Genomic DNA, 62509 nt, shown 5'->3' with positions numbered 1-62509 from the left:
TAAATTATTTGGTTTGTTTGTGAAGATAATTTTATTGTGATAATAAAATTTAATGTTAGTAATACTTTTATAGTAAAGGTTTAATTTTTTCAAAAGAAATAATATGCATGCAAAGTAGTTTTTTGGATATTATGTAGCGTAAGTTTATGTATGCTATTAATCAATGTAGTTATTGTTAGTTTTTTCTTTGCAATTGCTACCTCAATTAATCATAATTTCTCTATCACATTTAATAATAAAGTTGATTTAAGTATCTTGGTTATAGTTAGATAGGTTCAAGACTAATTTGTAATCGTAACATATGCTTTTTTTGGTTGGTAAGGTTAAGGGTTCTACCGGGCCTTCTCCTCTCTCTTTCTCTTCTGGCCCTTCTTTCTCTCTCTCTCGAACCTTCTCATTTTCTCTCACTATATCATACACTCTTTCTCCTTTTCTCTCAATCCCTCTCTCTTTATCGCTCATTTATTTCTTTTCCAACCCCCTATATTTCTCCCGGACCTATTTCTCTTTCTTCATATCTCTATCTCATCCTCTCTCCTTCTTAACCCCTCTTTCTATCTCTCTCTTTTCTCCCGACTCCTCCCCCCCCCCTAATTTTTCTCGCTCTTTTCCTCCCAAACTCTTTCTCTTCTTCTGGCACACCCCTTCTCTCTTTTGAATTGCCCTTTCTATCTTTCGGCTGCACTCTCTTTTTCTCGGCCTCTCTATCTCTATCTCTATCTCTCTCTCTCTCTCTCTATCTATCTCTCTCTCTTCCAACCCTTCTCTTTTTAGGTTCTTTTCTCTCTTTCTCCAATTCCTCTTTATCTTAATATATTTCCCTATGGTTGTACAAACATAAAAATAAATAGATAAATAAATAAATAAAGTACTTATGAATTCAACATGATTATACCATAATGTTGTACTTTTATGTTAAATGTGTTACTAATTAGATGACTTGTCCTTGTTCCACTAAAAGGGTTTGAAAATTATTAAAAGCTTTGAAAATTCTTAATCCTTTTTATCCTTGTTCCATCCTCTAAAAGGTTCTGAAAATTATAGGTTGCACTTTATCCCTGTATCTCTTTTCTCCTAAATCCTCTCCCCCAATTTTTCTCGCGCTTTTTCTCCCGGCCTCTCTCTCTTTTCCTGACCTACCCGTTCTCTTTTGAATTGCCCTCTTTGTCTTTCGGTTGCCCTCTCTTTTTCTCGGCCTCTCTCTCTTTTCCAACCCTTCTATTTCCCGGTTCCTTTTTCTCCTTCTCTCTCTCCCCCTTATCTTTATATCTCTCTTTCTTTCTCTATGGTTGTACAAACATTTAAAAAAGTACTTACTCATGAATCTAACATGTTCCTACCATAATGTTGAACTTTTATGTTAAATAAATGTGCTACTAATTAGATTACTTGTCCTTGTTTTATCTTCCAAAAGACTTTGAAAGTTATAAAAAGCTTTGAAAATTCTCAATCCCTATTATCCTTGTTCCATCCTTTAAAAGGATTTGAAAATTATAGATTGCACTTTATTCCTCTCCCCTTAGTCCCTTCCCCCCGCCCACATCCCCCCCTCCCCTTTTTCCCCTTTATATCTCTCGGTTTATCTCTATCTCCCTCTTTCTTCTGACCTCCCTTTCTTTCTTTTTCCAACGACCCATCTCTCTCTTTATCACTCCATATATCTTTCTCGCCTGCACTTTTTCTTTATTGCTCTCGCTCTCTCTCTCTCACACACCCACACACATTCACTTCTCCTCCCCCCCCCCCCCGGCGCCCTCTCTCTTTCTCTCTAGCTCATTCACTTTTTCTCTAGCCCCTCTTACTCTCTCTCTTCTCCCGACTCCTTTCCTCCAATCCCTTTTTCTCTCACTCTCTACAAGATTTTATCATAATGTTGAAATTTTATGTTAAACGTGCTACTAATTAGATGGCTTGTCCTTGTTCCATCTTCTAAAAGGCTTTGAAATTATAAAAAGCTTTGAAAATGCTCATTACTTCTTATCCTTGTTCCATCCTCTAAAAGGCTTTGAAAATTATAGTTTGCACTTTATCCCTCTCTCTCTTTTCTTCCAGCTCCTCTCCCCCAATTTTTCTCACTCTTTTCTTCCCGGCCTCTGTCTCTTTTCCTAGCCTGCCCCTCTCTCTTTTGAAATGTCCTCTCTGTCTTCTGGATGCCCTCTCTTTCCCTCTCTTCCAACCCTACTATTTCCCGGTTTCTTTATCTCCTTCTCTCTCTCCCCCTTTATCTTTATATCTTTCTTTCTCTCTCTATGGTTGTACAAACATTTAAAAAAGTACTTACTCTTGAATCTAACACGTTTCTACCATAATACTGCACTTTTATGTTAAATGTGCTACTAATTAGACGACTTGTCTTGGTTCTATCTTCTAAAAGACTTTGAAAATTATAAAAAGCTTTGAAAATTCTCAATCCCTATTATCCTTGTTCCATCCTCTAAAAGGATTTGAAAATTATAAGATGCACTTTATCCCTCTCCCTTTAGTCCCTTCCCCCCGCCCACACGTCCCCCCTCCCCCCCCCCCCCCTTTGCCCCTATATATCGCTCGGTTTATCTCTATCTCCCTCTTTCTTTTGACCTCCCTTTCTTTCTTTTTTCAACGACTCATCTCTCTTTATCACTCTATATATTTTTCTCTCTTTTCCGGCTGCACTTTTTCTTTATTGCTCTCTCTCTCTCTCTTTCTCTCATTCACTTTTTCTCCCAACCCCTCTTACTTGCTCTCTCTTCTCCGGACTCCTTTCCTCCAATCCCTTTTTCTCTCACTCTCTTTCTCTTGGCCTCTCTTTCTTTCTCTGTCTAGAACTCTCTCCTATTCTGGCATGCCCTCTCCTCTCTTTCTTCCAACCTGTTCTTTATCACTCTCCCGATCTCACTCTTTCCCTTGGCGCCTTTTTCTTTCTCTCAACCCCTTTCTATATTCAGTTAAGTGGGGGGAGGAAAGTTTAGAAGGATAACTAAATTATTCTTGTATTTTTTATATTAAAAGAACTATTTTATCGACCAACTATATGTTTAACCTAGAATTTTCTCAGCAAAATTGAATAAAGACTCTTAAAATAGTTTATTGTGATATGGGTGATAGCATTATTCAATCTTGAGTATATTCTTGTTTATATCATCTAGTATTTATATTCTCAATTGATTAAAATATAACAAAACATATTATTCGTAGTATATTGATAAAATTCAAAGTCTCTTAAATTTTCAAATTTTATGAATTTATATAGATTAAGAAGGAACAAGCTCATTAATCCTTACAAGATCAAACATGAGTCATTGTAGTCATAATGCATGTGTACATGAGACATAAATCTAATAATGTGGCTAAAACTCACTCATAATTATTTTGGTCATTTTCCATCGTCTTTTATGGTTTTGCATAGTTTATCAAATATTACCTTACTATTAAATTCAAGAAACACTATTATTTAAAAAAGACACGGTGAAACAAATCAGTTCACTCTCGTGTTGTCATTGAGCATGGATTATTATATGTCACAAGATAAATCGAAAGTTTCTGAACATAATTTACTCTAACTTCACCTCATATACAAGGAGTAACCTTTTAATAATGATGCTGTAATGATGTTCAATTCTAAAGTGTCTCGCATTTTTCTTTCAAATACAACTATGCAAAAGCTAATAAATTGCTCAACCTTTGACCAATCGCTAATTTATTCACTCAAAAAAATCTTTTTTAATGGTAAAACATCAAATTATTAATCATGATCTTGAAAGAAACTAAGAGGGAAATCTTCAACAACTTGGCCATGTTATAATCACAGGGGTTGATACTTGACATTTTACCATCCATCAAGATTTGGATTCGAGACACTTGGGGCTCACCATGCAGCCCAAAAATGTGATCATAGGTTCAAATTAATAGATGATTAACCAATTTAAGCTAATTTCACCAAAAAGTAAGAGTATATCTTTCATTAATATCTATTAACATTTCAACAAACTGTTTTTGACAACAAAAATAAATAAATAAATAAATTGTAAAACAACAGATAATTTTATGAATAAAAAAGCAAAAAATGAATACCAAAAACAGTAAGATGAAACATATGAAATTTCAACAATTCCCTCTAAATCAATTCAATATTTTTGCAGGAGGCAGTTGACCGGTGATATGAACAGTATGAAGCAGGCATTTGACATTATTCAAGCGATCATCATTTCGTCGTTCGTTGCATCGACCACCCTCAGCTCCTCCTCCTTCATTTCCTCCTGCCATTTCTCAATCTGCTCCTCGTGGATCCTATAACAACCAATCTAATAGGGAGAACATGTCAACACTAAAGTTGCACTCCCTCTGTTTTTAAATACTTACTTCATTTCTCCATGCACAGAGTTTTAGGAGAAATTGGAGAAAGTAATAAAATATGGAGGTAGTGGGGTATGTGAAAGAATAAAAAATTGTAAAAAGCAAAAGTAGTTGAGAGAATTGGAAAGAATATGAAATTAATAAAATATGATATATGTTGAGCCCACTAGGTGAGAAAAATAAATTATATATTGTAAAAGTTTTCTAAATAAAGAAATAAAGCAAGTATTTAAAAACGGCCAAAAATAAAAAGTGAAGCATTTAATTAAAAACAGAGGAAGTATTTATTAAGACAAAATAATATAATAGATTTAAAGCAGTTCACTATGATGATTTTACCCCAATGACAATTGATGCATTATAGTATAAAAATCTTGAGGATCAGGATACAAACTAACAATTCAAACAAAAACAAAAAAAAACTTTACAGAAACATACCAAGGTGCAAAGAACTCTATAACCCAAAGATCTTTACTTTTCAGCACTAACTCCTCAAAGTTACGCGAGTTTAGTTCAACTAATGCACTCAATAGAACCTCCTGCTTTTCCATTTAAACGATCCTTCAAAAGTTCCTTCACCTGCACACAACTCATACATCTCAACATTTGTGTATTCTCATTCCAAAAATAATTCCGACTATGCTGGCCAACTGTCAAAGATAATCAAAGAAAAAAGAAACATCACTTTGCTAAAAGTTACAGACTGCTTCATGATAACAGCTTGCTAACCAAGACACTAAGTATTAACATCGGCTGTACATCCTCCGCTGCCATTGCTTCTCTGATTTTTAATTGTGTTCAATTTTCAAAGACAGTTAGGAAATGATTCCCGGTCCTTTTCGGGCTAAATCATAATCACAAGGAGATTGAGAACACATTCTATAGCAAAATTAATAATTAATTAATCACAAGGAAATGTTAATGAGTCAAGTCAAGTAGCTCATTACTCGACTCGAAAGCTCGTAAAAAACTCGAATTCCTTTATATAATATTATATTTACTAATAATTAAAACATTTTGAAAAAAAAAACTTTATGTTACATTAATAATTAATAAATAAACATAATTTTATAAACTCGTATCATCATGTGTGTTTCTCAAATGACTAAATTAAAGAAAATGAAGAAATGTTACACTAAATAGAGAGTTCTACTACCACGAATCAAGCTGCAAGCTACTCGAGATCGACTCGGTCATACTCGAACTCGACTCGCATCAAAAGCACCCCTAAAACTGACCCTTAGCCTAGGTCCATCGACTTTTCTTCAGAGGGGACACTGCTTGACCAGAGCTTGATTGTTCGATCATGTCCAACCGTAGCAATGCACTGTCCATCTGTATCACCACATTAAGAAACGAAGATATAAGGAGCCTGAAAAGATGTATCCTTTGGATGGGATGGGGGTGGGGGTGAAGGTGGGGAAGAATATGTACACGTACTTCAAAATACTTAATAAGTTACTTTTAAATTATACTTTTTGTACATACATAAGCAAAATTAACTGCGCTATGGATTGCACTTCTTAATTAGTTAAATGTGATATAGCCCGTGTACTTTGTACAATTCAGTTGGTCGTTGAAATTGATGCAAAGCTAAGACAACATACATGTAAAACTGAACAAAATAGCATAGCTTACATATACTAATTTTTTAGCAACATTAGAAGAGCAACTGAATATATGAATATCCTAAAGAAAGTCTTCCATTTTGTTCAGAATTCAGCTGATCATCCTTAAGCATTCAACTTACCAATCCTAATTTTGAGGCCTAAAGATCTCTACTAGTATAACCACACTCAGACCCTTGTATATACTAGCTATGATTTAGTTGACATGCATACACGAAAAACTGCTAATTAATCCTAAAATCATCCATCATAACCCAGTAAGATTTCAGGGACAAATAAATTCAGATTTTGAATGGTAACTTCCATAGATAATTCCACTCAGAACAGAGTGACAGCCCATGAAGAGACTATCAAGGGATGCTGATACTGCCTACAACTTCCCAAATTTTATGCACCACTTTTTTTTACTAATAGTTTGTCAAAAGAAAAGATCTTACCTCCTGTAATATCTAAGGATGTGACTCTTGATTCATGTCCTGCCAATGTCTTGATAAGCTTGAAGTCTCGAGATGACCATACCTGATGAAATAGAACCAAATGAGAAAATATTACTAACAACTCTGGAACAAAACACACTAATTGTTTTAATCAGTCAAAAGTAATTTAGTGCCAAGACTCATACCTTGACAGTTGTATCGTATGAAGCAGTGACCAAATAATATCCCTCTTGGGGCTCAAATTTGACCTCTGAAATAAGCTTAGAATGGGCGGGAATTATGTACAAGGACTTTTTCTTTCTCAAATCCCAAATCCGGCATGTATTATCCTCGGAACCGGTGGCCAAATGATAGCCATTAGGAGAAAAATCAGCCCCATAGACCTAAGAGAAGAGATACCAAGTGAGTAAACAATCAGTGTGTAAACCATAAATTGTACATGAGCATAACAAGAGAAGAAATTTACAGGTTTGATGTGCCCTTCCAAAGCAAGAACACTTCTTCCTGTTCGAAGATCCCAGACACGTGTGAGAGAATCCAGTCCACATGATGCTACCAAGGATCCATCTAGATGAAAAGCTATGCCATAAACACTCCTGCTATGGCCTTCTTGAAGAAGCAACTCTGCACCACTTTCAATATCCCATAGACGCCAAGTTTTGTCAAAACTTGAGGTGCCCAAGTACTTCCCAGATGGATGGAAGGCAATACGAGCTAAGCGATCTAAATGACCTTCAAATGTTCTCACTAACGTACCATCTGTATTCCACAACTTTGCAGTACGATCAGCAGAGGCAGTTGCTACAATGTCACTTACAGGAGAAAATGCGACATCAGTAGCATGCACAGTGTGTCCCTTCAAGGCAGAGACCCTCTTCACTTCAGGCATACTCCATATCTTAGCAACTCCACTAGAAGAACTGAAGGAACAAAACGAGCAATAAAATGACAATCAGTATTCTCCTTCATCATGAGGCTCATTACTCTCATAATTTAGGGAAAATATTATAGGCTATTTGAATGCAAATCTAAGCATCATGTTCTTCATATCTTGAAAGAGATAATAGATTAGCCAGCTCATATCCATCAATCTACAAAGCCAACTTTCCTCATAAATTATATATGAAGTTGGACAAAGTGACTTGTCTAATTTTACGTGATTTCCATACCATCAACAATCACAGCATTATTAAAAAAAAAAATAACAATAAATAAATAAAATCCTCACACTAGTTAAAAACACATGACAGGAAAAACTCTCCTTTTCTGTTTCTTCCTCCAAAACTCTATTACACAACTAATATCGCAGTACATCATCTAGGGAGCACATGGATAGCAGTCATTTCTCTGGCATTCTATAATTTTAATTCTTACACTGGTTAATTCATTAATGACAAGCAGATAATAGCAATTACTTAGGATACTTCTCTTCAAAAAGATGTTGAGCTTCCAGTTCACAAAAATTCAGTTTCCCCATGGATTTTCTTTCACCAGCTTTTGCATATTCAAACATAACAAATCCCAATTCTTTGTATAAAAAAGTCAATTTTTCAGTACCTTTCCTTTCTAGAACATAACAGCAAATTAAGAAGTTATTTTAAAGCATACAGATCAAAATCTGACCATACTGTCCTGAATTTAATTCTAACAGAGAGCGAAGGAATGAATACATCATAGAGCTTGTTATAGTTCATAACTATTTCTTTCATCATTTTCAGCAAATGGAAAGAAAAGCCTCCTACTCCCGAAACATATTGAAAAATTAAAAGCAAATACAAAGAAAGAAGCATACTGAAGGTTCAGACTTCTGAATGACATAAGAATATAAAAAATTCAATACAATTTAAGGGCGAGAGGAAGAATTTTAAAAATAAATTTTCCTGGATAGATGTAAATATTCAACATCTTGATTTCTTGGGTAAATTATCTTAATCACATACCACACAACAGAACCACACCCTTAATATGAAGTCCAATTGGCTAGTTTGACAAACAAAAGAGGATGATAATCAACCACCACATCTTCAAGTATCAATCACTTTTATTATGATAAAGGAAAAATAATCTCCAACCAGGCAAAGATAGATTAGAGAACTAGAGAACATACCAGGTAGCAAGCAAATTCCCATCTTTTGAAAACGAACAACCACCAAGTGGGCGGTCATCACCAATCTCACTAGAATCAAGAACAAAAGTCTCTGCCTGTCTAAGAGCCCAATCAACTTCAGCATCTTCATCTTCATCTGGATCATTTCTTTTCCTTCTTGCACGCTGCAGACGCTGAGATGCTCGGACAATAGAGAACTTAGCTATAAACTTCCGAGCCTCCAACAATTCTTGGGTCCCTTCTGTATAAAATGGATACTGAAACATTTCTTCATCGACCTCATCCTTAGCTGAAGCTGCTTCTTCCTCTTCTTCATGGGCTTTCATAAGCTTTTCCAATTGCCCCTCAGCATCAAGCTTAGCCATAAGCATCCGGAGCCGGTCCCTTCTTTCCATCTCTCTCTCCCCAAAGAGAGTAATGGGTTCACCAAGTCGCCGAAGCCTAGTCCGCACAGCCACGTCATTTGTGGGGACAGCTAAAGCAGCAGCGCGTCTTTTCATCATGAATTCCTTCATCGCTTTCTCTTGACGTTCCCTAACAACCCGACTCTCCTCTGTAATTTCATACCCAACTGAGGAACCTTGCGCATCCATTTCCGAACCCTGGTCATCATCCTCAGATTCCGATTCACTTGCCATTGCCTCACCATTTTGAGTAAGGAAAGGGCGGACAGGGAGAGGAGCTAATGGTCTAGATGTCGCAGGAGGAACAATAGGAAGAGGAGCGATTGATGGGACCAGCACCGGAGGTGGAGCTGACAAAGGGGCAACTGCGGGAGGAGCTGATGGAGGGACAGCAGCCGGTGTAATCATAGGGGATGTAAGAGTAGCAGGACCCATGATATCAGTAGCTGGTTCAGAAGTAGCCAGCATCTCAGCATCAGTTCCTGGAGGAGTTGGTTCAGCAACTGAAGCAGAAGAAGGATTCTCTTCATCTACCTCCATTATGCCTATATAGGTAATAAAGTACCATTTAGCCCAGCAGAAGAAGATAGTGAAGCAACAAAAGCTGAAATATAAAGGGCCAAATAAACAATTTTACTGAAGTATAAAAACAGAATATAGGAAACATGTCATTAGTTTTAAATATCCAGAATACAGCGAACTTAAACTAATCCAGTGGGCATGAAGGCCAGCAAGCTAACAAATATGTCAACTATATTAGTGCCATACAATTTCATGTTAAGGTCTTGCCTGGATTCCCTTAAATAATTAAGGGGGAAAGTATAATGGGGTATATTTTGCTAGAGGATCAATTAATGGGGTAATTATTCATTTTCTTCAAGTTTGGAATTATTTCAAGGGTAATAAACAAAATTAGCTTCTATATTAGCAAATCTGCCATCATTGAAGAAGAGAATTGTTCAGGGGGAAAAGTTACACTAGGGGGGTCTGGGAAACAATTTCCCCTAATTTGAGGGAATATATTACCCCATTATAATTGTGTCCTCAATCCAGGCAACTCAAAACATCGGAAATTTTTCCTCCCCTATTACATGCAATCCAGGCAAGGCCTAATTATTAATCCATATTCAACATTCTGTTTCACAATAAAACCATAAAATCCAGAAAGGGAAAAGGAAAACCCGAACCTCGAATGCGTGAAAGCGGATCATTATTACATTCGTACACATTCAATAATCAATGCATAACAACAGTTAACACCAATACAAATAATAATTTATTGTAGCATTACACATAAATAAATAACAACATTTAACACCAATAACATTCAAATATATACAGAACAAACTTACGAAAAACAGAGTTCGAAATATCAAGAATTAAGCATAAATAAATCAAAATAGCAGAAAAACGGCATTAACAATCGAATATCACTAGAAATCTGAAGAACAAAGATAATTATTGAAGTTCAAAGTTCTGCAGAAAGTATACCGGAAGAAGAAGAAAGCCGTAAATTCAATTAAGAACGAACAACTGAAATTCTACCAAAGAATGGTTGAATCAAGCGAAGTATTATGAAATTGAAGTAGTAGTAGATATGGAGTTGCAAGAAAGCAGTGAAGTGAATGACGAAGAATAGCGCAAAAGCTTGAGTAACAATGGCGGTTAAGGTTGAAGTTGTCGAGAATAATTTTTTAGGGTTTATAATTTGGGAGAAATTTAGGAATTTTTTTTTTCAACGTTTATAATTTCAACGAGATAATAAATAAGAGTTGGCTCAATTAGTAAGCAACTTGATGTTCCTTGAAGGAGATTTCGGGTTCGAACCTCACTGTGTACAGAAACTCTTCTTGACACACTCACCTACCACAAGTCAGACGTACAACCCGGGTCGAATCTAGATGTAGTCGGAGCTAATCTCCAGTAAACCAGGTGAGCATCCTAAAAAATAAAATAATAAGTGAATCAGAGGTAGAGGAATTAGTAAAAAAAAGAAAGAAAAAAAAAAAAAAAACTCATAAGAGTTACCCTATTTCAGCCCTTTTTAACTTAGGTTTAACCCTTTAAAAGCCCATTATTTGATAACCCCTTAAAGTCCGCTCCATTTAAATGTTGGATGGGCAAAACCCTTTTATAAACGAGCTGGGTCGGGACTCATTTAACAGGTCTAGTTTCAGTAGAAATTCAAAGCGTTTGATGGAGAAATTCAAGCTCAATGACAACTTCAATGAAGGAGCACTTTACCCTTACCCTTTTAAGCTGACCATGTCTTTAATTTCTTTTGTTTTTTCTTAGGATTTTTCGTTTAATTCGACGGTGGTGGACAGTATTAGTGTTGTTGCCGCTGAAGGTGGGTAAGAATGGAGAAAGAAGGTGGAGGAAAGCTCGAGCTCCTTCAAAGGAGTTAACGCGAGATAAAGAAGATAGAGTTCACGTCAACCATTTGTTGAATCTGATTCAGTAAATTATTATGATGATAAATGATGAGCTAACACGATCCTATTGTTGCTCAATATTTCAATAACACCACTATATCAATGAACTACGATAATCTAATAGATCAAGTAGGGCGTCCTCAAGTAATAGGAGGAAGATCTATGATACCATAATTAAATGTCATAAACTCAAAATTCATTCGCAATTTAGTTTTGATTTTCAATTAGGTGTAGTCGCTTTATTTGATAATTTACTGAACTTATATTAATTTTTGTCTAGCATCCTTTTAAGACTTTATAAATCAATAAAAAAAAATTGGAAAACCTCCACTAATTGTGCGGATTATGTAAAACTAAACTTATATAATATAAATATACGATGTTATTTTTTTCTAGCTAGGGTCCACGAGGGAACACGTTTTCCATTTTCTTATAAACTTAGTCCAGGCACAACTTACACCTTCATACCTCACGTCGGTCATGCGAAGCTATGCCAAATTGCCAACCTCGTGTTGGATCATGTCGTGACTTGTGCTTACCAAATTGATGCCATATATAGACATGTCTATGCAATATTATACATAAATATTTAGTTAACCATTAAATCAGGCAACACTTAATTATTATGGATATGAGTTACACTTAATTATTTTATCACCCTTCAAATAAAAATTCCTACACAAACTCTACCAAAAATCAAGTAATTCTTACTGATATATAGAGTATTACGTCGTATATAGAGTTGTACTCCGTAATATATAGAATTCATACATACTTCCTCCATTAAATGTTAATTGCAATAAAGGAATATTTTATATCTCACTAGTAATACCCCTTTATTACAATTAACATTTTACAGAGAAAGTATATAACATGCTTTTTATATACTCGTATCAGAGCATATAATAAATACGAGTACATATATAACATGCTTTTCGTATATATCCGAGTATATCATAGATACTTAGCGTGACCAAACATCTTTTGACTTATTCTAAGAACTACCTCATATTTCTATCTTTTGGTATTCCAATAACCCACCACTGAATTGCCAAATATGGATTAAGGCCAATAGGCTCTATAGGGCTACTTGCTCTTTTCTTTCATTCCAAATACGTGGTATTTAGTAAACACGTAACGCTAAATGGACCCCACTCTTGTAATACTAAACAGTAAACACATGGAAACCCCAATAAGCTATTACAGCTAATAAGCACGCCTTTCTTTCTCCTCTTTGGATTAGCAGCCCCATAAACACAATACTGTATCTTTCAACTTTTTCCTTATTCCTCGTTTCCTAAAGTTCTAAAGAGTCTTCATCATCAAATCAATTAATAAGCTTATTTTGTTTTATTTTTTAAAAGTTGACATATTTTGACTTAAACATATCTTATTTATTTGTATTTTGTGATCTATACATGATATTCAGATAAAATATATTCATTTCGGGTTTTGTTAGATTTATTTCGATACATAATCTTTGCATCTACAAGATTTTAACGTTCTGGAATATGTGTTCAAAAATAGAAATGTTTACTACGAATTTGATCTTATTTCTATGTATTTTAATTTATAGTTATAATATGAAATAAAAGATATTAATAGTTTAAAATCACATTTGAGTTTGTGCAAATAGTAACAGTAAAGAGCTTTCAGGAACGAAAGAAGTATAATTCTTTCAAAATATCGATTCTTTATAATTTTTTTATCAATAATTAAAGATACTAATGATTGAGTTTATACATTGACGCCAATGAAATTATTCCTTATTATATGCGTAATTGTTATACTAATTCCTCACAATCCGTCCACAAAAATTCAGTTGGGAAGAGATTTTTTCCAGAGCTTAAAACTGCTAATGACGTTAGCAGTTTAATATAATGAATTGCTATTATTGTTACCGCTAGTGGTATTAGCGGTTTTACTAATACTAATCCCTCCGTGTGTTTAATAAGTGTAACACTATGACCGCCATATAATTTTGGGCAATTTAAGTGACTTAAATAAAATACTCGTAAGAGGTAAGTGGGGTGGTTGAAGTATTAAAATTGTATAAGAAATATATTGGGGTTAATGGTTTATTGAAAAGTAATTAATGGGAGAGAAAAGAAATAATAATAAAAATAAATAAATAAAATAAAAAGTAGTAGTGGATTTGGGTGGGGTCCATAAAAGAAGAAAAGTAAAAATATTAAAATGCAGTTTTTTGGCGGCCAAAAAAAAAAAAAGTGTAACACTTATTAAAACACGGCCACATTTGGTAAGTGTAACACTTAGAGGTCGTTTGGTTGACATGGGAAATAAATTCCCATAAAAAGTTGTATTTCATAGAAAATTACTCCCCTAATGAAATTCTCATAATTTGTATGGTTGACAATGTGAGAATTACAAATCCCCATGAATTTTAATTAACCAGGAAGGCTACGAATTTACTTCCCATGTTATGTAGGAAGTTGAAATTCCCATGAATTTCTATTTTTTCAATTTTTACTTTTATGTGTCAACCAAACAACGACTCACACATCAATTCCTATAAATTTTCATTCCCCATTTTATACTGTCAACCAAACAAGGCCTTATTAAAATACGGAGGAAGTACTAATGTTATTAACAGTTTTCAATTAACATATAAAATCAAGTGTTCCATTGCTAAATTACTACAAGTGTTAGATGTTTTAATTAAAATGAAACTGCTAAACCCCTAATGGTTTAGAGGTTTTATTAATCAAACCAACATCAAAAGAGTTACAATAACTAAAACCTTGGTTGGTGTTGTGTTTAGAGGTGAAACAAATATGGTATAAAACTGAATCGAACAGCAAACCAAATCGAATTAGTAATGCAGTTCGGCTTTTTTTTTTTATATAAATATGTTTTGGTTCGATTTTTTAAAAATATGGTTCTGTTCGATTTGGAAAATAAAAATAATCGACTTGCAGTTTGGTTTTGATTTTGGGATTTTGAAAAATTAAAAAACCAAACTGAAATTTTGGCCCAACCAAATTATAGCCCAATTCTAATTTTCTGCCCTACATATATAAGGCCTAAAAAAACCCTTATTCTATTCTTCCTTAATCTCCAGTCACTCCACTCACTCGTGCCTCTCTCACTCTCATTGCCTCCCTCTTGCGAGAGTCGCCACCGACCAGGCGACCACTCTCACAACATTACGATCTCTTCTCTCAACTCACGATCTACTCCGATCCTCTCTCAAATCTCAAGGACTCAAGGTATGCAATCTTCAGTCTTAATCTCTCAGATCTTAATTATTTTGGTAATAAACTAATTAAAAATCAAATTTTGTTGTAAATTTTGTTAATTGACCGAAAATAAACCAAATCAAGCCCAAAAAATTTACAAATCAAATCCCACAAATTGCGATTTGGTTTGGTTTTTTTTTTTTTTTTTTTTTTTAAAAAAAAAAAAAACGAATTAAAAACGATGTGATTTGGTTTGAGCCGAATAGTAATATGGTGCGGTGCGGTTTGAAAAATCCCAAATCGAATAAATATGATTTGGTTTCGGTTTGGGCAACAAACCACATCATAAACCAAACTGTTACCCCTAGTTGTGTTAATGGTTTTATTTTAACTAAAAGGAAAATTTGATAATTTACACCTAGTATTAATTGTTGTCGTTTTAATTATAACCTTACCAACATTTTTTTTTTTAATTAACACTATTTTTCAAATTATCAAATTTTACCCCCTCTTTACTCATCCCTTCTATTGTGACATCATGGTGGGCCCCACTGACAATTGTTACTCCTCTATTCTTCTCTCTTCTTTAATATCTATCTAATTTTGGGGAATTTTCAGTTAGTTTGCTAGGCGTTAGCCAAATTAGGGTTTTCATCCGTCATTGTTCTTCCATCCAAACAATAGAAATGTAACCAAGGAGAGGTATGTGTAAATAGGGTTATAGAATCAATTTGGGGGGGTTTTTGTATTTAAATTAGGGTTTATGAAATCAATTTAAGGATTTGATTGTGATAACAGTTTGTTGCAAAATTGATTCTTATTTTGTGAATTACTGTTAATTAGGAACAAAATTAAGGGTTAAAATTTGGTTAGACAACATTAATGAGGGCTCAAATTTGAGAAGGAAAAAGGAGAGTAAGAGAGAGCAATGAAGAATCTACCAGTTTAGGAAGTAAATTTGATGGTTGAACTTAGTAATGAGGGTAATATAAGAGAGATAGTTGAACAAAAGAGTGAGAATCGAGAGAAATGAGGGAATTTGAAAAGGGTGACGTCACAATTGAGGGGTTGAGCAAAGAGGTGGTAAAATTTGATGTTTTGAAGAATTGTTGGTGGTAAAATAACATAAAAAAATTGTTGATGGTTATTACTAAAACAACAACTATAATAGGTGGTAATTATTAAATTTTCCTTACTAAAACCTTTATCACCAGTAGGCGTAGCGATTTAGATCAAAAATAAAAAAAAATTTAATTATGTTTTTAATCAATCATACGTGAACGATATATATATATATGAGGAGTTAGTTTTGAGACGGTTGCATATAAAGAATTAGTTTTCATTATAGCATTATATATGGAAATTGATTTCTTCACAAATCTATAATATTATTAAAATTCATAGGGACAACATGCTAACGTCATGTGTCACCATCCTTCATATGATTTGGTGTCACATGTGCACCATATGTCATCCTATGTGTCATATTTTTCTCTCACCACATTGAATTGTAGTAACGTTTAGTCTCTTTGAAAAACTCTTCAAATGTATAACCTCCCTACTTAAATTTGATAATATCTTATATATATGTGGAAAATTAAAAAAAAAAACCTTTAAAATACTCTATTTTGCGAAAAAAAAACCTTTAAAAGCTTTTTGGCTAAAGAAAATCCGATTTTTAACATTCTAGCAAAAGAAGATTTGATTGTAAAAAAAATTTGCTAAAGACAACCTATTGCCTTTAATTCACTTAATTAAGTTCTAATGTCTTCTAGTTATCCTCTAAATCTCACTTAACCATTTACTAATTAACATAATTTATAAATAAAAAAACAAATACCACCAGCCAGTCAGTCCCCCCTTCCCCCCCTATGGCTGGCCCCCCTCCCCCAACCGAGCTGCCGCCTTGAACCCCCGACGACCCACCTCCACCGCCAGTCGACCCTCATACCTTTCCCCTTACCCCCGATTTAACCTTCCCCCTCCCTAAATCTTAACATCGAGCATGTAATAGGTCTTTTCGGTCAGGTGCCTCACTCTTCTTCTCGCTCTTCCTCTTCTCTTCTCGACTCGCTCTCTCTCCCTCTTTCTTGTCGTCATCACCGACCTCTCTAAGGATCATCCGCCACTCAATGTTGATGCTCTCATCGCTGTCTTAATTAAGTTTCCGGTTGATTCTCTAACCGAAGAAGAAATCGTCGGCGTTAGGTGAATGGTCAAGGTTAAGGTTTTGGGAAGGGGAGGGTTGTAGCGGGGGTAAGGGAGGAAAGGAGGGAGGTCGACCGGCAGTAGATACCCCTCGCCGGTGGTAGGGGGGTTCAAAGCGGCGGCTTGGTTAAGGGGAGTGGGGTGTTGCTATAGGAGAGGGTGGTTGGCTGGTGGTGGGGGTGGTGGTCTTTGTTTCTATTTTTGTTTATAAATTAATTTAGTTATTAAATGGCTAAGGGAGAGTGAGAGGGTAACTAGAAGAAAATAAAGCTTAATTGATTGAATTAGAGGCACGAGGTTGTATTCACAAAAAAAATTTAACTTTGAGTTTTCTTTTGATAAAGCTGTTAAAGTGGTTTTTTTGCAAAATGATGCATTTAAACGATTTTTTTTTTTTTTTTTGGCAAATTTTCCTATATATTAATGAAAGATGACACTCCCTTCGTCTCCAAATGTTCTTCCATTTAAACTATGTACGTTTGCCACTTTAATAATATATTCATGGAGGCGAATTAAATAAGACCTTACATGACCATGTTATGCCTTATATATTAAAAGTAATTTAAAAGATTCTATCACCTTATGAATAGTGTCAAAATTACAAATGGGAAGAACAAAAAGGGACAGAGGGAGTATATATTATTATTATTTATTCATTTACTTATTAATAATATTGGCCAATATTAACCCTTCTTAATTAATTTTGATCAAACTTATAAATTTATGATGAGACGCTACATCACCCAGGCAAATAAATAGTATATTATTATTACACCATACTTTGGATTTGAATTAGAAAATATTAATTTAATTTTTTGATGATTTATTATTTATTTAATCACTAAATAAAAAAAAATTACCTTAATGGGCAATGCCTTACCGTTCGGTGTATGTAAGAACCTTCAAATTGTAACAATTACAATTACTAGTCTTGTTCTAATTCTAATTGCCAACCAACTAAAATCATAATTATAGAGTATCAAATCGGATGTTCGGATCGACTTAGGATTACTCTTTCCTTAACCCCACTAATATACGAAGTATAAATATAACCCTCTCCCTCCTCAAAAATAACCTTATATTCCCCGAAACCTTTGGGTTGAATTTATTTTCTCTCACCTCCCAAAAAATTATAAAAATAAAATCAACCCTTGGGCTAATACTGTGGGTGATCACTGTCTCTCCTTCAAACCCTTTTTTTTCTTGCAATAATTCTATTAAGTCGGTGTAATTTTTGCTGAATTTTTCTGGGTAGGTCTGATTCTTGCATAATTTTTCTGGGTTTTTGATTTTCAGAAGAATTATTTTGGTTGGTTTCTGGTGGGATGATGGAAAATAGTAACTATAATTATAATAATAATCGTACTTACTGGAAGAAGAAAACAAAGGCAGAGAATTGCAATGGCGGTTCAAGGTCGAGATCACAGAACAACAACAGGAAGCCTTCTTTTGGCAACGGTAATTTGTCAGACTTTCTATTTTTGATATTTTCTATTTTTATTGTCAGATAATCTGAAGTTTCTTATAATTAAATTACAATTTTTTGGGTGTTTGTGATTTAATTTTGAACTTTGCCCATATAAATTGAATGTAGGTTTCCTGATTTTCCATTTTTTTTTTTTTTTTGAGATTATCAATTAAGGTTTAGCTTATTTTGTAATTATCGTGATAAAATCCCGTCTACATTATTGCTCTTGCAACGCTACGCTCTATACTTAATAGACCAAAACAAACAATTCAAATAAATATCTACTGAATTTAGGAACTTTACAATTAGAGTAACATCAAATTAATTGACTTACTTTTATCTTAATTTTGTCTATATTTATATATATTTGTGTTAAATTAGGAAATGTTGTGTTGAGTGTCTGACATTGATATATGAGGAAGATTTTACCTGATTTATTTTCTACTTGTTTTTATTTATTTATATGAAAAAGCAAGGAATAAAGTGTTTGGAATCTTTTTGTACACTATTTTTGGTGTATATGTTGTATATTTCCTTACACACAACCTTTGTATGTTCTATAAAGGGGTGAAAGACTAAAAATACCTATGAAACCAATAAACTTTTGTGTTTGATGGAGAGAGCAACTTATGATATGGAATAAATGGCTTTGTAATCATATATCATCATTTTGGAAACCCTAGCCTAGTTGAGCAACGCTACATGAGAATGCTATGAAATTTGTCACATTGTAGGACGATTAAGACTGTTATCATGTAGGTATCTTTAGGAGGATGACCTTAAACGCAATAGAAACGCGCTAGTCCATTCCCTTTGAGTGATGATCATGATCATGGACCGTGTTTTTACATGACTTACTCAATGAGGTCCTAAATTTTAAGTCTTTGACGTTAAGCAAGTTATATAGATTAGATTGCAGTATGCTAACAAAGAGGGTAGTTAAAGCATGTCCTGTGCATTATAGATGCTCCAAATGAATTCGCATTATAGGTAATTGGTGTCCTATTTTAGATGTATGATGGGGCAGGACTTTCTCGTCTTGAGCTGCTTCTATTAATATTTATTTGCTTCATTAGTTGAAATTTGGAACTAGTTGATCAAATGTATTGTATTACTCTACGGTTTCTTTTTTCTTTGTATCTACTCCATAGAATAGTGCTCAACCTCCACTTTATTCTGTAGGTGGGCGGCAGCAGTCTACGCTTTCACTGGAGAAGAAATTCTGTGCAGTGGTAGGAAGAGTATCATGGAAAAAGATATTGCATACACAAAAATACATGTTCCAAGATGAAAAGATAATAAATTGGAAGGACTCTGCTGTAGAGGAGGCTTTCTGGAATGCTAAGAAGCGGTTTTGGGCAGAGGCGCTCGGCCATCCTTGTGACATAGAACTACCTGATCCTGACGTCTTCATTGACAACATTGACTGGGATTCCAATGTCGATCCCAGTCTTTTATTAGACTTGGAGAAGAGAGATTCAGATATCTCTTGTGAGGCGGATCAAAAGAACAGTGGTGTAGTTGTGGGGATTCCTGTGGTACCGGAGCAGTATGTTTTAAGCCCCATGGGATGGGGAGATGCTGAAGAGGAGGGTCCACAATTAAATAATCCTGAAAAGCATGACAGTGTGAATAATGCAGAGAAAGGTTGCTCAAATAAAGGTTGGGAAGATGATAATTATGGCCATTGGGGTGACAACATTGCGAACAACGCAGAGAAAGGTTGCTCAAATAATGGCTGGGAGGCTGATTTTGATAATTGGGGTGACAGAAATATGAACAATGCAGAGAAAGGTTGCGCAAATAATGGTTGGGAAGATAATTACTTTGACCATTGGGGTGACAAGGTTGTGAATAACGCAGAGAAAGGTTGCTCGAATTATGGCTGGGAGGCTGATTATGATCGTTGGGGTGACAGCAATGTGAACAATGCAGAGAAAGGTTGCTCGAATATTGGCTGGGATAATAATTTTGTTTACGTTGCTAATGATATGGTTCACTACAAAGAATATAATTGGGAAGGCTACGGGACCAATAAATGGTGGGATCATCGTAGCTACAAGAAGTCAGATTATGGGGGTCAGCATGGGTTCAACATCTCCCAGTATCAACATAATGGTAATGACCAGTCATTCTTCGGTGATTTCGGAAGCAACAGAAGAGGCAATTTTTCTAATATTGAACGCCCTCTGATAAAGTGGAAACCTGTTTCAAGGCAATGGTAGATTAATAGTATGATTGTGAGCAAATTTTGCAGGAGCTTAAAGCATATTAGCAGTAGTATTTTGTTGATACATAATCAAATTCTTTTGTTAATCTAGTATCATAAATTCATAATGCGGTTATGCGGTAGATCGATATGGTAATACTAAGGTTAGTATATACTTGTGCTATTTTGTACTGTAGGAGGTTATTTTGTAGCTGGATGGCATGTTTATGTGTATAACATGGGGGATATATGGAAGAGTTATAGAATGAGCTTGTTGTGTTAAGCGTTCTCAATCTTAATAATAATCTCTTGTTCTTGGAGATTGATCGCGATTTTCTTTTTCTAATGAACCGTACCGTTTGCTTAAGATATGTAGATCAACATTTGTTCTTGAAATTTCTCCTTTTGAAAATCACAAGTTTTATGTTGGTTCATGCTGCTTTTTATCAATGCAAATCAAATACAGTAGTTGTATTAAGCAACCAAGCACCAGCTTTATTTGTTAGGCTCTCTTTGTCAATCAAACTTCACAAAACATATGCCAAAGAATATCCCATTAGTCCCTCCCATACCCTGATATGCATTTACTATTTTATCCTTCTTGAACATGTAAAAGTGAATGAGAGCAAGTGTTAGTTTATCACACCTTCATAGATAAGTATTGTAAATTCCAATCAGAATGACATTTTTGTAATAAAATCAACATATGTGAGTCCCACACTTACTTAAAACTTGTTAATCTATTTACAAGATTGTTAATTGATTTAAATTCCAAGTTTATCAAGGTGATAACTTGGATTTTCTCGATGAATGAAGGATCATGCATACAAGATCATGTGCACGAGTATTGTTTATGGTTTTGGCATACAACATACGGGAAACTTAGCTATTTTGCTACCAAATAAGAGATTTTTTTAAGATAAATTTAAAGTAATACAGATAGGGTAAGATTGAATTTTAAAAGTCATGCAATGTGTTGGACTAAATCTTTTATCATGAGCCAAAACCACAGTTTTTGCAAGGTTGTTATGGCCAATTGTCTTGGGGTTGTTCATCCTAAGTTCCACATGGAAGAATTAAGGAAGAAAAGATTTCTTTATAAGTGAGTGACACTCCAAGTAGTATAAGAATTTTTGAAAAGATGCCAAAAATAGATCCGTGTAGATTAAGCCTAAAACAAATAATATCATATTAATGTACTGTGCATGCTGACTTGACAAGGTAGTACATAGATGACCCGGCCCCGGGCCCAACAAATTGGGTTACATTTAAGTCTTATAAACACTTGGAAGCAAAAATAGCAAACTTCCAAAGTTAACCAACAACCAAGCTACCCATTAACAAGTTATAATAACATAACAATGCAAGTTAACAACCATGAATTGTTATGGTAGTAAGATAACTACTCAAAAGCCTAAGAATGGAGGGGCAAAATGGGAAACAAAACAAAAAATTCTCTCTCCTCAAAATCGTCCTCCTTTTGCCATTAATTAGATTTGGTTCAGTGGTAGTGGCTAAGCCAAGGACGGCAAAAAATCTTCAGGTGCAGAAAGGCCTACCCTTCAAGATTGCACTCTTTGCTGACTTGCATTTTGGTGAAGACGCGTGGACTAAGTGGGGCCCTCTTCAAGATGTTCACTCTACCAAAGTTATGTCTTCTATCCTAGATCAAGATAAACCAGGTGATGATATGATCATTCCTTAAATTTTGTGGTATGATCATTCCTTAAATTTTGTGGTATATTAAGCTACAATAATCTTCCTATCTTCGTGTGTAATTTTACTATCATCTCACATTTCTTCCTATTTAACCCGTGGTGTACACGAGGATCATAGAGTGGATGGACGGTTTGTCCCTCCATCTCTTCCAGGTGGCCAGGTCCCAGGAGTGACCTGGGTTCGATCCTCATCCCCACCCTTCTTGTGATAGGAGGGGCATCCCGTATCTTACCGCGTAAAAACAAAAAAATTGTGGTGTACATGTTACATATAGTGAGAAATTTTATGTATGGTACTAAGATGGACAACCTAGTCGTATACAATGTTGTCCCGTGTAACCCGATCACTTTGTCTAGTGAATAATTGTCATATGTACTGTGTTTTTAACGTCAATATATTTTGATTTGATCATGTAATAATAAATTTTGATGATATAGAAGGGTACAAAGTATCATACATAAATTAGTGATGACCTTTTTTTAATAAACGGAGGTTTATGTGATTGTAATTTTTAAGTAAAGGCAGTTGTTCAATACTTTTTATACACCCTATTGTTGCCCCTCATGTGGCGCGATAAAGCAATAGAGGCTGTAGAGTCGGTGATTCTGTACAACTCTTAAGAGTCTATTTTTTACTATGGAAATATTATTGTCCAAACTAAATTGTTACATTATTAGTTCAAATTGCACTATCAACATAACTATAATGTGTGAACCCAGGGGTAGTTAAGAGCCGGGGGACAATATGTTGGTGGGCTTAGCTTGTAGGCCGGGCTAGCTATATGCGCCTAGTAAATAAAGGCCCTATATTTTGAATGTTTGATTTAAAAAAGGGGGTATACTTCCTAAACTTGTTAGACTAGGAATGTGCGGCAAATGGTTCATTTGGACCAACTTAGGTAAAAATTTTATTGATTGGGGTAGTAATCACTAATGAGCCTTTCATTTCGGTTTCACTTCAATTCGAGTTATTGTGCTGTGGATCACACCTTCACAGGATGACTTTGGAGACAATCCGGTTGAATTCAGGGTATAAGTAAACTTGCTTTAGGTTCTTTTTCTTTCACCAAAAAACAAGTAAACCTTTATTCAATCTCAAAGTTGAAAAACTGACTATGTTATGATATTTTGCTCTTCATCAGTTAGCCTCAGGAATCGTACCTGAGTTTGTTTGTGTCTTGTGTCCTTTCTGCTATTCTCAATCAATACCATTTAACTGTGTTAGTATAAGCATGATTGCAACAAGATCCTGAACTCATCATGAGCCAGTGCATATATATGTTACTCGAATTCCAGCACTTGTCGCGATCTTTTTATGGTCTTACATTAATAATCTACAGCTGTGGGTGCAGACTTTGTAATATATCTAGGAGATGTCATCACTGCTAATAATATTCCAATAGCAAATGCAAGTCTATATTGGGATCAGGCGCTCTCATCAGCTAAAAATAGGTGCATTCCTTGGGCTATTGTCTTCGGCAACCATGATGATGCTCAATTTACATGGCCACTGGAATGGTTTTCAGATAGCGGAATCCCCCCTCTGAAGTGCTCATCAGATATTTCATTATCTTCAGGTGACCGAATTTCCTATAAATTGAACTTACTTGAATTTCTGATTAAATGACTTCATTCTTTCACACAAGAAACCTATCTACTTATTTTTGTTACACCTTATCTTAATATGTTTTAGTTATAAATTGAACTTGAACTTGGGTAGCCCTGATCAGCTGAATATTTTTTTGGAAATTGATATTTTGCAAGGTTAAGAGCACAAAGCCTTAGTCCAGCCTTTCGATCTTTTTTCCTTTATGTATGTATGCCTATGCAAGAAGCATTGATTACGATTCATCCTGCAGGGGAGGATAATTGCGGCTTCATGGGCACAACGCGTTTGCAGTTGATAAATCATGACATTGGAAGCAAGACATTATCATTCTCTCAAAAGGGTCCTAAAAACCTATGGCCTAGTGTGTCCAACTACGTCCTCAAGATTTCATCGTCAGATGATTCAGAATCACCGGTAGCCTACCTGTACTTCCTAGATTCTGGTGGAGGGTCTTATCCGGAAGTCATATCATCTGCACAAGCAAAATGGTTTAACAGCACGTCTATGGAAATCAACCCTGACTCAAGGTACATAAAATTGTGCATGATATTGATTTGTTTCTTCAAGTTTTCCCGGACAGTAACTAATATGACAGATTAACTCTTTCAGAGTGCCTGAGATAATCTTTTGGCATATTCCTAGCAGAGCTTACAAAACTGTGGCACCTTCTGGTGAAATAGATAAACCTTGTGTAGGATCGATAAACAAAGAGACTGTTGCTCCTCAAGAAGCTGAATATGGGATCATGAATGCCTTAGAAGCTCGGTCTTCAGTTCAGGTATGCACATTCACAACTGCAACGTTAGTTATTCAAATTATAAACATTCTTTACAGCAAAAGTTCAGTCAGTCGTCAATCTTACTTGGTGTAAACATTCTGGTTGATTATAAAAAAAGTTTGTTGTTTAAATCTTTTGTTCTTCCATGATCATATCAGCACGTATATTAGGATTTATACAATAGTTACATAGTCTGCTTCATATTTATACTAGGCTGTGTTTGTGGGGCACAATCATGGACTAGACTGGTGCTGCCCTTGCAAAAAATTCTGGCTTTGCTTTGCGCGCCACACTGGTTATGGTGGTTATGGAAATTGGGCTAGAGGAGCTAGAATACTCGAGATCACTGAGCAGCCATTCTCTCTCAAGTCATGGATTACAATGGAGGACGGTTCTGTACATAGTCATGTTTCGTTGAAGTCTTGATGTCATCTACTTCCTCTGCTTCTTTCCACTAAAAAGAACTTCGAATAAGGCATTGGCAGCTTGTTCTGTACATAAACATTTTCCAAGGTATAATTTTCCATGTAAATTTACACAAATCTTCATTATTGTTCATGTAATTTATAATCACCTACCAAACGAGTCATATTACCTTGGTACAATACGCAACAGATAAATGACCTTGGAGAAGTATACTAGATCATTGTGATGGGAGAATTTGGTTGCAATAGGTTAGATTCCAATAGATTAATATAACTATCCAACTGTTAGAAATGTTCCAAGTAAATTTGTCCACTTTCCTAATGTGACAAACATTCTTCCCTTCACCCTTATGCTATTCGGATATAAGATTGCTAATTCTTGACATGACACAGAAGCACTTTCTCAGGATATTGTTGATCAAAATGCACTCTGTAATAAGTATTTAACTTACTACGGAGTAATTTGCAAGGTTGGTAACATACACCAAATTTCATGGCCTTGGTATTAGTTTCAAATCCTCATAACACGATACAACAAGCTAAGGGCCAAGGTGAGGAATCGAGAAAGGGAAATTAATGATAGAGTTGGGCCTATTGGTTGGGCTGATTCACAGAAGAGGATAATGTAAAAAGTCAGAATGATGCATCTATTGAGAAATAGAGACTTACTTTTTAACAAATACTAGTATATAAACTTGTAAGTTTAACATGTCATATTGATTAGGCATTTTTGTTAATTTAATTACAATTTTATCACTTGATAAACAAAGAGATAAATTGGAGCTTCCTCAACAAAAAGCAGGGAAAAATGAATCATTTTCAACTCGAAAATGAAATTACTAGTATAAAATACCTTTTTTTTTTTTGGAAAGTATTAAATATCTTAATAATGGTAAGATGCATCATTGGATTCACTTACACAAATTCACAAAAGTATCAATGAGAGTATGAGACTTTAAAAAGAAATAAGGGAACTCTTAAATCAAATATGTTGTCTTTCTAGTTTCTACCACAAGATCATACTTACATACATATAGAACATGAAGAAAATGTCTATAACTAGGGTGAACTGAAAAAGAGAAAGCATAATTTATAAGTATATAATTAAAAAAAAAAAAAAATTAACTAGAAACATGAATATAATCTAATTTAGAGGTGTGGAAATCTTCTTTCGGCTCTAAGTCATTAGATCCACCCTGGCCCTGTAAGATGAAGTTGAACAGAAAATCCAATTATTTTTTTGAGGGTGTACATTCTTCCACATACTTTCATCTGGGACCAAGATTTAATGCAATAACTATATCATATGTTAGGATATATTATATAATTACTACAAATTAAAGAGTTACTTTTTACACTTTGATTTATTTTTTGCATGAATAACAAACAATGCTTAATGATGAGGATATGTGTGTAATTATGAAGATTAATGAGTTTAAATGTTTAATTAATTTCTGATTGCATGCATCTCTTGATAAATCTTTTTGCTTTAGATGATGAGCTCCAAATGATGACACTGGTATTCATCTAGCTATGCTATAGCTACTTCATTTCTTGAAACTAAAGGTACCTACCTGACCTTTATGTGAACTGTTTATTTGATTCAATTTGGAATGATTATATTCTTCTTTCCAAAATTTAAAATAACAAATAAATATATAATGGTACTTCCTCGGTTCTTGTTCTTTTTATGTTGCTGTTTTAATTGTGTGCGTTTATCAATTTCAGCTTGAACTTGAAAATCATGAACAGAACAACCAAATATAATTTCTAAACCCCATGCTACTTGGTTGGTATTCATCAAACTCGGAAATCAGTATGGTTAAAGTCAAAATACCTTAGATTATAATTAAACTCAAATTCAAATAATAAACACAACCCAACAAAACTAGATATAATTTCTAAACAATTTAAGTTCATCTCGTCTTTTGACCCGATTTGATTCAAATATAATCAAAACGGTCCATTTTAATTTCTCCCTTTACCTAGGATAGACAAAATACTTTTCAATGATAAGAATCTTCAATTCATAACCAGAATTCATCAATTTAATATTATTCATCAATCAACTAGAGTAACTTTTTATGGAAAGAAAACCAATTGGGACTTCCTATATATAGTAACTCCAACCTAGCTATAACCATCCTTTCAAATGAATTCAATAATGTTCCAAAAATTTTCTTTTGTCATTATACTTTTATATAAATTTGATCCATTTACATCAACTTGTACCACATGATAGAAACTAAGGAGTAAGGACTAGTCATACTTTGAAGAAAAAGAAAAAAAACATTACTTTATTGCAAAGGACTTTTGGGGATAAGAAAAAATTGGTACAGCTCAAAAGATATCCATAGACCATAATCTATAGATGGATATCACATCATTTAAGCAAATATTAAATTGACTATAATTAATTAAATTTAATAAATTAAAATCAATGAAATTCAACTAAAATTAAATTATTAATTCACCTACAAAATTCAAAATCTTCTGACTTTTTAGTTAAATTATAGCAACAATTTATGATGTTACAACTCAAGTAGTCAAGTGCCAATTTTATAATTGTCATAATCACTAATTTTAAATTATGATGTGTGAGATTAGAGCATGTTCTTGCAATAACAAGATGTGGGGTCTAAATATAAGGGTGGATAGTCTTTCACGTGTCTTGATTTTCTTAAAACAGTAATTATAAGTCTCTTTCAAGTACTATACCCCACTTTTTTGGAAGGCCTTAGCTTGATCATTATTGGAAGTTATTAAGCTACTTAATTAGTTCTCATAATTAACTTTCAAAGTTCATCATTATATCATCAAGTTTCTATTGAGTTGGAAGCTTGAAGTTGGCCATGAATTTTATGTAACTAAAGATATAATAATAGTGTAACCCTAAGGTTATTTATGTAATTGTGTAACAATACTGTTTATTTTTATATATGAGTGTTAGGGCTCCCTAATGGGATGAGCCATCGTTTATTCTTCACATATAATAATAAAGAAAGTGATATTTTCCTCCTTCTAAAATAAAGTAAAATTATGTATACTGGATCAATGGTTATATGTATTTCTGAGAGAGTAAGAGCACTAATCAAAACATCATTATTTGAAGTGCAAATATGTATGTACGCTCTATAAGTCGAATATATAACTCATATTGCATCGAAATGCATACTAATAAATATGTAAATCCAAATTCATGATATCACGAAACTAACCTACTGAGTTTAATAAGGTGTCAAGTTCGAGGCTTATAACTTACTGTACTTGTTTTTTAGAGTGGAGATTTTCTTACCTTCTTTGATCCCCGAATCTCAACCAATAACATGTGTAGCTACTTCGGAGTACTACGTAATGGATGCCATACTCGTAAGAGATGGGAGGACATGGGGTTAAGCCATTTATTTTGGATGTACAAAGAATGAGGGCCTATTCCGATTTACCGAACTGAACTGATTGAGACTAAACTGAATTGAATAGAGCTGAAATGAATTGTTTATGAGAGATAGAAATTAAGAACTAAACTAAACTGAATGGAGCTAAACTGAACTAAACTAAACTTAGTTGAACAGAACAGACCCTAAATATATAAATAGCATTCATCCTGCAAATGGATTTTGGCAGCAATCAAATTCTTCACTGAATCAAATGTTAGTCAAATTAAGGTAGGAAGTTACATCACTATAATAATGGATTTTTGGCTGAATGTTTGTTTTTCAGGCTTAAAGACATTACATCACTTTGCCCTAAGCTTCCCTACACCCACATGCATTTTTTTTTAGCTTCATCTTTACATCTGACACCACTACTTTCTTAATTATTGGAAAATAAAATTAAAGGTTTTTTTTTTTTTTTTTTTTTTTTTAATTATAAAATTTATTATTTTTTCCCTTTAAGTCAATTATTAAAGTGATTGGTGTGTCCTGATTTTGAGAAAGCCATATTAATTTCTGTAACAAACATTCTATTTGTCAATATTATATTCTCAATCTGATCCTATAATAATTTTCATCTATTTTTTGAGGAATAATAATCATCATATTTTAACTTATAGTATATAGGTTTAATTTGTTGATTTTAATAATTAATATGTTTAAAATATAAGAATTTATGGAGATCCAAAAGATTTTTATAGAGTAGGATGTCCGACAATAACTTTTGGTGTAAATTTTAGTATATGTAGAATAAGTTAAACATTATATGAATTCTGAATATTATTAGAGTCCGGGGAAAATAGCGTGAGCAATATGAGCATACCTAGTATCTTTTAGAGCAAAGTCTTGCATACTCGCATAGTACATGTACTTCATATCCAGCATAAACTACCGTAACAACGTTTAGGATAATAATTTGTATCAAAAACTTCAAAACTTACCTTAAACAACTAATTTGACAGCTAACTTCTAACATTAACAAACAAAACAACGATTAAATGTGTCCCCCTATTTTGCAACTTATTGATACAAATATATCCCCTAGGTAAACTATTCCTTTCATCATTGGGTGTAAAATGAAAGGGTAATGTCAATACATGTAATACTAGATCAAATGATCATAAAGCATCTTATTTCCTAATATAAGAAGTATAAATTTTATGGATTATATATATTTAACTTAACTTTTAATCAGTTTCACCTTTATAATAACTAGATACAAACTCCAACCAACTTAACACCAAGAAAGTAGAGTAATAATATTCAAAGAACTATTTCTGCTCTCTTTCCAAAATCAACAAGTTTTGCATTTTTAGTTGTGTAAACAATTTTTCATAAGAAAAATACTTTTTTTATTTAATTTCTCAAAAAGTGATCATCAAAAGGACACATTGGCAGCAATGAATAACTCCTATGATAGACTTGGGAAAGTACAGTGTGGTCCGCCGTAGGTAATAGACTATTTTACAAAACAAAAAAAAAAAAAGTTGGAACTAGTCTTCTCTTAAGCAGTTATAAGTAGGAAAGAGAGAGAATGAAATATGACATCTCTTCTTTTCTTTTGTCACACCAAACATCAAAGGGTAGATACATGTTCTTCCACTTCAATTCTTTTATTTATTCACTCTAATTTTTGTGCCTCTTTTTTTGGCATAATTTTCAACCCAACAACAGAATTTTGAGGGTCGGTCCAATATCATAGCTTATAATAATACAAGTATGCTATATTTTCATTACTTTAACTAGTAGATTTTCAAGTCGTTTTGTTTTGAGAGTTTAAGTGACGCTATTCATACTGGTGTTGACGGGTTTCATCTATCACTAGTCTTATGTGTTGCTATTCGACCCCGACTTACTCCTATTACTTTATCAACTAAGGTATGTTACACTAAAATTATTACTCTTTGATGGAGTTTTGCAATCTTAAAGTCTTCATGTGAAGTTTCTTAGTGTCTTCATCTTTTTCCTTTTTTAGTGGAATTTGGATAAAATTGCTAAAGTGCCTTTTTAAGCATTTTAGTACCCTTCTACAGAAATACAATTATTAAGTCTATATTAATTTTATATACTTTTTTTTTTTTAATGTAAATGCTTTAATTAATTACAAATGGGTATTGATATTTCTCCTTAATTTTTCAGGAAATTAATTGTTGTGATTAATTGGTCCATAATCTTTATGGCTAAGAAGAATTGGTGGTTTAATCTTCTCAAGAATCTAATAAGTTGTGAATCCAAACCAAAAGCAAAAAAGGTCACAATTTTTTTTTTCTTTTGAATTTTCCTCTATTTCAATTACCCATTATTTGATCACTAAATTTAATTAGTTTATGTAATGATTAAATTAAATTGCTGAACTTTTGCAGGGTAAACAAAAGCGTTGGGGTTGGATTTTTGATAGGTTAAGGTTCAAACAACTCCCTGCAACATCAACAACATTACAAGAAAAGTCACTAAGTGAAGCCAGAGATGAGCAGAGGAAGATTGCAATGAATGTTGCTCGGGCCACTGCCGCGGCTGCTGAGGCTGCAGTAGCTGCAGCTCAAGCAGCTGCGGAGGTAGTCAGGCTCACGAGTGTGTCCCGACATTCGTCGTTACGACAACATGAAAGAGAGGTTCAGTACTTGGCTGCTATCAAGATTCAGAGTTCTTTCAGGGGATACCTTGTAAGACCTCTATAGACCACGTTAACATTCCTGGCATCTTTATTACCCTCCTAAGGTCTCATTTTATTCGAGTTATAAAATAAGTTTTAATCAGTAAAAAAAAAAAAAAAAAAACATAGATTCATAGTTAGTTTTGTTTAGTATAAAATCTGTTGTAAGTGAACATAGTCGAACTGCCAATCTACAGTGCAATATTTAATATAGAATCATGATTTATGATTGAATATTTGACTTTTTTTTTAATGCTAAAGTATATATATTTTTCCCTCCCTTATTTTATTTGAAATGGCTAATTTGAGCTTGATTTGGGTAAACTTTCAGGCAAGGAAGGCACTGAGAGCACTAAAAGGAGTGGTAAGAATACAAGCAATAGCACGAGGACGAGCTGTGAGACGTCGAGTGAGCACAAAACTTCAGCATTTGAAGTGTGTGAGTCCCACAAAGGTAGTCCATACAATAAGAGTTCCTAGTGTAATTGATCAATCTCCTAGCACAAAGAACATAGTAGGAGAAAAATCCAAGGTAGGGAAACTTTTGCTGTTAAAATCTGTTTTAGCCTAACATTTTCTTTGCTAAAAATTCTTTTTCATGTTGAGCAGCTTCAATGCGAGAACCAGAGGCAATGGACTGACAGCTTGTTTTCGAAGGAGGAGATCGAATCCATATACTTGCACAAGCAAGAAGCCGTCTTTAGAAGAGAGCGAATGAAGCAATATTCATTCTCTCATCGGGTAACTACATTCTTACTTTTCCTATAACTCTTAACAACCCGTTTGGTAGGCAATAATAAATAATGAATTTTCATTTGTTCACATACAAATTCGCATAGTACGCCAACCAAATGGACCATAGATGTTTATGAAGGAATGGAATGTGAAAAGTGTATAAAATTCCAAGGACATTTTACAGGAGAGGAAATGTTCTCAAATACTTGAAGAAACACTGCCACTCCGAAACAATGAAGGAAAAACATGTCTAAGAAAACAATGGACCGAGGAAGAAATCCGTGACAAGGGATATTCAAAAGGCGCAATCTTAGAGTTACATCCGAATACAAGGAGCTGGGACTTAGGAACAAACTTGAGGATCAAATCAAGGGCTACAAATTTACCAAAACAGGATTTTACAGAGGAAGTGAGCTCCCCATATTCGCATCCTAGAAGATCATTTTCTCACACGAGGCTAAAACAAGGCATCGACGACTTCCAGCTATCCAACTCTACTATGTTTCCTACTTACATGGCTGTGACAGAATCAGCCAAGGCAAAGATGAGATCATTGAGTACACCGCGACAAAGGATAGGGTACCTCGATACATGTTTCGAGCAATATGGATCGCCGTGTAAGAGTAGGCTACATTCTTCTTGGTCTTATTACAATGGTGAGTCCAGTGCAATTGGAAGGACAAATTGTTCCTAGTCAATTATCTCAAAACATGGGAGTTCTTCACCAATAAGTTTGGAAATTGATGAATTTCTCCTTTTTATTTATTTATTGGGCTCATTTTGTCATAAAAATTTTGGTTTGTGATTGTTTTTTCCTGGGATTTGATGAAACAAAAGAGTGAAAATTTTATATTGACCAACACATAGATAGTTAATACTGTAAAATTGAGTGTCAAAGAGTTGTGGACTAGGTTGATTTGAGGGTGGTATAGAATATCTTGGTGTTAATACATTATTTTATTTTTTGTAACTTTTTTTTTTCGATTTTGATTTATTGATTGGGGGTGGCTTCTGCAATGGTGTACATCTTCTTCTTCTTTGATGAAATAATCCAATAATACCAATGTACATTTTGTTTGGCAGAAGGTTAATTGTGTTGTTTTTACAAGTTCCTGTGCTACTGAAGGGCTGAAGACATTGGCTTCTCCTACGAACTGAATCAATTATGACTAGTAAATAGACTTGACAAAATTGACTCGTTTGATTGCTCAATCTAAATTACTAATTGTGTCCAAAATTACATGGTTTGAAAGTTGACCTGAACCTGTCCGGCCCAAAAGTTAATGTGAGTTATGTGACCCAATATTAGGCTTTGTTCTCTTCACCTTATTACTTTTAGCTTGACCTGAAATTGATTTAAACAACGTGATTCACACCTAATGGTATAAATTTGTACTTCATATCTATTCCAATGGGGATACAAAATAAACAGATCAGTACATACTCTGTAAATAAAATCAATTAAACAGCAAACTATGTAAGCACATAATTTATTAACATGTACAACCATGGAATGGAAACCTTAACTAAGCTATTTCAATGGTCCAGAAAACTCGAACTTAAATTCTTTGTTAGGAGTAAATAAGCCCCAATGTTTCTCAACTTCAGGAACTCCCTGAATATCCTCATCAAATACAGAATACAAGTAAGTCTCAATATGCTTTTTAGGCTTCATCAGTGTACCTTTCTTTATTTGCTTACACAGCTTACTGATGTACGTCTTCTGATTCTCAACACTCGCAGCAACACCACCAGCTGAGGGCCAGCCAGTCTCTCCCACAACGACGTTAATTGAGTCATAACCCATCTTCTTTAAGGCTGAGTACATGGAATCCACCAAGTCCACGAACAAGTTTCCACCAGGGGCATTGAAAAGGGCATAGTCAAGTGTTGACCCCGTTGGATTAAGAATATGGGCATAGTAAGGGTATATATTGACCATAACAGGAGCATGATTTTCCAACAGAAATTTCAGGATGGGATCCAGGAACAAGAGAGCCTCGGCCACGAAGGAGACGTTTGATGGACGATCAGTAAATGGATTTTTAAGGACTAAAGTATCAAAGGCGGTCGTTACCTTGATATACCTTAATCCCTGCTTAGCCAGTGCATTTTGGATGTTTTGCATGGCGTTTAGGAGGACGAAAGACAAAGGGTTATTCATATTGTTAGTGCTTATCTCATTACCAACAACGAGGTACTTGAATTTAACAGCAGGAGAGTAGGCCTTGACATTAGTTTGCACCCACGATTCAGCTACAGCAGGATCATTGGCAAGGGGTAAGAGTACTGAGTTTGGCACACCAAGCAAAACTTTAATATCTGTACTCTTCAGGGCTGTTAAGGTCTCCTTATTTGGTTCATACAGTCGAATTCGTTTTATGTTATGTCTTTCCAGAAGAGCTATAGCTTCTTCTGGGGGTGTTTCATTCTTTCCTGGTGTTTTGTAACAAACTCCAACTTGAGCCTCTGCATGAAGGAAAAAAAAAATATACAGAAATAATTAACAAAATCATACAGAACTAGAAGTTGCTTTCATTTTGCTTCCAAATTTCAGGTTGGATCATTCCAATTTAAGTCTTATGACATAAATATATGCTTCATGTCATAAAATTGTGTTCAATTCCAAAATTATCTAGGCATTCACCATTGTTGCTATAATGTTTGAAAGACTAACTTTTGATCATGATGATCATCAACGACGATGATGAAACTGACCTGATTGCTGCAAGTTAAAAGCTAAGAGAAGTCCAATGACGAGCAATATCATGGTTGATGGACTAGCCGAGGAATCCTCAGCTCCTCCCTGTGTTCGAGTTCCAAGGAGCACCCCTATCTTTCAACAGGATTCGAGGGTACAGCTCGAATTCCTGAGGAGGGGAAATATTTTTTGCATGACCCATATAAAACAGGACTTAAAACTCCCCTCATATACCAACACAAAGGGGTAGCTACATTATTACCGTGTCATCCATAATTACACAGCTAAAATCCACCTATTACAGAGTAATACTATTTTTAGCTTCCAAAAGATTTAGTTATAGTATCACAGAATGCAACAGCAAGACAGTTAAGATCTCCCAGAAATAACAGCAAAACATAGAAGATGCCAATATTAGAAGGGGCAGGGAGGAGAAAATTGTAGGAACATATTAGATGAGATAGCGGAATTTCAGGAACACTTTCTAAACATCTAAAACAGGATCTCATGCGTATAAATAATACGAATCACATAAAGTAGTATGATATACCTTTGATGCGTGTACTCCTCGTTAGCCTTAGATTGTCCTCCTTCGGAGATCCAGAATCTCAATTGTAATTCCTCTACTTGGTCCACAAAACCCGAGATGAATCCCACGTATGCTAGTACGGAAGAAGGAGGAAGAAAACTTTTCTCTCTTCTCACTTTTTAGGGATGTAGTTATTATGAGAAGTGACATATAATTTCTATTCTCTGTAATAGTATATATAATGACTCCTCAAAATAACCGCCCACTTAACCTTTATTGGCTTTGTGTGCATTTTCCATCTCGTGCTTTTTATGTGTGACTTTATAGGATCCGATTACATTTAGCAGCAAACCCATTAAATAATAGGTCTGCAAATCGTAGTTGGTTTATAGCAAAACATTACGATTCCTAAAATAACCGAATTAATAATCTCCTTAATTAATCCTATATTATATTAAGTAATTGTTGTACTTGGTCGAGTAATTGTTGTACTTGATCGAGGACACTCCTTAAAAAATATAGGGAAGTACCATTTATGCAAATCCCAATCACCATAATCATTTTAACATACCACCACAATCATGCAAATTCTGAATACAATATCCAAAAATCTTTATATGGTGCTCCAAATGAATATAATTATACGAAGCATAAGGTTGTCGGAACACATATCTTCACCGTGTTTATTTTCTCCTTAATTCATTTTGAAAAGTAGCGTATAATTCTTAGTAAGAAACATATTCATTTAGGGCACTATGGGTATGATACACAATCTACACATGGATTTAAGACACAATTTGGGCGTGGAAACTCACACCCAAAGAAAATTTGATAACGTACATAATAAATGACAAACTTATGATAAATTTCTCATGAAAGCACATATTTATATACCTCAATAAACTAATTAATGTAGATACTATGGCACAACCAAAAAAATGAAAGGACATAACTCATAAGACAGAATGAAGTACGATCCTGCAAATTTTCGCTACAGGAAATAGGATCTAGTATTTTCAAAGAGCTACAAAGGCTTGTAAGGAACAGAGTTGGTTATATTACACAAGCAATAAAGTTAGCAATCCTAATCTAGTACTAGTATTTAAATAAAAATGCACAGCGCTGAAGAGTGATGCCACTGTATCGTTTCAAATAAAGGGGAATACCAGGGAGGAAGGTTCACTAAAATAAAAAAAAACAGAACAAGAACTCGACATGGCAGAAGGTTCTGCAGGAACACTTAAATTTAATGGACCCCTTTGTTCCATGAAAGAATCAGCTTCATTACACAGAGAGCAGGATCAGACTTAAATTCTCCTGAAACCACAGGTCTGATTTTCTAACCCCTAGATAGAGAGCATCCGAATCCGTTTAAAACCTGCCCCAAGGAGACAAATAGTAATACATAAAGCTTCACACGGATCCTCTAGCAATGTTACCACAGTATAGCAGTGACTTCACAGTAATAATCAAGTGCAGCAAAGATTATCAAACCAATGATACAAGGCAATCAGGAATTCCTGTCAAATAACTGACGTCTCAAGTCCATGACCACTTTCTCCAAAACTATCTCATTTTCTGCCAAATATCTTTCAGCAGCATGCTCACTGCTAACAGATTCCCCCTCAATCAAATAACTATCACCTTGCTTTATAATCAGACCATGCTCAATAGCCAATTCTAAGACCTCAGGTTCAAAGCGTAATCCTCTTCCAAAGTCAATTCCCAATTTAGTGCTCTTCATTCCTGGTGCTAATTTATTTTTCATCACTTGAACACATATCTTGATGCCAGTCACCTTAAGCACATATACAATAAACAATTCAGCGACAGGAGAGTTTTCAAACAAAATGGACTAAAACACAAATATTATATCAAGATGTTCCATATTGACATGAGAGAATAAATACCCATGTCTCGCATCAAGACATGAGATGAGAATTATAGATATTCCATAATTAGTAAAAAAGACAAGTTTTCGTGTACAATTTACTTGTAATGCCATCTCAAAGTCAACTTTTAACACTGGAAACAAAAATGACATATCTGGCTTCTAGAGTCGCTTGCTTTCTTTACTCTATAAGCATGACTGAGTAATTTCATTGTTGACTAATGTCAAGATCAAAGGAAAAAACAACCAACCACAAGTTACACTAAAAGACAGTGGACGAATTTTAATGCAGGGAGAGGAACCCCTAAGAGCCTCTTAAACTCAGTCAGATAATAATAGGAAGATCAGTTGTTAATGTGATCAGTTGCAGCCCTGTTAAGAAGAGAAAATATCAACTGCATAATACCTAAATTGAAAATAACTGAAGCAACTGCTGCAACACTGTCGGATATAAGCTATAACCATTCACCAATCAATATTTGCACAACTCACTGGATTTGAACACATAAGATTGATTCAAGAAATTCTTTAGATAGCGTTGAGCACAATTTCAAAACAATATATGAACTTGTTCATTGTTTTAATCAACTGACCTCATCATTCAGCTTTAACAGTCCAGTTCTTGAAATTCTCAATCGTGCTGCAGCGTAGAATCCCAGGGCATTCCCACCACAAGTTACCTCATCCCTCATACCAGGACCCTGATTGGATCTTGGACTGTATCTTACCTAAACCAATGAAATTTCATCAAGAAATAAAGGATATTCTCGTTAGAAAGAAGAATATACAAGTAACAATAAGAATAAAAAATATGTAAAAATACCACCTAAGCCTCAAATGAATAGCACAATTGCCTATTTTAAAAATCCAAAAAGCATCCTCTTATGGTCTTCTCTCTAGTCAATTTCACAAAATATTTTTCCCTGGCCTTTTTTACCCACTTTTCTTTTCCACAAGATGCTGGGATAAATAAAAAATACCCACCTTTTTTTTTTGGGGTTTATCCCAGCACTAACATTTACTTGATACAATCTCTCTCTGCCTGCTTCCAAATTATTTAGCAAATTTTCTTAATCTCTGTGCCAAAATGAAGTGCACAATTTGTTTACGGACGGAATTAATCCAACCTGATTAAGAAATATGATGAGTGTTTTTGATCGACATAATGAGTAATGAATCCTTTTGAGTGCCTTGGTCATTATTTTTGAAAGGGCATCAGGTTCACCAGTTCCAATTTCACCATCAAGCTCACACTGTGGAACAAGAGCTGCTACCTGCATAATCCTAAGATCAGATACAAGCACCACATTCAGTAAAATAAAAAAAAGTGGCCTCTTTTCGTGAAACGAAGAGTTTGGGGACAAAATATACAGATAAAAAATCAGGATAAATAATGTTTATATAGGATTACAAGTTTACAACCGAAGAGCAAAGCAACACATGTTGATAATAAACAATAAACAATATAAGAAAACATAAAAGAAGGTTATCACTTACACTATCAACCACAATCACATCTAATGACCCACTTTGGGTCAATTTATCAACTACACTAAGCATGTTCTCCGCTGAATCTGGACATGATATAAGCAGATTCTTTGTATCAACACCAATGGCTTCAGCAAGCATGGGATCCATAGCATTTTCAGCATCAAGATATGCACAAAAACCTGCAAGGGAATACATTTTAAGGATGTTATCCATTGGACTCCAGATAAACAGAGATGAATCACCAAGCTCACAGGACATATAGCGCGTATAAATCAAGAAACACAGCAGAGAAAATTTGGTAGATAATCATATCAGAAGAGTATTCAACTACCACAAGAAACTGCCCCATAAGACTATCACCAGGTTATCCACCCCTATTTTTCCCCTAATACTTGTCAAATTGTGCTAGAAAAGAAACATGAGATGGTAAATTATAAACGTGAAACCGTTTTCTACCATCAAATAAGCCTACCCTTCTCTTATATTTTGTAAGCCAGGGTCATAGTTTCCCTAGGGAGTGGGAAATTTTATTCTAAAAAAAAATTGCTTACAACATCATAAGTATTGGCTAGACCCATGGCTCACAAAGTCCATCTGGAATTGGTCATCCACTTCCACCATCAATTTGTTTGCAGTTTACACAGCTCAACAAAGAAAGCTGTTGGGCACATAACTCATGGTATAATGTGGTCTGGCCTCCATAAGGCAGAAATTAATGTATATATCTCTGAGCTGATATCACAATAAAACCTCCACAGTTAAGAATTATTGCTCAATAAACTAGCCCCAGAAATTGAGAAATATTTATCATACATATTCATAACTGAATCTCATGAAAGCCATGAAGTCAACAAGACAATCACAATTTTAAAGGCTTATAAGGCCATAGAAGCTCAGCTGATACCCACCTAAATAAAAACCAAGAACTAGAATAAGTAACATTGGAAAAATCACTTGACAAATTTTTTCCCCAGCTAAACACAGCATTGAAAAAGGATATAAGCTAATGTTTATCATCTGTTGGAGCTAAACATAAGAAAATGTGAATCCAATGTTTATCATCTGTTGGAGCTAAACACAGCATTGCAAAGGGATATAAGCTAATGCAACAATGATGAAGCTGCAGAAGACCTGTGGCAAACTGGCAATCCACTTTTAACAAAATGGTCATCACGACAAATGTTTAGCTCCAGACGAGTCCAAAATCAAATGCATCAAGTACCACTAAACTGTCGTGTTTTTTTTAGGTCATCATGTAATGAGTCAATTAGTTTCCTTTTCAGATCAAGTTTATCACGAACAAACCTTGTTGCAATTGTAGGGCAAAGTATAAAGAGCATTTTTGCAATTGTATTAGGATGCATAAATTCCCTCAACCCCCCCCCCCCCCAAACAACAATTACCCAATCCGAAGAGAGAGACTCATTAGAACAAGGCTAATGGTGTCACAGGGTGAATCTAGTTATCGTACCTGTTACTAAACAAAGAAATTAAAACTAGCATCTCAAAGTATGATAATTTCTAAAACTGTAGACAATAAAAAAAAAATAATAAATAAATAAAAAAAAAAAAGGAGAAAAAAGTACACAACTAACCCCCTCTACCTCACCCTCAACACAAAAACAAAGAAAGAAATAAGCGCTGAAACAAAGTGCCGATAGGAAAGCTCTAAAGAGCATTTTAGGAGCCTAAATAACATCTCTGTTATTCAATTTGAAAGAAACTTGCTTTCTGGGATCTCATAGGGCGTGTGAAATAGCAATATCGCCACTATGTTGTACAGAGACTAGTACTAAAAGAGCACTGGCTTGCTCCACACAAAGTCCAATAGGGTGGAGTTATTAGAGAGGGGGCACTATAGACATGATGGAAATTTTCATAATTCATAATGAAACAAGCTGGCAGCTTTGGTATAGGCATATTACAACAGACCATTTCAGATGGATTTGCAAATTATTATATTCTTGTCTCATTCTACAAAGATTGAGGTACACTTGCATGTTGATCCATGTCAGAGCTAGGAATGGGAAAAGAAATCCAATTTGGTCAATCCGATGCAAAATTTAGGATACCCAATCTGGCTTTTTATGTATCAGATATTTCAGATATGAAATCCAAAAAATTTGGATTGCATTTTATATTTGTATATCAAAAATATCCTATTTTTAAATTTTCTAAGACAAAATAAAATTTTATTAAAAGTAAAATATTAAACAATCACCTTTAAAAATTTTAAATATCTGAAATATCCGAAAAAATAAGATATCTGATCCGAAAAAACAGATGTCTGATTTGGTCTTATAATGTTTGGATAATTTGGATAGGATATCAAATTTTTTCAGACCAGATTGGATATTTGATTTGGCAACACCCCTGCTCAGATTTCAAAACACCAAAACAGGGTAAACATGTCATGTCAAACTAGACTGACAGTTGCACAAATCTCACTAATTAAAAAGGTGAGCAGGCGTGCTGTTATTGTGAAATATGGATGTGAAATAACAGCCATAAAATGACTTATTACCAACAAGAAAAAAAATGATGGAAGAATGAGAGACAGATCATACCTCCAAGCTTTTGGGCTTCTTTAATCACATGAAGGGCAAGTGTTGTTTTTCCAGAGGCTTCCTTTCCAAAAATCTCGACAATTCTCCCCTATTCAACAAATAAACTCTCTTAAGGAAGACGAGGATCATTTTTAGTGGGAAAAAATATAACACTTCCATATCCTTGAAAGAGGGGAAAAAACATTTCTCATTCAGTAAAAAGTTCATGAACCTAGTAATGTCTTCATGGTTAAAAAGTTCGTAAATGCAAAGGAGGTCAAACCTTTGTAGTTTGTCAAATTGAAAATTTTAATTAAACCATAACATATCAACAAGAAAGTGGTTATCAACTTGACATAGGTGTGCTGATCATATTAAGCGATATATAAGATTGTAAGAAAACCAAAAACATGTGAAAGAATCAATGCAGTTGGGAGTTTATTCTCGATAAGATAATACTCCCTTTATTTCAAAATAATGACACACTTTCCTCTTTTGGCCATTTAAGAATAATATGCATGGTACCATAATTGGAAAGGAAACACAATTATTATATTGTACCCACCAACTTCTCCTACTCTCGTGTAACCCTTTTGATTACAAATTAACAAAACAATGTAAAATAAATCCACTAACTTTACATTAAACAACTCATTTATGATCCACACCCATTATTTTCTTAACTGTGTGCCCAAGGGAGCGTTTCAATTCTCCAAAAGGGCGGGAGTAATGAATTCAATTAATTTTGATCATATCAAAATTTGAGCACGTTTAGTTGATATCGGAACAATTAGGTTTGGCTCAAAAACATGTTATTTTGTTTCTGGTGCAATTCAGGTTTGATTAGATAGGGAATGGGCATGGCATTTTGGCCTAATCTAGGTCCAATCCAATCTTTCAACCTAGATCCTATCCATTCACACAAATCTCCAAACCTTAAAATAAATTGAGTCATAAAACCAAAGTATGCTAGAAGAGTGTTATATCCACTTAAGTTCAATACCTTTGGTAAACCTCCTATCCCAAGAGCCAGGTCAAGCTTTAAGGACCCTGTTGATATCACTGAAGCGCAACGGGGAATAAAGAAATTTGGCAAAGACAACCTGCACTCTTTCCCAAATTCACTTGCAAGTTGCGTTAGAGCACCATGCAATGCAGTGTGTTTCTCCTTGGCAGCTCCATCATCAACAAGTTCATCAAATTCGATTTCCGATGTATCATCTGCAAACAAGAACTTTTGATGTTAATATTTCACAAGGGATTTACATATTTTACATCCTCCATTCAGAAGCTTGCTACAATTACTTCTAAAGGAAACACTAAATAGAGCAAATCACAAGGCAAAGGAGTTTTTGTAGTAGTGGACTTTTTTATTTGTGTGTTATAGCTGAGGAAAATCACATTTGAAATAAAAAAAATAAGCAAATAAGTAAAACTTGAAATTGCTGCTTATGAGGGAAAGAAAGACAAAAGCTGTTAAACATAAATCAACAAGTTAAGATCTGGCAATGCAAGATGCACATTGCTCATTCTGGTTTATAACCAAAGCTAGTTAAGAGAGGCTGAGGCACTATACCTATAGCAGATGGAAAGCAGGCCTGTAAGTCGTCAGAAGGGGTACAGCTTTCAGGTTCCCAATGCTGAAAAAATATAGAGTATGTATTACCTATCAAAATAGCTAAGAATATAGAACATATACTCAAATGACAAATAATTAATAGAATCGTGTAAGATCTGCTAGAGACAAACCAAACAGGAAAAAGGTGAAGGACAATATTACAAAAGTGACAGTTGATGGTAAATCCAAACATTGAGCAGTAAATCAGTAATCAACATCATGACATCATAAGTGACTGGTAAAAAAAGATCCGAGGCATTGAAAATATGGGATTCTATCGTGTGAAATACTTGTATAAAGCTATATTTATATGCTAATATCATTGATTGAATAAGCACAAGAAGCATAATTTGAGACAAAAAATATAAACAAAGGACCAAAAAATATAAAAAATCAATCAAACAATCAAAGCCTTAATCCCATAAATGGGGTCGGCTACATGAACCAAACTTGATTATTCCGTGTGGTCATCTGCAAAAATCTTCCTCCTCCATCCCTTATGATCCAATGCTTCATCCTCACGCAAATCCATATACTTCATATCCTTCCTAACTCTTTCCAACCAAGTCATTTTCGGTCTCCCTCTCCCTCGTTTAACCCCTCTATGGTCCCACTCTTCCACTCTTCGAACCGGTGCACCCTCAGGTCTCCGTCTTACATGCCCAAACCAATGCAAGCGATTTTCCCTTATATTGTCCGCAATACCTGTCACACCTACTTTCTTGCGAATAACCTCATTTCTGATTCTATCTCTTAGAGTGTTCCCATACATCCACCTTAACATGCGCATTTCCGTAGCCTCCATCTTCTTAATGTGCTCCTTAAAAACCCAACATTCTGTACACTGGTCTTATGACAGTCTTGTAGAATTTTTCCTTCAACTGTAAGGAATGTTTCGGTCACATAACACTCCTATGGCCGCTCTCCATTTAAGCCACCCCGAATTAATCCCGTGGGCCACATCTTGATCAATGTTACCATTTTTCTGGATGATCGATCCAAGATACTTAAAACATTCACTCATGGTGAAATTCTTTCCATCCAAACTTACCGCTTCATCGCTTGTCCCCCCTCTGAGTACCACGCGGCATACCAAATATTCATCCGACTTAGCTTAAACCCTCTAGATTCCAACCTTTGCCTCCATTGCTCCAACTTGGCATTAACCCCATCTTTAGTTTCATCCACCAGAACGATATCATCCGCAAACAACATACATCATGGAACCTCATCTTGAATTGGTCTAATTACTTCATCTAAAACCGTTGCAAAAAGAAAAGGGCTTAATGCAGACTCTTGATGCAATCCAATTGTAACCCTCCACATGTCCTTACATTTGTTGACACATCCCGATACATATCCTTAACCAAATCCACGTACCTTAGTGGGATACTTTTCTTCAACATTGCCCACCAAAGTACCTCTCTTGGCACCTTGACATATGCCTTCTCTAAATCAATAAAGACCATATGAAGATCCTTCTTCTTTACCCGATAAAACTCCATCATTTGTCTTATCAAATGGATTGCTTCCATTGTAGAGCTCCCAGGCATAAATCTAATTTGGTTATCCAAAATGCTTGTGCATGCCCTCAACCTATGTTCAATTACTCTTTCCCGCAACTTCATAGTGTGGCTCATAAGCTTGATCCCTCGATAGTTAGAACAATCTTGAGCGTCTCCTTTGTTTTTATAAACCAGGACCAAGGTGCTCTTCCTCCAATCTTCCAGGATCCTCGTAGCCCTCCATATCATGTTGAAGAGGTTTGTTAACCAATCAATACCAATCTTACCCAAACACCTCCACACCTCTATCGGTATACCATTAGGGCCAACCGCCTTCTTAGGTTTCATCTTCTTCAGTGCAATCTCCACCTCTACTCTTCTAATCCTCCGCACATATTCCATGTTGATTTCTTCATCACTCACGGAGCACTTGTCACAACTCCATTACTTCCATTAAACAATATATCAAAGTACCCCTTCCACCTGATGTCCTCCTCTTGTACTAGCACAATTTGGTTCTTATCTTTGACACATTTTACCATGCCAATATCCTTCCTTGCCTCTTGTCTTTTCTTAGCCATCTTATAAATGATCTTTTCTCCCTCCTTAGAGTCAAGCTTTTCATAAACCTCCAATAAGCCTTTTATTTCGCTTGTCGAACAGCTACCTTTGCCTTACTCTTAGCCTCCTTATACGCTGTAAATGTTTCGTCACTCCTACATTTTCCCAATGGCTTGATAGCATTCTCTTTTTTGCTTAATTACTGCTTTCACCTCTTCATTCCACCACGAAGTATCTCTCCGCATCGAAGTTCTTCCCCTTGATTCCCTTAAGACCTCTTTAGCCACTCTCAGGAAACAGTTCTTCATTCGTAACCAAGTCATGTCCGGATCCACCTCTCCATCCCAATCCGCCTTCTTGATTACCATTTCTGCAAAGACCTTAGCATTTTCATCCCTTAAAGTCCACCATCTTATCCTTGGCTCCTCTTGTCTTCCTTTTTTCTTTGCCTTCTCTTTCAAACGAATAATCATAACCAAAAGCCGGTGTTGGGTGACCACACTCTCTACCGGGATGACCTTGCAGTTTAAGCAACTTTGTCTATCCGTGCTCCTTGTGAGCAGGAAGTCTATTTGTGCTGCATTTGCTCCATTCCACTCTGGAAAGTTATCAAGTTTGAATCTCGCTTCTTAAACCAAGTATTGGTAAAATCCATAATAGCTTCACCACCAGCGTCCCTCTGCCCATACCCAAAGCCTCCATGATCACTCTCGTAGCCATCTCGACTCGCCCAACATGCCCATTTAAATCACCTCCAATATATAATTTATCTGTACCACCTCGTCTGTAAACAAAGGACCAAAAAATATAATCAAGTGATAAATGACATATAACTAGTTGAAAGCACTTTATGTGAATGACACTTCCTCAACAACAAGGTGGGAAAACCATGGTTTGGATCTCCACAAACAAATATTCTACTATACATAATGATTAATGGCTACACACTATCGGCAACTTTGTGATGGTCAAAGGTTGGATACTTCCTAATGAACCGATTATTCATATAGACTGATAGACAAGATGATAAATTTTCTCACCAAGAATGTATTAGTTGAATTTTGAACACAATATCACACGGAGTGACTAATAACTTAATTTTTCATTGATTAATAAAAAGTCGTAAATTTTTCCTTGTTTCTCTCTCTCTCTCGTTTTTGTTTTGACCACCTAACGCGCTTAGACTATGCCATAAGGCCCACAATGCCACAACCTTAATGTATTTGTGTGTTTGTGTAACCTTTGCCAACAACAGTTTTCCTCGGCATAAAGAAATGCAAACATCCAAACTGAATTCAATCATTAATGAATTCATGAACTAAGCTTCCTATCGGTCATTAAATTAGCGCTTTTGCCTTTTGACTACTAATTCTTTCGTATTTGAAGGTCAATCCTCATTATTCAGAATTTGGGGAGACTAATACCAACACTGTGTACACTAACTAGGTGATATTCGAGCAGCTCAGTTTTATAAGTTTTAATATATCAAAAAAAAAAAAAAAAAAAAAATTACTAACAAAATTTGTTCTGCATAAAAATGATAATCAGAAATAAAGCAGACAAAATGCTTAAAGTCTGGCAATTTCTGCTAATTAATATTGGAATCTGCACTAAAATCATTCAATAATTCAAAATTAATATAGGAAGAAAAGAAGAGAGAGGTAGATATACCAGGGTTGAGAAAGAGGAGAGGAATGAACGGCTATGAATGACTTTGCTGCAGAAGCGAAATGAGCGAAACAATTGAAGGCTCATGCTTCAATTGCAAAATTTAGGGTTTTGGAAAATTATAATGTGGAAAGAGGAAGAACTGGAGAAGGGGTATTGGGGTTTATCTATTTTAGACTGCCGAAAAAAGGCGCCAATGTCATAATTTAGTACTGTAGAACCGTAGGACACAAAGACCTAAAGTCAGCGCATTTTTTTGTGTCACTAGCTATACCGTGTGGCTGGTTGACACACTCTAAAATACTAATCGTGTAATTCCTGACTGAGTAAATCCTGACCGGTCAAGTATCTCCCAACTGATCAAGTAACTCCTAATTGACTAAGTAACCCTTGACCAAGTAACCCCTAATCGACCGAGTAACTCTTGACCAAAACCCTGATCGACCAAGTAAGGGTAAGGGTAACCCTAATTGATTGAGTAATCCTTAAACAAATAACCCCTAATTGAGTAATACCAAATCGACCGAGTAACCCTGACCAAGTAAGCCCAGCCATGTGATGTGGTCAACCACATATGAAACTTTTGATCCTAAGTGAAAGAATAGTAATATGTCATGTTTTCTCTATAGCTATTGATTTGTTCTCAAAAATGACTTGTTTGTTGTTTCGTTATTAGATTGAAATCTCAAATTAAAGTGCACCTAACTCAACAATAATAATACAAAATCAAACTTAAAATCTAAATTGGTTCGTTCCAAACTTAGACAGCACTTGAAATGACCCGAACTCAATCAAATTGACTTAGCTGCTATGTCTATATTCCTAGTCAAACCATGGCATAGGCACAATCTAACCCTCGTTATTATCATGTAAAACTATAAAACTCGGTTCTGGTGGTAGTTAAAACCTTTCCATTGAATTTATTCCCACGCATTTACACCCACGCATTTACACCCACGCATTTCAATTTATTTATTCCCACATTTTCCAATTTCAATTGTAAATTAGTTTTCACAATTCAGCCAAATCCAATCGCAAAAAATTTCGATCGATTTTTCAATCCAAGATCGCAAAAATGCCAGCAACAATCTCTCAATTATCATGCTCCTCATACATCAGCCGCAATTTTCATCTTCAACAACGCCGATCGTCATCGCTATTCTTCAATCATCGTTCAAAGGTACCAAATTATTCATCAAAACCCTAATTTTCCGATAATTTCTCGTTTAATTTTATTTAACAGTTTCACTTATCCTACAATTTGAGATCTTTACGAAAGATGTTCAATATTTCATATAATTTTGTAGCAATTATGAATTTTTTATGCAATTGTAACTTAATAATTTGTAGCGATGTAGATCAAATAATAATTATGCGTAAATTTTGATGTAGATTTATTTAATTATTCTAATTTTGTTGCTATAGTAGGTAAATTGATGTTTATGTTGATACTAATCTATGCATATGGTTGATATTCATATAATTTTGTTGAAATAATACTGATGGTAGAAGGTGCTTTTATAGTTATCAGTTATTAGGAGCGTTGAAGGACAGGATGCTGAAACCTCTAGTTCAGGCAACATGCCTAAGCTAAGTTATGCGGCTGATTTATCGAGCCCAATCGTGGAATCGGTGGAGAAATCGTATCCTGGGACAGAGGAACATGTTAATGGAAAAATTGGTGGGAATGGAACTTTGATTCCGGATGTTGTAGAGCAGAAGAAGACAGCTAAGATCCACGATTTTTGCTTCGGTATCCCTTTTGGTGAGTGTGTGTTTGGATATTTCACATTTTGATGGTTTAGTCTAATAGATTCTCAATATTTATTGCCAATTTGGCAGTAGGCACAACATCGCTATTATCCTTGAGTTGAGCAAGTACATATAGGTTTGTTTGCTTGAAGAGATCCCGTTAAAGTTGCACATGGTTAAAATGCTATTGATATACGATCCCGAAACACTTGGGTGATAAATTACTTATATATAATGCAATTACTTTAGAGAAATTAGTTTCACATAACATTAATTTTAGCTTTTAGGAGCATTGTTTGAAAAGACTCAAGAGTCACTAAGGTGGTAGGGATCCTAGGGACTTGCGTGCAAAATGCAGGTTTGAGTCGCTATTCTTGAAACTATAGTTTTAAGTGTGAAAATAGGTTGCATATATGAAATCAATGTCGCCACTACACATTTTTGCAATTTGCCGAATATGCCTCGCCCAGATCATCCTAAGCCCTCGTGCTGCAGAGTTTAGGTGTGTCTCTATTGCATCTTGTCAAACACTGTTCAGGAGTAATTAATATGGGTTGGTTATGGTTTATAACCCAAAAAAGAGTAGAGATTATCATTTGTTTTTACGTTGGAAGCAGCAGATAAAATCTCAGGTTGATTGTGACTTGGTAACAGGTGGTTTTGTTCTCACTGGGGGACTTCTTGGTTCTATTTTTTCGAGGAACTTGGCCTCTCTTGGAACGGGTGTTCTTTTTGGAGGTGCTATTCTAGCATTCAGTATAATCAGTTTAAAGGTTTGGAAAGAAGGCAAATCAAGTTTCCCTCTTATTATTGGACAAGCAGGTATGCATATTTATTGCTCTCGAAATACATTGTATTTTCATTGACAGAGTTATTAATGGCCTTTTTGTTATTTATATGTTTTTTATTTATTGGTAAGATATTAGACTGAAATTTAGGACCAACCTGCTTCCAGAGGATATCATAATCATAGTGGCTTGGAACTTAGGATTTCTAACATATTTTAATCTGCCATGGACCAATGTCTTATATGGGCAAATCTACGTGTAATGCGATGCACTTGCTGTCTTGGTAGTTGCTAGCTGGCCATTAGTTTACAGCAGGAGTGGCAGGGTGGGGGAATGTCTGAACCAGCTGCATCACAATTTGTCATTCTCATCTTCAATTGGCCATCAATTGGCTCTATTGAACTTAGTCAGTTACATTCTTAACAAACCACTCCAATTTTTAATCTGGCTCAGAGTTTACGTAACTCCTATATTACATTTTCTTGGTTTCACGACTATTGAAACAACCAACTAAAATGAATGTCATTATGTCTAAAGTTTGATATCTCATATGGATTCCGATTCAAGAAGGAACCACTACAACCTTTTCCTCACCCATAGGTTTTTCTTGGATAATAGACCACTAAGGGGCCGTTTGGTATGGGGTCTTCAAGAAAGGTTAAGGAAATCAACTAGCTTGATTCCCTTAGTTGTTGTTTGTTAGGTCAGTTTTCCCACTCGCTTTCCCTTTCTTGTTTCCCCCACTTCCCTCTACCATGATTTCCCCCACCCCCCCATGGTATTTCCATTCCCTTTCTAGAGCTGCCCCATACAACACCACACAACCATACCCACCAACACTACCACCAGCAGCAACCACCACAATCGTCCAACAGCCACCATCACCTTCATCACCACCACGAGTACCACCCCACCTACCACCTACAACCTACAACCAGCGCCACACTCCCCAAACCCACGCCCCACGCACCCGTGAAAACCCACCCCCTTCCACCAAAAAACAACCAACAACCATCCAATAACCCACAACCTTGAGAGAGGGAGGATTAAACTTGGTTTTACTATAGCTACAATATTTATCCACCACTTGCCCTTACAAGGTGAATTGCCAATTTTACCCTTACAAGGTGTCATTGTAAGTGTAACGGGTAAAATTGACAATTCACCTTGTAAGGGCAAGTGGTGGATAAATATTGTAGCTATAGTAAAACCAAGTTTTCTCTTTAAGGTTCATAAATACAATGAAACAAATCTAACAAAATACGTGTGATTAAATACCGGAACTAGAGTAATGTGTTTTGATGTAATTGTTGCAATTTGGTTGCATATCCTTCAATTTCATCTGCATCCCCACGAGCCTCTAAAAACCACGGTACATCGCAAAAACCTGCCACGGCGGCTTTTTGAACGTCCTTATATTTCTGAAAGAACTTCATCTTCTGGGATATGTTGCGAATGCGTGTGATGTAATCTTGAATTTTTTTGTTCCAGCTCATACGTTCATCATCACGAAAAACCAACCTAGATTTTGTGATTTGATCAATAATATTTTGACCCTTTCGAAAATATTCTTAAGAGGCACTCAAACCTTTACCAACCATCTCAAATTCAGCGAGCCTCGAGTCAATTTGATTTTTGGTTTGTAATACGCTTGGGGGATGAACAGAACATCCGTAAGCAATTTGAGTAATCAAATCAGCTTCCATCCATGAGATGCCAAGTTCACACACGCTTTTTCCAGAAACCCCCTTGGAACTTTGATATGATATGTATAAAATTCCATCAATTTCGCATAAATCAACCAAAACAACAGCATGATAAGCTCTTTTCTCTACCTCCATACCTTCCGTATCAAATCTCCTCTCAATCACATAACTACTACCTCCTACATACACATCATCTCCATCAACATTATAAGTAGTGTATACAGACACAACTCCTGTAACTAGAAATTTTTTTAGCAACTGGTTCAAGTGAAAGATTGTGTCTATTTTTTGACATGACATAGTCTTAGTGAATTGGATAACATGGGTACCATGATTGCATAATGGTACACCTCTGGTTTTTGCCTCAAGTGGCAGGTCAATAGGTTTCCATCTACTTTTGCGATCAGGATACTTTTTTTTCAAATCATTCTCCCATTTTTTGTGGTCAAATATACATCCATCTTCGGTCAACGACAATCCCTTGCTTGCATTAGCATACAACCACCTCAAATTATAATCGAGTTGCTTTACAACTGCCGCAAATGCACACATATTGGGACCTTGTTTGATAGGAGGCTGTAAAATCTTCACCCCATTGTAACCTTCCACTGAAACTTATGATTTGATAGTTTATCAAAATGCTTGTGATGTTTTGGCTGCATATATAACATTAGATTTATAAATTAAGGTGAAAGAAAAGTATAGTTTGTGAGATTAAGGAGAAGCAAATTTATTATACTAATGAGTCACAACATCAAATCTGCTATTCAAAAAAAGCCAACAATAAACTTAAAGACCTAGTAATCCCTAATTAACGGTAAATTAAAGTTCAGGAAGAGTTTTGGTTGCGCTTACAGCCAGGGAGCTTTGCTGATTTTGAAAGGATGGTTACCGAGCATTGACTAGGAATATAATTCTAATGAGGCTGTGATTTGGGTAAGGGTTGACAAAAAAAAGTATAATACCCTACACTGCAAAAAGGGCTTCCATGTAGGAGGGATTTTGATGAAGCATTAATCGAAGAAGTACCAAAAAGTTTCTCTGATCTAGAGTTTAGGTTCATGTAGATTGCCCACCTGTTCCACAAATGAACAGTAAAACATATTGAAACATATAGGAATATGCTTTTTTCCTACTTACTGAATTGTCAAACATATTGAAATGTCCCAATGCTATCAAGTTTATCAGATACCCATATTCCGGGCCCGTACAAGCCTGTTACATGAAATGCACCAAAACCAAAACAAGCGACCCCGGATAGAAATAAATGAATTCCAAAAATCTTAGGCAAATCCAAAGAAGGTTTTCCCGTACGTTCATCAGAAAATATTTCTAGATCCCAGTACACCCAATGCCGAATAGCTGCTAAAAAGCATAAGCCAGTAAACATATGCGCTCCGGCTACACCTTCGTAACTCCAAATGCCAGGGTCCGTTATAGCCCCCCCTTAAATACTCCAACTGCCCCAAGAATTGGTTATTCCTAAACGAGTCTTGAAAGGTATAACGAACATACCCTGTCTCCACATTGGATCAAGAACAGGGTCTGAGGGATAAAAAATTGCTAATTCATATAGAGCCATCAAACCGGCCCAACCTGAGTTGTATGCATGATATGAACAGAAATTAACCGACCGGGATCATTCAATACGACGGTATGAACACGATACCAAGGCAAACCCATAGAAATACCCCTTTATCAAAAATGACACTATGTAACTTTATTGCATTGGAAAAGACTATGACTATGCAATGGATCCTTTCAAATAGATTATCTCGGAACAAGGGTTAATGTTTGTTCTATTCTGTTTGTAATAATGGAACAATTAAGTTTGTAGGAACAAAGAGAAACAAATCTATTCCATACCCGATAAGTAGCAATACGCAATGGGGAGTTGATACCACCGTCGATGAGTAAATGCTTTCATACTTCTTTAGTATTGGAAGGCTATATTGGCAAGAATTTTCCTTTATTTATTCCGTCTTCTTAAACTAAACCTTTATAGTCTATGCAGAAAATCTAATAAAGGTTAATATTATAAAGACAATAACCCTAAATTATTACGTTTCCACATTAAAGTGAAATAGAGTACTTAATTTTTTTCTTTCATTTAATGCCTATTGGTGTTCCAAAAGTTCCCTTTCGAAGTCCTGGAGAGGAAGATGTAGCTTGGGTTGACGTATAGTGCGGCTTGTCAGATATCTTGGGTCATATAGGATTTCCCCTTTCTCTCTCCCGATTGAGATATCCTCCCTTTCACCCAAGAAAGATTGATTGAATCATCCAAATTTTGGAGCGTGAAATGGAATTAGTTCTATTTTTAGTTTTCGGAGGATTCAAATTAATATTATCAATTAATAAAGTTTTGTGGTTGGCTCGGTTGGACCAATAAAATCAAGTATCTAGGCTCCGTTTATGAAAACCCAATCCCAATTGGAAATATATTGAAGATTACTGCTATATAGTTTATGTATTTTAACTCTTGATCGTTTCAATTTGAAATTGAAACTCGAAAAAGAGTGATCTCAAGCAATCGAATAAAGTAATGATTGAATATTGAAATTGATGCAAGAAAAGATATGAAATAAAAAAAATAAATAAATAAAAAATAAAAAAAAACAAGTGGTATTGGAAACATTTGCCCTATATGTGCAAATCAAAATCGGACAGATCTTTACCCGAAGTAGAGCATAAACCTAAAAAAATGAAAGAGACCCATTCAAGAACAAGAAAATGACATCGTAGTTTGAATTGGATCTCGATGAAATGATACATCAATGAAAAGTAAGTTCGATAATTTTAGTAAATTGTATTTTAATTATAGAAATCTTTTTCTATTATTATACCGGCAATTAGGTAATTTCGGGAAAGGAGCAAAAAGTAATCTTTCTTGAAAAATAGAAAAAGATTACTTTCTATTTTAATGTTTCAATATGTTTGACTCTTGCTCAGGAAGGTTACCCAAAGCATTGACTAGGAATATGCTTTTTTCCTACTTACTGAATTGTCTTGACATCATGCATTTTTCTTAATGTTTCAATATGTTTGACTCTTGCATATTCTGTTGTTCAGTTCTTGCAGCAACCTTGTTATGGAAGAACTTCCAGAACTACTCTGTGGTATGTGAATATTCATTAGTGTTTGCTAGGTTGTGACTGTCTAGTTCATTTAAATTAATTTCGATTTGCTCTGTGTATCTGCAGTCAAAGAAACTGTTTCCAGCAGGACTCTATGTTCTAGTGAGGTACGTTGCTATTCTCACTGTTCATCTTTGTCATTGGTAAAGTTATGCTTTTATAAATGATTTCTTGTTTACTTGTGTCTCACAGTGCGGCCATGCTGCTCTTTTATTCTTATGTGGTGATTTCTGGAGGAAATCCACCCCCTAAGAAATTGAAATCTGTTGCTGAAGCTGCATCATGATGAAACATTTTCGAGGTCAGATTGTACGTTTTGATGGTGAAAATGTGATTTTGCTCCCAATCTTTTTTTTTCCCCCCTGAATGTTATAGTAGGTATACTTTTCTGACTTGATAGCATACCATGCAAGAAAATTCTAAAATATGAGTTTAGGTTACCTATAGAGCCCTTGGCAATGGCTAGTAATTATTTTAATGAACTCTTTGTATGTACTAAGTAATTGGAGTTCTTTGATTTGGTAATGAAGTGTAATCACTGATGGATGAGATCCAGCTTAGCATGAATTGGGCAACAGTATCTTGTAATTATGTTGTTTGACATTATTTATGTCACTATTGAAACCCATTTTGGACACTTGATCCTCTAATAAGGGTATGAAATCTTTTCCTCAATACTTTTGATTCTAATCCCAAAACTTCAATTATTTTGAAGCACTTCTTTGTAAAGATTAGAGAAAGATTGAAAGAAAAACCATGCGGCAGGTGATGTGCTTGAAATTGGGGGTTGAGATAAGAAATCTAACCAGAATCATGAGTTACACCAGAAGCATTGTTTCATCACTTTCACGAATGTCGTGCTCTCACAGGAGTCACACCTCTGTCTAATTCAAGCAGTGTTGAAAATTTTGAACCAAGTATACCTGAGACTTGGATATCTATCCCATACCTGACACTTGGATATATATCCCATACCTGACACTCGGTAGCCTGCCCATGCATGGAAGTTGCATTTATTGTTCTTCCCTTCAGCATTTTTAAATTAGTCAAAACTGCTGTGTAATATGAGATGAAGAGAACATACCAGAAATCCATTTCCATGAGGATCAGAATTATATATTGGTTGTTGGAATTCTAGATGGGGATAAAGAGGCTATGGCGCTATGCTCAAGGGAGGTCAACATAGAGTTATGATTTTTCATTATTTTCCTATGGGATGACTCTCACGAGTACACCCGTTTTGCTGGTACTAGGAGTAGTAAAGATTCAGGTCTTCATATTTGCTGAAATCATGCTTGTTGTAGTTTTCAACTTGGAAGTTGTTATGTATCAGTCCGAAACTAGAAGTGGTGCTCTTGTGTTCAAGACTTCAAGTGCCCTGCTCTTTTTTAAAATCAAGGATAGGGGTTTGTTTGTAGGTCACTTGAAATCTTGGAGACACTAGTATATAGTATATACAACCAAATTCTTTCTACTTCCTTGAAATGTTGAAAACTAGCAATATTTGTGTTTTGTAAGCAATCGTGTTGCCATTTTTACATGAAAAAAGACCTTGTACAAAACTAAAAGTTTACCAACCAAGCCAAGATGTCGAATAAAGAGCCCTGTAGGGGTCTTGGAATGAATCTCTTCTTGAGCAGGTTTATCACATTTTGATTGAGACTGTCAGATTAAGAGGGCACTCTCAAGGCATATATCTTGAGTTGCTAGGCTTTGGGTTGGGCTTCTCTCTTGTTAATGAAATGGGCGTGAAAGGCCTGCTCACAGTTAGCACAGCAGTACGTATTGGTGCATGACAGTTACTTGATTCTGCTAAACAAAATGGAGCGACTGTTTCGAGTATCTGGCCATTACAAGTGATAGTTGAGCTATCTGTTACTAACATCGTCTTAATGGACATTCCAACATCCTGGGATGCAATACATACTCTTGCATTTTCTTCCATTATGCTTCGTAAATACTCGCTTTTTATATGCATAATTAAGCATAGTGATGGAGTGAATAGAAAAGGATAATTGTTATGAAGAGCGTTCTAATGGAAACTATAGTGAAACTTTTATCAAGAGGTTGAGGGAAGATTTGTTGCACAACATAAGATTTGTTGCACAACATATTTCTTGTTCCACTAATTATTATATATCATAATTTCATGATTGGTTTGAGAAAAATTTGAGGGGAAAAAAATATCTTTTTGTGATTATTTTATTAAATTAATCAAACCACTTGATCAATGAATTCAAGTATCACTCATTCGGATTTGATATTACTAGATTGCTTTCACCTAAAATATCCCAAATTCTTGACATCCCATCTTGGAGGGCGCAGTCGTTTTGTTGTTATAGATGAGGATAATTTGTGTTGATGCAATTATTATGATTTAACTTCTTTGTATAATATAGAAGCTCTCTATAGACAATGGATCAGCTCACTTCAACTTTCATATTTGATGAGAAATGGAGGGAATAATTCCAAGGATGCAATTATTATTTCTACTTCTATTTTAAAAACCAAACTATGTTTAAACATGATTATCACTATGCGAATGTTATAAAATAGTGTTTGGGATTGTTAAGAGTGCGGTTTAGACCGCATCAAACCGCAATTTTACGGTTTGAAAATTGCGGTGCGGTTTTTGAAAATGACCAAACCGCGGTTTGGTGCGGTTTCCAAAAATGTTTTGATCAAACCGCACCGCAAATTGCAATTTGATGCAGTTTGCGGTTTTTATACTATATTTTAATATAAAAGAACTAAAAAGAAATATGAGCTAATCTTTGACTATTAGCTAATTAAATGTTAAAAAATAGAGTTTACTGCATAAATTATATTAATAACCTCAAAATAAAATAAAAGTTTTGTTTTAAAAAAATAATTATAATTTTATAAAAATATGGTTCAACTGCAAACCGCACCGCACCGCACCTTTGTTAGAAGTGCGGTTAGGAAAAAATATCAACAACAATTTTGCGGTTTGGAACCGCGAACACCCCTAATAGGGTTCTCTTCACCTTAATTTCGCTCTTTTTTTTTTTTAATATAGCCTTTATCTTATAATATCATATTACGCGGTATGTATTAGTTGTATAATTGTCTTCCTTATTATGCATTGATACACCTCATTAGAAATTATGGGCCTTTATTTATCTTATTTATACTTATCAACCTTATTTTAGCTTACTATGTCTTGACCCGTTCAACTTACTTCCATCTATTTTAGGAAAAATAAGTTGTTTTGAAAAAGATTATTACGTATCTATTAACTATTACTAAAACAAAACGTTGCTGACGTCATCGCTGTCCACATGTCACTCTCATAATAAAAAATTTCCCGCCTAAATGCAAGGATGATGTCATTTTTTTTTTTTTTTGGAGTTATCATATTTAATAATTTTGATTTGAATATCAGAAGCTTCTACATTACAACTAAAACCTATCAATTTATCCTAATAAAAAATGAAATAAATTTAAGTAGCACACTAATAAATAGACTCCTATATTGAAATATGTATTAGGCGACATTGAACAGGTATTATATCATAATTTTAATGAAAATTTAAAATTTTAAAAGTACAGATACTTTTGTACAAAGTGCATAATTTTTATTTATATTTACCATTTTTAAAAAATGTACAAATTATGAAAATAGATTTTATATAAACCGTGCATCACACGGGTTCTAACCTAGCATTTTAATAAAATGAGGAGAACAAAGCTGGGAGGGATGACGCAATTATGCTTGTAAGCTATTGCATATGCTTGTTGTAAATTCCTTTTAGTTATGTTAAAATATATTCCATTACTTTGTACTCATATTGTTTAAATTTTTTATTTTTTTTTATGATAAAATGTGTCAAAGTTATGGCATACTTGATAATTTTATCATTTTTATGATTTTGTATGATAAATGGATAAGGCATACGACCAATGAGGGCTATGTAACTAGAGCTGTCAAAAGCTGACCCAAGTCGAAAAATTTACCCGAATCCGATTATTAACCGACCTGTTTGAACTCGAAAAAAAGGTGACCCAAACCTGATATGACCCGACTTGAAACCAACTCTAGAACCGAGTTAACCCGAGTATTTGAGACCCGAACCCGAACATGAACCGACCTGGAGATGACTCGACCTGAATATAACCCGTAAATTATTGACCTGAACCGAACCCGACCTAAACCGAGATTGACCCAAACCCGTTTTAACCTGTCAAAACCCGAATTTAACCCGACCTGTTACTAACACGACCCAAATTTAACCCGACCTATTACTAGAACTGTTAAAAGCTGACCCGAACTGAAAAATTTACCTGAACCCAATTATGGTGACCTGATTTCGATATGACCCGACCTGAAACTAACCCTAGCTAAACCCGAGTTAACCCGAGTATTTGAGACCCAAATCCGAACATTATATGACGTATTTTCCAAACTTATCTTCTAAAAATCTAAACTAAACTATCTTATTGGATTAATATGAACTTATTATATATATCTTATCTAAACTTATTTGAACTTATTAACTTAAATAAAACTAGTCTGAAATTGTTTCTTAAAATGAGTGGAACCAATGAAAAATAGATTAGAATAGGGTCTGAACATATCTTATCGAAATTAATATGAACTTTTTATAATTTATCTTAAATTTACATGATCACATTTAGTTCGAATTTGAACTTATATGAAATTATTTATCCTAAAATAAGCGAAAAAAAGTAATAAATGAAGAAATTGATAATGATTAAACATAAACGTCAATACATGAACTGCTAATTAAACCGACACGAAAAATATACCCGAACCCGATATGACCCGACCTGAAATCAACCCGAGACCCAAATTAACCCAATATTTGAAACCCAAACCCGAACATGACCCGACTTGGAAATGACCCGACCTGATTATAACCCACAAATTATTGACTTGAACTGAACCCGACTCGAACCCGAGAATGACCCTAACTCAATTTAACCCGTTAAAACCCGAATTAAACCCGACCTATTGTTCACCCGACCCGAATGTAACCCGACCTGTTATTGACCGACTTAAACTCGACCCAAACCCGATAAGATGTATGACTCGACTTAAACATGACCCAACCCGACCCGCGTAGGTCACGATATTAACCCGACCCGAGTTGACCCAACCCAGACTAACCCGACTCAAATCCAACCCGTTTACCCGAATTGACACCTCTATATGTAATCCCAAAAAATAAAAAAATAATAAAAATAAAAATAAAAAAATGAAGATGTAACTCGATTGGACTTGGGCCACACGGCCCAAACTTCGCCACCCTCCACTTTTTCAGTTTTTCAAACAAGGCCAACATACAGAATGATTCTCTATACTTTGAATTCAACAGTTTATATTTTTTATTAATTTATTATTTATATATATTTTTTTGATAACGTAATTATTTATATCAATTACTTATATCTATCTTTCAAAATAGAGTTTCATATGTGGCTGGGGGTACTTGATCGGGGATTACTCGATCGATCATGAGTTACTTGATCCGGGGTTACTTGGTCGAGGATTACTTGAGGGGCTACTCAATCAGGGGTTATTCGATTAGTATTTTGATGTGTGTCAGCCGGTCACACGATGTGGTCAACCACATAGAAAACGCGCAAAAAAAAATTACTTGTATATATGACAGGATTTGTGGAATATTTTACTTTTACTTTAAATTCATAGGAAGATAATATGAATACAAAGTAAGAAGGTCAAAAAAAAAAAAAATAGTGAATGAGTAGCGTTACAAATTAGATATAGAAGAGGAATTTGAACCTGTAATCAATTGTGCATATTACAAATCTTTGTGTGTTATTACTCTACACAACTTTTGCTTGTTCAAAATGATAATGCATCATTGCATGATTGCACTTCAGGATACTTACTAGGCAATTCCATGGCCAATTGACCAAATTGGTAAAAAAAAAAAAAAAAAATGGACCCTTACGACAATTTGGTAAAAAAAAAGTTAACATTATGCGATAATTTGGTAAAAAAAAAAAACTCAGGCTACATTTAAACCAAAAAATTTGTTTTTTTAGGCAAGCTCTTTAACAGTCCTAATTATATTGTTTTGTGTTTTTTTTAAATTTATTTTTTTTCATTTAAAATTTATATTATTATGTCATCTCGTTTTTGTTTTGCTAAATTTTGAATTACATAAATTTATTTCCAAGCTTTTTTTAAAAAAATTGTTGATAACGGGTAGGAAAAATAAGTAAAAATTAGTATCTAAACCTTTTTTTTCTTCAAATTTCAAATTAAAAAAAAAGAAAAAAAAAATCCTAAATCCTAACCCAACCAAGCCCCACCACCGGAACCACCTGCCCAAACCGCCGACAACCCAAACCCAACCGCCGGAACCCCCTGACCTCAGCTCCCGCCGGAACCCGCTGATCCCACCAAAATCGCCGACTCCACCAATTCCCCCCTTCCCCCTCCCCAAAACTACCCCAACGACCCACAGAACTCCGCCTTGCCGGCGACGACGACCTACTCATGAAACCATCCAGCGACCCTGCTTTGATCCCCACCCTAGTCTGCGACCCCATCCCTTGCTAGCGGCGAACTCACCACATCCCTTGCACAGAAACCGAAATCCAACCAAATTGGGGTTAGGGCATGGGTGTTTCAAGGTTTTTCGGTGGCTGGAGTGTTTCAAGGATGGGTTAGGTGGGTTTTTCGGTGGCTGGAGCGTTTCAAGGTCGGCTCAGGTGGGTTTTTCAATGGCTGGGGGTGCTGATGGTGGGGATGGGATGGGGAGAGGGATTGCTGGCAATAGGTGTCAGGGTTACCGGCGGTGGGGCTGGGTTAGAGTTTAGGTTTTTTTAAAAACTTTTTTTTTTATAAACCAATGAATGAATGACATGTGTACATGATGGACCCCACTAACAGATTACATCCAAAATCCGTTAATTATTGGTGTCGAAATTCAATTTTTTGGTTTTTTTTGTGGTGTTATAATAAAACTTTTAAATTTTGTGGTGTTATAATCCATATTTTGAGAAATTTGTGATGTTATTTTCTAAAACTTCCTCAATTCATTACTGATTAAAAAAAAAAAAAAAAAAAAAAAAAAGCTAATACATTAACAAATTTGGTTAAAGAAAGTAGCAACCAACAAAAATGCAGAGGAATTATCTTACGTGGATGTGCTTAATTAGAGCCATGGATTACGTTCTCTCTTATCTTTTAACTTTGATTACTTTTCTAATTCCAAAGATTTTAACAGCAAGTCAAGTGTTCGAGACCGTGGCCTATACTTTGAGGGAAAATGTGTCATATTCTTGTTCTCAAAGATAAAACTAGGAATATGTTGCTTGACTTATTTAGCCATTTCAAGGTGTATATGTGGGTCATGCAATAATGCCTCTAAATGGTTGGTATATATGTCCATGCAAAAGCTAAACCTTATCAAACTTAGCTTACTTGAGTGTCTTATTGCCCATCTTACATTCTAATGTAAAATCTATTACCTAATAATTCCTCCGTGCTTTTTTACTTGACCCACTTTGACTTTTACACTATTTACCACCCTTTCTTTGACCGTCTTTTGTGAATAATATGTAAGGAAAACCATATTCATATGTGATCTTTTTGAATTCGTCTCAATAAGTACCATCATAATGTATAACTTTTTTAATTTTTACTTATGGAGAATTAAAGTTATTGATTGTTAAAGTTTTGTATTGACAAGCGTGATAAAAGAAATAGGTCAAGTAAAAAAGAACAGAGGAAGTACTAAAACAAAACGTTGCTGACGTCATTACTGTTCACATGACACTCACATAATAAATTTTTTACCGCCTAAATGCAAGGACGATGTCATCTTTTTTTTTTTTTTGGAGCTACCATATTTAACAATTTTGAAATTTGAATATTAGAAGCTTCTACATTACAATTACAACCTATCAATTTATCATTAAAAAATGAAACAATCGTAAATAGCACACTACTAAATGGACTCCTACCTTGAAATATGTATTAGACGACGTTGAACAGGTATTATATCATAATTTTGATGAAAATCTAAAATTACAAATATTTTTGTACAAGGTGCATAATTCTTATTTATATTTATCCATTTTTTTTAAATGTACAAATTATAAAATAGATTTATATAAACCGTGCATCGCACGGGTTCTAACGTAGTTATACACTATCACATTTATGCACTTGAAAATTAAATGAGAATGTGATAGTTTAAACATTTACACACAAGTGTAAGGTTTAATTATATAATTAGAATTTAAATTGATTTTGACACTTATTGCTTGTGTGAATTGTTTTGAACTCCTTTAATTGAGTAGCACTTTTGAAAAATTGAAAATAGTGTTCTCATAGTATGATTGCATGATCAATTCCATAATGCTTCATATTGTTTTATTCTCACTTCATAATTTATATACTTCATAACAAAAAATGTAACCCTGCGCAAATCTAATTGCATAGCATTAAATCAATCAATAGGAAATCAACCAAAACATTAACAATTAACAATAATAAATTACCCCTTCATGTTATTTATGGATCCCCACAAACCCCAGAAATAAAACTACTCGTGCATATTTAAATCTAAACCAAACAAAGCAATTAAAGAAAGCATAATTAAATCAAGCAATTAAATTACTGAAAGTAAAAAGGAGAAGAAATCGTTACCAAGATAAACGAAAGTAAAGAATTGCATAAACCAAAAGTGTGGAGAGAGAAACAAGAGTATTAACTAAAAGCTTAAAACTAAAAACTAAGAAATAAAACTAATGAGAAAAGTAGTGAGAGAGGAGAGAGAGAGAGAAAGAGAGAAAAAGGGTCCCAAACTCGCTT

General features: G+C 34.9%; 7 protein-coding genes across 11 annotated transcripts; 4 read left to right on the top strand and 3 right to left on the bottom strand.

Moving 5' to 3' along the window:
* Positions 1–3902: 3902 nt before the first annotated feature.
* LOC110707361 (U4/U6 small nuclear ribonucleoprotein PRP4-like protein) lies at positions 3903–11013 on the bottom strand. 4 transcript variants are annotated; one of them, XR_002508472.1, is made up of 8 exons: positions 10400–10793; positions 8505–9453; positions 6864–7317; positions 6583–6780; positions 6398–6479; positions 5489–5667; positions 4771–4911; positions 3903–4280 (listed from the first exon to the last, which is right to left on the bottom strand). XR_002508472.1 is itself a non-coding variant. In XM_021885385.1 (6 exons), the coding sequence occupies exons 2-6, from the start codon at positions 9446–9448 to the stop codon at positions 5573–5575; spliced, it is 1773 nt and encodes a 590-aa protein (XP_021741077.1). In that variant the 5' UTR covers positions 9449–9512; positions 10400–11013; the 3' UTR covers positions 5251–5572. The 4 variants fall into 4 exon arrangements, 2 of the variants coding, with proteins under 2 accessions (XP_021741077.1, XP_021741076.1); XR_002508473.1 differs by lacking the exon at positions 3903–4280 and having other exon boundaries at positions 4575–4911; XM_021885385.1 differs by lacking the exons at positions 3903–4280; positions 4771–4911 and having other exon boundaries at positions 5251–5667; positions 8505–9512; positions 10400–11013.
* Positions 11014–17614: 6601 nt separating this feature from the next.
* Positions 17615–20748, top strand: LOC110707360. The gene is made up of 2 exons (XM_021885383.1): positions 17615–18209; positions 19402–20748. Exons 1-2 carry the CDS (start codon positions 18077–18079, stop codon positions 20442–20444), a joined length of 1176 nt encoding a protein of 391 aa, XP_021741075.1. The 5' UTR covers positions 17615–18076; the 3' UTR covers positions 20445–20748.
* Positions 20749–21616: 868 nt separating this feature from the next.
* Positions 21617–25190, top strand: LOC110707359 (probable inactive purple acid phosphatase 16). The gene is made up of 5 exons (XM_021885382.1): positions 21617–22110; positions 23499–23723; positions 24006–24282; positions 24365–24533; positions 24747–25190. The coding sequence occupies exons 1-5, from the start codon at positions 21849–21851 to the stop codon at positions 24957–24959; spliced, it is 1146 nt and encodes a 381-aa protein (XP_021741074.1). The 5' UTR covers positions 21617–21848; the 3' UTR covers positions 24960–25190.
* A 4679-nt stretch (positions 25191–29869) lies between these two features.
* Positions 29870–32862, top strand: LOC110707357 (protein IQ-DOMAIN 14-like). Its single transcript, XM_021885380.1, has 6 exons — positions 29870–30270; positions 30532–30643; positions 30756–31055; positions 31377–31577; positions 31655–31786; positions 31965–32862. Exons 2-6 carry the CDS (start codon positions 30569–30571, stop codon positions 32472–32474), a joined length of 1218 nt encoding a protein of 405 aa, XP_021741072.1. The 5' UTR covers positions 29870–30270; positions 30532–30568; the 3' UTR covers positions 32475–32862.
* Positions 32863–32956: 94 nt separating this feature from the next.
* Positions 32957–34628, bottom strand: LOC110707358 (lichenase-like). The gene is made up of 2 exons (XM_021885381.1): positions 34499–34628; positions 32957–34249 (listed from the first exon to the last, which is right to left on the bottom strand). Exons 1-2 carry the CDS (start codon positions 34548–34550, stop codon positions 33312–33314), a joined length of 990 nt encoding a protein of 329 aa, XP_021741073.1. The 5' UTR covers positions 34551–34628; the 3' UTR covers positions 32957–33311.
* A 1317-nt stretch (positions 34629–35945) lies between these two features.
* Positions 35946–46478, bottom strand: LOC110707356 (DNA repair protein recA homolog 2, mitochondrial-like). Of its 2 annotated transcripts, none has more exons than XM_021885379.1 (8): positions 46294–46478; positions 42515–42578; positions 41942–42159; positions 40960–41047; positions 38399–38571; positions 38029–38175; positions 37495–37629; positions 35946–36808 (listed from the first exon to the last, which is right to left on the bottom strand). In XM_021885379.1, exons 1-8 carry the CDS (start codon positions 46375–46377, stop codon positions 36521–36523), a joined length of 1197 nt encoding a protein of 398 aa, XP_021741071.1. In that variant the 5' UTR covers positions 46378–46478; the 3' UTR covers positions 35946–36520. The 2 variants fall into 2 exon arrangements, with proteins under 2 accessions (XP_021741071.1, XP_021741070.1); XM_021885378.1 differs by having other exon boundaries at positions 42515–45406; positions 46294–46424.
* A 697-nt stretch (positions 46479–47175) lies between these two features.
* LOC110707355 (protein FATTY ACID EXPORT 1, chloroplastic-like) lies at positions 47176–55147 on the top strand. The gene is made up of 6 exons (XM_021885377.1): positions 47176–47470; positions 47815–48055; positions 48697–48864; positions 53609–53655; positions 53740–53780; positions 53866–55147. The coding sequence occupies exons 1-6, from the start codon at positions 47366–47368 to the stop codon at positions 53957–53959; spliced, it is 696 nt and encodes a 231-aa protein (XP_021741069.1). The 5' UTR covers positions 47176–47365; the 3' UTR covers positions 53960–55147.
* Positions 55148–62509: the final 7362 nt, after the last annotated feature.

The sequence above is a fragment of the Chenopodium quinoa genome, unplaced genomic scaffold (genome assembly GCF_001683475.1).
Source record: "Chenopodium quinoa cultivar QQ74 unplaced genomic scaffold, ASM168347v1, whole genome shotgun sequence".
NCBI lineage: Eukaryota > Viridiplantae > Streptophyta > Magnoliopsida > Caryophyllales > Amaranthaceae > Chenopodium > Chenopodium quinoa.
The sequence above is the reverse complement of the archived record's forward strand: the minus strand, read 5'-3'. Positions and strand labels throughout refer to the sequence as shown.

Bases quoted from the DNA above. Each gene is read 5' to 3' on its own strand.
- LOC110707358 (XM_021885381.1), bottom strand. From the start codon at position 34,550: ATGATATTGCTCGTCATTGGACTTCTCTTAGCTTTTAACTTGCAGCAA. The intron at 34,250-34,498 runs GTCAGTTTCATC...TCCTTCATGCAG, and splicing joins TTTTAACTTGCAGCAATCAG to AGGCTCAAGTTGGAGTTTGT.
- LOC110707359 (XM_021885382.1), top strand. From the start codon at position 21,849: ATGGAGGGGCAAAATGGGAAACAAAACAAAAAATTCTCTCTCCTCAAA. The intron at 22,111-23,498 runs GTGATGATATGA...CTGTGGGTGCAG, and splicing joins CCTAGATCAAGATAAACCAG to ACTTTGTAATATATCTAGGA. The intron at 23,724-24,005 runs GTGACCGAATTT...TTCATCCTGCAG, and splicing joins AGATATTTCATTATCTTCAG to GGGAGGATAATTGCGGCTTC.
- LOC110707355 (XM_021885377.1), top strand. From the start codon at position 47,366: ATGCCAGCAACAATCTCTCAATTATCATGCTCCTCATACATCAGCCGC. The intron at 48,056-48,696 runs GTGAGTGTGTGT...ACTTGGTAACAG, and splicing joins TTGCTTCGGTATCCCTTTTG to GTGGTTTTGTTCTCACTGGG. The intron at 48,865-53,608 runs GTATGCATATTT...TCTGTTGTTCAG, and splicing joins TCTTATTATTGGACAAGCAG to TTCTTGCAGCAACCTTGTTA.
- LOC110707356 (XM_021885378.1), bottom strand. From the start codon at position 42,749: ATGTTTGGATTTACCATCAACTGTCACTTTTGTAATATTGTCCTTCAC. The intron at 38,572-40,959 runs GTATGATCTGTC...ATTCCCTTGCAG, and splicing joins AGAAGCCCAAAAGCTTGGAG to GTTTTTGTGCATATCTTGAT. The intron at 38,176-38,398 runs GTAAGTGATAAC...AGGATTATGCAG, and splicing joins ATGTGATTGTGGTTGATAGT to GTAGCAGCTCTTGTTCCACA.
- LOC110707360 (XM_021885383.1), top strand. From the start codon at position 18,077: ATGATGGAAAATAGTAACTATAATTATAATAATAATCGTACTTACTGG. The intron at 18,210-19,401 runs GTAATTTGTCAG...TTTATTCTGTAG, and splicing joins GAAGCCTTCTTTTGGCAACG to GTGGGCGGCAGCAGTCTACG.
- LOC110707357 (XM_021885380.1), top strand. From the start codon at position 30,569: ATGGCTAAGAAGAATTGGTGGTTTAATCTTCTCAAGAATCTAATAAGT. The intron at 30,644-30,755 runs GTCACAATTTTT...GAACTTTTGCAG, and splicing joins CCAAACCAAAAGCAAAAAAG to GGTAAACAAAAGCGTTGGGG. The intron at 31,578-31,654 runs GTAGGGAAACTT...CATGTTGAGCAG, and splicing joins TAGTAGGAGAAAAATCCAAG to CTTCAATGCGAGAACCAGAG.
- LOC110707361 (XM_021885385.1), bottom strand. From the start codon at position 9,448: ATGGAGGTAGATGAAGAGAATCCTTCTTCTGCTTCAGTTGCTGAACCA. The intron at 7,318-8,504 runs GTATGTTCTCTA...TTGTTCCTTCAG, and splicing joins GGGAATTTGCTTGCTACCTG to TTCTTCTAGTGGAGTTGCTA. The intron at 5,668-6,397 runs GTAAGATCTTTT...GTGGTGATACAG, and splicing joins ATCCTTAGATATTACAGGAG to ATGGACAGTGCATTGCTACG.